Genomic DNA, 72,089 nt, shown 5'->3' with positions numbered 1-72,089 from the left:
AGAGTGTGGTTTTGGTTCGGCGGTGGGTGGAGTGGGTTGTTCTTCGGACAGGTTTCCAAAGCTGTTATGAATGTCGGCGATTTTGTTGTGGAAGAAGGAGGATAGGGAGTCGCAGAGGTCTTGGGAGGGAGTGAGGTCGTTGGTGCCGGCGGTGGGGTTGGTAAATTCTCCGACGATGTTGAATAGTTCTTTGCTGTTGTGGGTGTTGTCGAGTCGATCCTTGAATGCTGATTTCTTGGTGGATCGGATCAGTTGGTGGTGTTTGCGGGTGGCGTCCTTGAAGGTGGTCAGGTTGTTATTGGTTGGGTTTTTTCTCCAGGTTTTCTCGAGGGTACGACATAGCTTCTTGGATTTCTTAAGGTCATCGTCGAACCAAGGGGCCTTTTTGCTACCTTGTTTGATTTGGTGGTTTTTCAAGGGTGCTAATTCGTTAGCGCTGTGGGTGATCCATTGTGTGAGTTTGGTGGCAGCTTGGTTTGGGTACGATGATATGGTGGGGGGGTTTTGGTTAAGCGAAGTGAAGAGTTGGTCGGTGGTGATTTTGTTCCAGTTTCTTCGAGCAATAGGTTGTGGTGGGATGTGGGTCGTGGTCTTTTTGTAGCTGAAGTGAACGCAGCTGTGGTCCGTCCAATGGAGAGCCTTGGTGTGATCGAAGGAGATGTGTTTGTTGGAGGTGAAGATAGGGTCGAGCGTGTGTCCGGCAAGGTGGGTGGGGGTGTCAACAAGTTGTTTGAGTCCGAGATTAGCCAGGTTGTCCAGAAGGGTGGTGGTGGTGTTATCGTTATTCTTTTCCAGGTGGAAGTTGAGGTCTCCCAGTAGAATGTAGTTCTCGGAGGTGAGGGCATGTGGGCTGATGAAGTCAGTGATGTCTTCTTTAAATTGTGTGCGGGTTCCTGGTGGTCTGTAGATGAGGGTGCCTCTAAGTGTGGTCCTGGGGTCGGTGTGGATCTGGAAGTGAAGGTGTTAGACAGTCGCGAGGTTATCGTCGGAGTTGGTCGTGATTCGGATGGCGTTCTTATGGGCGATGGCGATGCCTCCTCCTGTTTGGTAGGTGCGGTCTTTTCGGATTATCTTGTAAGTGTCCGGGATGGCTATGGCGATGTCGGGCGCTGGTGATGCATTCATCCAGGTTTCTGTAAGGAAGCCGACGTCCGGTGATGTGGTGTTGAGTAGGACCCAGAGTTCAGTGGCGTGTTTGTGGGCCGAGCGGGTGTTGAGGAGGATGCACTTCAGGTGGGTAGGGTCGGAGCTGTGTTTGGAGGAGGATGATTTGGCGTGGGTCCTGATGCATCCGAACTTGCATAAGTGGCATGCGAATGGTCCGTGGGTGTGTCCTGGGGTAGCTACGCAGCATTGTAGGGAGCGTCCGGGGTTAAGGGCGAGGAGAGTAGCTGCGTCATACGTTAAGCGAGTGGGGTGGGTATTGCGAGGACCAGGGGGACAGGCGCTGGGCGCGGTCCAGGCGCGGACGGGCGTAGACTGGCTTACCTTTGGCGCACCTTCGGCGCGCATGGGGCGCGACCGCTGCGCATGAACGCTGCACGCAAAAGCATCTGTCATATGCGGATAGTGGTAGGGAGGGGCGAGGGAGGATCAGCTGGGAGGCGGGATCGGGGCAGAGGGGACAGGCTCCGAGGCACAACAACAACAAAATGGCCGGTAAAGTGAAACTGGGAACAAGATGGGGCACACAATTAGAAACACTCGATAATGCTTCTAGCAGTAAAGCGCTATGACAATCAGCAGCTAGCAGACACAACAACTGGGCTTGCGCATAAGAATTCGAACAGTGCTATAATCTGGACAGCGCTATTAATAATTATAAACACTCGATGATGCTTCTAGCACTCTAGCGCTAAGCCAAGCAGCAGCTAGCAGACACGAGTAGCACAGAGCAGCCAACGATACCACTGGAGGAGGGAGTGACCGCTTCTGAAAGCGTCAGGACGGTCACCACGCAGCAACCAATAGAATGAGACATCTGGATTGGGGGGAGGGGGTAGCATATGACGCCACAACCAAATTGCACAAATTAGGCAACTAGAAGCAGAGAAAGCAAAAGGAACTCCTGAATCACGATATTAAAAGTAAAAGTCCTACCTATTCAGCAACTCAGTACACAAGCACACTACACTCTTTCAGTTAGTGAATCCATGCTTTTGGGCAAAGTGCACATTCCAACTGCTACTTTTTGCTTTTAAGTTGTTACATATATCGCAACCAGCAACCAATATTACATGTGCACTTTTCAGCACATTACCGTCACTTTTAAAAGTCCGCCAAAAAATAAAATTCCTCAGCACCTCAATGCATAGGAATCATCAGCACTCTGATGAGCCCCATAACGTTGGGGAGTGCATCTCAAACCACAGGATAAATCTGTTTGCGTTTTGTAGCAGGCGATAACCCCAGTGTACTCTGATCGAAAGGAAGATGGCGCAGCTTGCAAACCTAGACAACAAGCGAGTCACATCTGTAACTTATGTTTCGGCCCCAACAGAACAAACATGTATGTGGCTCGTAAATAACTGAATTACTAGCGGTGTTTGCGTATAATCAAGCTTCCATTACCATGAATGGATAAACATTTTATTTTACCATTTAAAATCATTACACATCTCGTCCACTCCAAACTGCAAGATAAATAATTAAAATGCAATCAAATATAAAACATTCCTATCGTCACTTAATACGCTTTGTCTTCAACGAAGATCATGTAAAAATGATATTGTGGATTTTGATTATCTGAGGCTATTGCAGCTGTTTGCACGTCGTTCAGTTCCTTGACCGCCGCATTCATCAACTTAAATAACCGAGCAGGTAATCGGGTTGATGCCCTCGGACAAAACTCGACAGCGTTTCCAGAGCTTATGATTTTAAGAGTTTTAAAAAACCGGACTCAGATAAAATGTCCTTAGTGTCTGCAGTTTCGTACAAATACATATCATTGCATAATGATTCTGGAGAGGAGCTGCATAAAAAGTCAAGTGTGTATAAAGAGTTTTAAGTAAAAGGCTTGCTTTAAAATTCTGTGGAGCCGTTATGTTAGCTGACATTACTCCAAGTTTAGGAGGGATGCGGTGTTACATTAAAGATTATGTGGCACACAGTGTCTTGCAGAATGAAGTAACGGCATGCTGTATTAACGTTTAGTATGGCATGTCACGTCAATGTTTGACATTACGTTTACCTTGCACAGAAACAGCTGCTGCCTGTCCAAACTATGAATAGTATTTCTCGCTAACCTGATGAATGTATTATCTAAAAACTGAGATCATGCCACCACAGTCTCCTCTCGTAGTAGGCCCTGCTGCAGCCTCGCTGGAGAACCAGCCTACTCAATTAGCGTCGCACCCAACCCCGTTCCGAAGTACTAACATTACCCACATCATGCTCACTGTAAGAAGCAAACAAAAGAGTTGCAAGTGGAGCCCTTCAACACCCTTTTTTTAGAACCAGTCTCAGAAACACGTACTGAGGTCGCAGTTATATGGCTACAAATGTAGAGTAGCAATTGCGCTTTAGTTGTAGGCTACAAAAACGAATCAAATAAACTTCCAGGCACCATCTAATTCTCAATCCGGGGGAAACTAATTTAAAAGAGGCCCACAATTGCCAGGGGAGGCAGTTCTTTAAGACTACTGTTGCTATTCGACCGCCTTATGTAATCAAGAAAGTCACTGTCCCGTAGCGCCTGCCTCAAGGGAACCCGGCAGCGTCTCTGAGAATAGGTAGTCCATTGCACCGCACCAGCATCGAGCGCATTGCACACACTAAGTTACATGCACTCGTTTAACAGGAGCGTGGTTGAAAGTTACCGATGTGAGCCGGTATTAATAAAAGGCGTACACTCACGCGCAGGCTCGTCTAAAAAAGCAAACTATCGAGTCAGCCGATCGGGAGAAGCGTTTCAAACCTGAATCGCGTACCTGATTTGCTTCGGCTCAATGGCGTTGGGGGTGGCTTCCCGACGTCCGACAGAATAGGATAATAAAACAAGAAACGTTTAAAAGAAAAAACATGTGAAAGTGGCAGCGGGCTGCCTCATGTCCTCTCACGGCCAAGAGACAAACAATGGCGGACACAAGCTTCCGTTTTTTTTCAGATTTGGGGGCGTGTTCGGTGTTCAAAATTAGGCGTGGCTAAAAAGTGGAAAGAAGAACACCGAACACACCTCCAAATCCGAAAAGGACGGAGCCTATTTGGAGGGACGGCTCTCTCCTCCAATGGCTGGCCTCGGAACTTCCGGTTCTGCCTTTGGCAGAACCGGATAGTACCTTGACCTAAAAACCATTGCAAGTTGCTGCTCAGTTTTTGGCTCTGGGTTCTTGGCAAAACTACAAGTCCTATATAGCCCCACAACCAGGAAGGTCTAACAGATGTAATGGTATATTGCTTTCAAAGAGCTGACAAAATTACAAGAAGTTACAGGTGAACACGTTGAGACAAAAGGCTGTTTTTTATAACTAATTTTCAATTTTTCCAATATTTAACTGTTAGTTTCTATAAAGAAACCTTCATGGATTTAGACAAATAACCCCTTTCTGAATTCAGAATTTTGTCTACTTTCCTTAAATGTATAGCTTTCCAGGATCCATTATTGCTTTCAAACTCATTTCTACCATTAACCGGAAGGAGGTTGAAAGCACTAAAAATAGGTTATGTCCCAGAAAAATGCCAAAACTGTGTGAAAAATGTTGGTTCTCTGACAAAAGACTGTCATTTCCTAAAAGCTGAGAAAATGCTGATTTCAGCCCCAGAAACCCTTTGTTGATAACATTTGCAGGGAAAAACCCAGAGGCTCTCATTTGCAACCCGTTTTCACAATTTTTCTGAAAAAAACAAAAGGTTTACTGTATTTAGCTTAATTTTTGGGACACCTCCAAGGGAATCCACAAACCCTGGGTATCTTTAGAATCCTCATGATGTTGGAAGAGAAGGCCGCAAATTTGGCGTGGATACCTTATGTGGTCAAAAAGTTACAGGGGCCTAAGTGCGCACTGAACCAAATCGCCAAAAAATGGCTTAGCACAGGAGGGGAAAAGGCCTAGCAGCGAAGGGGTTAAGTGTGCTGCTACTACTGCTAGACACTTTGTGAACACTCAAGGTGCTGTTGTTACTCCGAAGGGGAGCACTTTGAATTGGTAGTGCTGACCTTCTAGTACAAACCTTAGGTACTTTCTGTGAGATTGATGAATGGGAATGTGGAAGTAGGCGTCCTTGAGGTCTAATGTGGCAAGAAAGTCGCCTTTCTCTAGTAACGGTAGAACCTGTTGTAATGTGACCATATGAAAATGGTCTGAATGTATGTATAGGTTTAGGGGTCTTAGATCTAGAATCGGTCTGAAAGACCCGTCCTTTTTGGGTATGTGAAAATAGAGGGAGTAAACCCCTGTGTTCTGATGTTCTTTTGGTACTAGTTTTATTGCGTTCTTTTACAGTAGTGATTCTACCTCTTGTCTTCGTAATGAGAGGTGTTCCTGTCACATAGGACGTTGTCTGGGTGGTATTGTTGGAGTAGTGCAAGTGAGCTCCAGACCTGACTGAATTATTTGTCTTACCCACCTGTCTGTGGTGATGGAGTTCCAGACAGGTAGGAACTGTTGTAATCTTGCCCCGACCGGAGTGGAATAACTGGGGGATGGAAGGGAAGTCACTGTTTGGGAGTAGAGGTGTTGCGATTGGTATTGCCTCTGCCTTTATTATTGTTCCCTCTATACCCTCCTCTATAATATCCCTTATTAGGCGAGGTTTGGTTGGGCGCTTTGTAAGTAGAGGAGGTGTTGTGAGTTAGGAAACTTTTAGAGGCGCCCCTATATGAGGAGCGACGAAAGGAAGGTCTATGGACTTGCATTTGTAAAGCTCCCATTGATTTTGCCGTATCTGTATCTTTTTTCATTTTTTCCAATGCACTGTCTACATTGGGGCAGAAAAGATGTTGTTGGTCAAATGACTGGTTTAATATACTGGCTTGTACTTCTGGTTTAAACCCAGAGATTCGTAGCCATGCATGTCTGCGCAACAGTACCCCTGTATTTACTGCTCTAGATGCTGTGTCTGCAGTGTCTAGTGCGCATCTTATAGAGGTATTTGTTATTACTTTGCCCTCTTGTATTAAGTCAGCAGCCCTGGCCTTATATTGTTCTGGCAGGTGTTGCACGATAGGCTCAAACTCATCATAATGAGCCCTGTCATATCTTGCTAACAGAGCTTGTGTTAGCAATCCTCCATATGTTTGCAGCTTGTGATAGGGTGCGTTTCCCTGAAGCATCCAAAAGCTTAGATTCCCTGTTGTCTGCGAGTTGGCTCATTTTCTCGCATTTGACACTACCAGTGAATCTAGTGGCAACTGTCCCTTAATATATGCTGGATCAGAGGGAGCTGCTTTGTATTTCTTTTCCAATCTGGGGTTAATTACCCTGGCTCTGACTGAGTCTAAGTATTTCTGGTGCGTGTCTCACCACTCTATTAAGTATTGGAAGTGTGGTTGTGGTCTTATGTGACGTTAATAGTGTGTCCATAAGGAAGTCTTCTTCTATTGGATCTGTATGCAAGTCAACTCTATGGAAAGTAGCTGCTCTATGAATGAGCTGTGTGAACCCAATGGTGTCATCTGGTGGAGATGGTCTAGACGGGTATGCCTCGTCTTGTGGTAGATATGGTGCATCTGGTGCATTGTAATCTTCCCATGAGTCACCTGATGGCCCAGCAATATCATCTGGGTCATTAACCTCATCTATTTGATGATAACTGTCTTGTGAGTCTGTATCTCCATAATCCTCATCTTGTGGTATAAGGCTATGTGTGCTAGCCTGTGAATGTACAGGAGAAATATCTGGTAGTATTTCTACTTCTGGTGAAGACAGTCTTATAGGGGAGGTCTGAACATGCTTCTTTGGAGGAACAGGCAATGGTTTAGGACAATTTTACTCTTTTCAGGCACTGTGTACACATGTCCAGTCTTTGGATGAATTTTTAGAGTATTTTGCCTTACAAAAAGCTCTTCTATTGGTAAATCCTTTTTCGGCGCTGATTTATCTTGTTTGGGGCCGACAGGTTTATGCTTTACAGTGTCTATTGCCTTTGGAACGGGTCTTGGTTTCGGTTACGCAGGCTTTCCTAGCCTTTTCTTTGAATCTGTACTTTTTGGATCCAAAGCTTTTGATCCAGAGTGTTTAGACTCATCTGCCTTAGGGGCCGAAGTGTGTTTCGGTATGTAAACTGCTTTCGGGTCCGCTTTTTTCGTTACCGTGGTACTTTTCGGTAAACTTAAGAACGTCTTTCGACACCAAACTTGGTTTCGGTTCGGTAACTTTTGGTACAGATGGATGTTTGGGTGCCGGTGTGGACTTCGGCTTAAGCACTTTATGCTTTTCAGGACCGACAGACTGACTCGAGTCAGAGTCGACTGGAGGCTTTTTAATATTCTTCGCTGCCGAGCCTGAAGGTGGGGCGTCTGAAGGTTTCGATCGGAGTATACCCGGACCAGAAGGCGGGTGTGAAACCGAAGCCTGTCCTGGTATGGGGAAGGGCGTGAACAGGGTTGACGCTCTTACTCACGACCTGTTGACCAGCTGGAAGAAGATCATCTTCGGAGGACTCTTCTGCTTCAGGAGCGATGTCTTCTTAAGGTTCTTTGATGTCTACCTCGATTGGCGCCTCGTCGATGAGGAGGTCTGGTGTGGACGATGAGGACTGCTCCATAGCTCTTCGAGCTCAACGGTCCCCGATTGTTTTCTTGGACCGGAACGAAGCGCAGGCCTCACAGTCTCAACTCTTGTGCTCTGGAGACAAGCACAGGTTGCAAACCTCATGAAGGTCGGTGAGGGGGAACTTGTGTCCACACTGAGGGCACTTCTTGAACGGTGTTCTTTCCATGAGCAAAAGGCCCAATGGCGCAGTTGGGCCCGACGGCCCAGATGAGCGCTGGAATCGAGAAGTGGATCCCTTCTTCGACGCTGGCGACCGGAATCAATGTCGAAGAAGATATTGATGTTGTAGATTGATTTATGGATTCGAAAGGAGATCAGTAACGGGACCGAACAATGAACACATCCGAGCCCGATGGCGGAAAGAAACAATCTGACGATGGAGTCGATGACCATGCGCACTATGGTCTAAGGGAGGAGTCATCCAGCAGACAAAGACTCTTCCAAGACAACAACAAAGTGTAATCATCCGGGCCCACCAACAGATGGTGATGTAATGCAACAGTGTGTGGTGTGCAACCCATATGCCTCAAACTAACTTTTTATACAAACAATTGGTCTGGATTCAGTCTGAGTGTGTGACATTTCTTGCCTGTATACAATAAATGCTTAAAACTACCCTCTGATAAGCTTAACCACACTACCACAAAAGAGTGTAAGGTATTATCTACTTTAGCCTCTTCTATACCTCTGGGGATCCACTTGACTCTGAACACTAAAACTTTTTTTTTGGTATAGTATATATAAAGCCAGCTTCCTACAGTCAGTGAAGCAGACTGCCACAAAGAAGCAAAAGGTCCTTTCAAAGGTAATCTTACCTACAGGATAGGTCCGCAGAATTACACACAGTGCCAGGGAGCATCTACTTCACTTATGACTAGTTTTAAAGTTAATTGAAATCCATTTTACCCTCCACACTCTTGCTCTGCAAGCAAGCCAGGCAGTTTCGGAGGGATCGTACACCGATGGTTACACACAAAATATTTAGGTGCAGCAGAGGACTAATGCCTAAGCAAGAGGTGGTGAAGACACGTGGGTCAGCTGTTACAAACTTTGAAACAATGTGCATGGCTTACAACTGGACATTCTGCAAAAAGAAGGAGAAAAAGTAGGGTAAGGAAAAATCACAATCAGATCACCCAAAAAAGTGCTGGAATGGGAGCCGGAACTGGGAAGTCACTTACCATGAGGAGCAGGCACAGGTTCACTCAGCAGAGAAAAGGGAACTGGCAAGGGCACTTTTCATCCAGCAGCTGATAATGCATGTACTGTGCCAGATGACAAAAAGCTGACTCAGCCACTTTTGAATAAGTTTCCAGTTCTACCACTGCTAACACTGGTAAGCTAGTTATTCACTCGAGAACCAGGATGAAATAAAAAGGTGTGGCAAAAGGGTCTTACTTTGCCTATAAAACATCCTAAATCTTAAACAGTAAAAGTGGCAAAATAGGTTTTGCCCAATTAAATTAGAAAATATGTGAAGTCACAAGGGAAAGGTAACCCTAAAATAAAATATACTTACCTGCAGTAACTATCTTTATGGCCGATACTCTGTCAACCTGTAGATTAGTCACCTGTAGATTAATCCCAAGTGTCAGACTGAATACGGAAACCTCTAAGCACTCATGTTGTTGGTAGGAGATGCTGGCTTTGAAATGACACTAGAAGTGGTATCCGATGACGACACAGATGCCATACACCCCCGCCCTAGCCTGGCACAACATCAGTTTCTATCCATTTGTTTCCAGCCTTTGAGGCAAAAGGTCAGATTGACATCAACAGAGTACTGCAATGCCAAAATATATGCATTTTTGAAATATTATTAACTTTCCTTATATTAATCAAGCCAATTTGGAGTCAGGCTGGTCAGAGGAATCTGAAGATAAAAGTATTCATCAGAAAGATGGCTACCGCCAGTTAGTAACTTTCTTCGTATGGATGCTTCTACCTGCAGATTCTGCACCTGTAGAATAGATTCTATAGCCATACATACCCATGTAGTAGGAGGGTTCATGGATGGTTATACCAAGAAATCCTACAAGACTGATCCGGCAAAAAAGACCATTCCCATGCACCTCAGAGTCAGGCAGGAATGCATGGCAAATATGTGCAGGGACGCCCATATATCTTCGCAATTCGAACTTCTACCCTTGCAAAAGAAGTGGTGGTTTTAGCCCTGGTAGAATGGGCCCAGATTCCTTCTAGTGCAGAGTTCTCCAAAATCAGTCCTGGAGGGCCGGATGCATGCCAGATTTTTCAGATAACTACATGTACTTAAATAGGGATATACTAGAAATCTGGCATGGATCTAGTCATCCGGGACTTACTTTGGAGAACTCTATTCTAGGGGTCCTTTGTTAGTGCGTGCATAGCAGGTTTTACATGCCACAGATGATCCTCCTTGAAATAGTAATTTTCTGCACCATTTCCCCCTTCTAGGCATCACAGTAACCTGCGAAGAGCTGGCAATCTAGAAGAATGTCCTTAATGTGGCCTAAGTAGTAGTGGACTGTGCACCTAGGATTCAATCTATGCAACTGCTCCTGCTCCAGAAGGTCAGAAGGGTGCTGGACTGGCTCAAGTGGATAGGAGTCACCATCTTAGGCAGGAAATCAGATTAGTTCTCAACACCTATTTGTCACGCTAAAACATTCTGAAAGGTGGACTGAAGCTACACCGCACTTACTCATTCTTGGGCACAAAGAAATAACCGCAGTATCATCCTTGACCCTTTTCCTGCTAAGGCACTAGCTCCACTTCCCCTTTCGGCAGAAGTGACGGCCAGTCTTGGAGGAAAATGATCAGGCAATCTGGAGTGGGGTAGGAAGGCAGGAGGGATAGGAATGGAGCCTCAAGGAGAACCCATTGGTCCAGAGAAATGGCCTTCCAGGCCAACAGAAAAGTGGGTTTTATGTGTTGTTGGCGAAAAAGAACTAGGATTTCTTTCCCCGGGGAGGACAAAAAGGAGGAGGCAGAGGGTTACTGGAGAGGTCTGGGGTCTTTTCCTATGCCTCTACCCTTGTATTGGCTGTCAAACGGGACCTGGGAGTCTCAAAAGCGACAGAATATGTAGTTCCTCCAGGGTTGCAGCTGCTGAAGGCCCAGTGAGCATGCCTTTGCCCAGCTGACTCAACATCACTAGGGCAGCATCCACTTTCTCTCTACACAAGGAGATCCCATCGAAAGGCAATTCCATGAGATTTGTCTGTACATTGCTTTAGAATCCTGATGATCGAAGCCAGATATGGTGGCAAATAGATATTAAAGTGACCATCGCTCCTGCCACAGAGTCAGCGGTATCCAGGCCCAACTTTATAATATGTCTGGAGACATTTTGCCCATCCTTGAAAATCTCCTTAAAGCGTCTCCGCATGTCCTTTGGTATATGAGGGGCAAAGAACTGGGCCATATCCCAAAAAGCATGTGTGTAAAGGATGAGCAGACAATTGGCATTTAATGATTTGAGTGCCTTACTTCTCGAAAAGGTTTTCTACCCCCTGCCTCGATCAGTTTGGATTCGCTATGTGAAGGGACTGTTGTGAATGACCCCTGCAACTGGCTTTATGAGCATGAACCTTGGATTACCAAGATCTCTGGGGAAAAGTCAGCTGATGAAAATGTCCGGTCTCTCAGAGCTGGGTGATACTCTTGCTACTAGCGTACTCACAGCTGGGGCTGAAGAGTGTTTCTCCCATCCCACAAAGACAGCTCCACTGTGTCCTCATTAACAAGAGGAAATGGTTTAGAAGTCGAGTCACAGGGGCAACAGTCTTAACAGTGACCAATGGTAATTTTAAGTCCAATATTTCTGCAGACTTTCTGATCACCGAGTGAAACATGATTACAGGGGTTTCTGTGCAGCTGGGAATTCCATATAATTTCTGGAGAAGTGTCTAACCAGCTAGCAGAGGATAAGCCTGGCACTTCATAGATGTTTTCTACACCACCACCATCATCAATGTACAGGTTAAGGGAGTCAGATCTGAAGAGACCATTTATCGGCTATCTGTACTCTTTCTTTTCATTGTCATTGTGCCTCCCTTCTGGACCTTTTGAGAGGAGAAGACTCCATGGGTGGAGAAAGCGAAACCCGCAGCTGGCTTAGAGTATGGCTCTGAGGTGTTGGCAGCATCAGTGGCCTCACTGCGGCATCGAGGACAACACCAGTGACGGAGTTGTGTAGTAGTGCACTGGTGTAAAAGGCTGAAGGGCAGTATGGCGCTTGAGGCATGAACATTAGGAGACTGAATGGTGCTCCCTGTCCTAGAGGTGATCTGAAAGGTTAAGACTATGGTAAAAATCCCAAAAATTGCAGTGAGAGACGCAGAAAGATCGAAAGGCGCCGATGTTACCAGGAAGGAAGGTGTTGGTGGAGCCTCATCCGATATTGGGTCCAGCAGGGATGCTAGCCCTGAGGCTCCAGAAGCAGGATCTGTCAGCTTAAACATGACCAACTCTGGCTCCTAAGATGAAGATCCTGTGGGAGATATGAATCATCTGGAAGACTAACCTCTTTCCATGTTACTTGCACTTCCTGGATTTCTTTTTAATTGAGTCTGGGGAATATGAAGAGGGAGATCTGAATCAGACATGCGTCCTCAGATGACTTCAGCTTTCTTCATGGGGAGGGGCTATGAACAGCTTGACCTCATTCTCCTTGATGGATTTAGGATGCATGCTGAGGCATGAGCCACAGAAGTGAGAATCGTGGTCTGAACCAAAACACCAAAACAAATGGAATGTGGTTTGTGATGAACATATGTCCCTCGTAGTCCCTGCAGGATTTAAGCTCAAACATTGTGTGGATGTCATGACACACCAGAGTAGTGTTTTTTTTCCTCACAGGAAATACGTCCGTACAGAGGGCACGCTCCAGACCAACGTAGAAGGCACAGGAAAAAGGGAACTGATGTTGCGCCAAGTGGCACTATATGGCTATGGTGACATCACTTGACATCACGCCGTAGATTCAAAGTCACTGCACCGCCATAACGAGCGACATGAAAGTTTTGATCCAGATCCAGTCTGACACCTGGGATTATTCAACATATTAGGAATCTGCAGGTACAAGTATCCATCAGAAGAATTATTATTTCTTTAAGAGAAAAAGCGCAAAGGGAATTGTGGATTGTTATGAAGTAAAAAACACGACTTTTAAAACTCTCCTGGCTTTATTGAATACTACAGGAAAACAAAACAAAAAAATAGCACAATCATCTCTAACACTTCCATCCTATGCGTCAGCAGCTGGTGCCCATTTTTTTGCATGTTGCGTGGATCAGCTGTGGAGTAGTGTATACATTCAAACAGGACCCTTCAGGAGCTGATCGCTTGTGAAGAAAAGCTGGATTTATTTGTCATTTCAGAGGAGGCTGGGAAAACTGGGGTTCAATCAATGCATCCTCCCCAAACCTGGCACAATTGTGCATAACCTAACCAAAAGAAGGAAAGGAGGAGAGAAAGGTGCAGTCATTGAATGTTGGCACAGTATACAGGGAGCACGTCTTCCCAATGTTGACAAAAAATGACGACAACATGCTCTTGAAAGACAGGTTTACTACTGTTGTGCCAGGCTACTGCTAATCTAACTATGTCAAACTTAAAAACAAGTTCACCTTTGCCACCAGCTGTCCAGAATCACAGTCTTTCCACTATAAATAACGTACGTGCTGCAACCAGCTGGCCCCTAAAAGTGTCTTTGAACCCTATATTTCTGTTCCTGGGGCCTAAAAAAAACTAATCTATTGAGAGGCCACTTTGTTCACCTGAATCACTAGGCCGGTCTCAACCAGGAAGATGGTGCAGACTCGGCATGGCACCATCTTAAGGAGAAGCCCTTGTGGATAGAGTCCTCTCGGCTGCTGGTTTCAGAAATTTCCTGAAGGTGGCATTAGATGCTTAGGATGCTCCTGCCACCTAAAGGTAAACACCTCAAGGCCGCCAAGCAGTAGCAGAGGCCCTACACTTAGGGTTTTTGATTTAAAAAAGGTGTTTGGAATTTAAAAAGGGTTCCTTAAATTTCAAGGTCAGTGAGGCATCTCCTTTAACAAGAGAGCAGACTTCAGTGTGCAAAGTGTCTCCATTTATTAACCAATGAGCCAAGGCAGCTTTCGGATCAGAAATCTTTGCATGCTCAACAGACTGCCAAGAGACATTTCAGATACACAGATACAACTTATTTTTAATCATTTCATGGGGTGACCTTGAAAACTGATCACCCACAATGGAGACTTTGGAGAAGCAGGAAACAGTGGGCAAACTAACAGACTCGATGGACAGCGGCAAACCAAAGCAACTTAACACCTGAACACAAACACAGGTCGCATTAAACACCTTACCTGGCCCCTTCCTGAAGAAGAGGGAGCCAAGGGATGGGACGGACTGGACGACACTGATGTTTCATTACATTCAATATTTGGGCCCACCCTCCACCCTTGGGTGCGAGATATACACCTCCCAGCAGTGCAGGGAGATGAATGCTGGCTCTGTGTAATTATACACAATATAAACCCAACACTGTCATTTTCAAAAGAGCCTTATTCTATCAGACTCCAGGCTTGCACCCGCTAATAAGTGCAGCTAACAGATAGCCGTGCTTTGGGAATTGAGCAGAAAATTAAAGCATTGAATCTTAGTTTATGTGCACCCTTGGTGGGGACAGAGGGTGAATGAGCTAGCCACACTGCTTCCTTCACATCTCCTCCCTTCAACTTCCACAAAATAATGAACACCAGCTACTCTACCATTTTCACTCTTGCCCCATACGGCCTGTAGCCCAGCAGGCCTGCTCTGCAGGTCCTGTCAAACAAAGTAATGTAAAATCATCACCTCAACACTAGGACTACATGATTTGGATGATTCCAAGCACAAAAAAAGAAAAAAAAAACAGTTAGCGGTTTTTTTGTTAACTCAACAGCAGCTGAGAAAATCTTGAGGTTTTTGCAGTTCATGTATTTCTTTAAAAAAAAAATTGTACAAGTCCAAATATCAAAGAAAGAAGAGTTGCCCTTGGGAGGCTTGTTCTGTACAATGGTTAAAACGTCCCTCCACACGGACTGGACCGAGGAATTGGGGTGGGGGGGGGGGCTGTAGAGGGTATCCCAGAAGGTGGAGACCATCACGCAGTTCGTAGAATGGTGGAAGGGTAACAGGAGGGGAGGCAGCGTCTTCATTTGGTTTCCCTGGTGCTGTCAGTTCAGAGGATGGAGGAGCGCAAGGTCCTTTTAGCTGCCGTAGTGCATGGTGTTGGTGGTGATGGACATCGGTGATGCCATGGAGATGGCCGGACCGCCCATGGTGAACTGGTTGTTGACTGGGTAGTGGGTGCTGGAATTGCCTCCACCTTGTCCTCCGGCAGACCCTGTGGAGAAACAACAGTGTGAGCGCACAATATCCTAATTTCAAAGTGGGAGGTTAATATTTTACTGTGGATAGTGGGCGGACTCCAAACACCTTTAAGGCAGAATCAGAAGCATTGGTTTCTCCTGTGAGCCCCATGCACTGACGTGTTCCTGGATTTATGCATGCTGAGAGGAGTATTTCAAGGTGTAGCCAGGGTCTGAGGTAGACCATCACCTGCCAGTCGGGAAGACTAATTGATGCTTAAAATTGAATTAAAATACCTTCTCACTTTCTGCACTTCCAATGTAAAAACTATTGCAACCTTCTATAAGAAAATGGGAGACACCTTTTGTCCTGTCAACCCAAAATTTGACTTTTTAGTTTTAAAGGACAGAGAAGTCTAATCTTAGGGTCCTTGAGGAGAAGCAGCCATAGCAGATGGGAGCGTGGTCACTAGGGAGAGACTAGACGATGCAGATGGGGAAGGTGGTTGAGGAATGCGCTGAGAACAAAGTCGGTATACATCGAGAAAAAATGTATAAGACGTCAAAAGGGATTGAGATAGCTATGCAAACTGAGGACAGCGGAAGGCGAAAAGCAGATTTTGATACAACGGGATGAGAGCTGGGAGCTGAGGGACGATTAGAAGCAATGTGGAAAAGAAAACAGTCAGGAGTATGTTCGGTAGGATTGGAGGAAGATGAGGTAAGTGAGAAGTGACCAGACTCTAGAAGTAACCTCAGAGAGGCTAAATTTCAGCAGTGGTTCTAACTGCTATGTGTTTGAAGCATAGTTTGGGAAATAAGCACAACTTTCAATCACAAAAAAAAGGAACAATACCAAATGACAGAATTTTGAGGTGTAAACAAGACATTTCGCTGCCTTACTAGCACAGGATGCCTTGAAATACATATAAAACAAACTACAATGGAACCTCAACAATGGAGATGGGTGGGGGCAGAGAAACAACAGAATAGCAATGGCAATCCCAGCAGCTATTTTAGGAGTGCTAGTCTTTTCAATATAGACCGGGAGTGCTTACCCTCTGCCAGAATGAATCACTAGCGCAATGACTTAAACAGGAGCTCTGAATGAAGCATGTCTCTGATCTCAAACCTTGGAGGGATCACAGGAGCATGGCTCTACTGGCCAATGCAATTGTTCTTCCCACTCCCTTAGCCATTCATTTAAGTATACACTGATTGAAATAGACTTGCATAAATACACTTTTTGGAAGGAGTTTGTATTATGCATATGTGAGTAGGCTGCTGCTGTATGCAGGATCACACGTTCTTTACTTTTCACACAGACAGGATGAGTTTCTAGTTTGGTAATTTGCAGCCAGCACCAAGGCTAGTTGATGTGCAACGTAGCTACATATAAATAAACTTGTCTCCAAGTGTAACCTAGAAAAGGCTGCAGCACAGGGCAAGCAACACATCTGTGACTATTTTAATGAGCCTTGGTCTAGGCATGCCATTGTCTCCCAAACTATTTGCACAGCTGCCTTATTGGTGCTGACCGCCAAAAAAGCACTTTTGTGGTTGGTGCAGCTCACCCAAGCAGGGTCTGGTGCCAGCCCTGCACCCCTTGGGTAGCCATTGGCACAACACCCAAATGGGCTGCAAGATGCTCTAGAGTAGGAAATCACAGCGGTTTTCTGACTGGACCCTATGAGTCTCACCATCAGCTCATCTGTGAAGAGCTCCAAGCAAGATGCTCATAGTGTTTAATGGCACCCTCGCCTGCAACTCCTAGAGAAAAGGATAAAAAACATAAAAGAAAAATGTTACTTACCCTGTAACCACCTGTTCATAGCATGCAGTGCCGTCGATTCACATACTCTGCAAATACCTGCAATGTAGTGTTGGGCCAAGAAGTTTGCTACAAGAGCTGATGGGACTTCACTCTCTGTTCACAATGCAGCAGGACAACAGCTCCACCTCAGATTGTTCCCGTCCCTGTGAGTGTGTAGTGTAAGTGGAACACAATGCTGAAGGCAAGCGTTTTGTGCAAAAGCAAAAACATCTCATCATTGGCTTCTGGAGAGGAGGGTGGACCTACAGCACTACGTGCTACAAACAGGTGATTACAGTGCAACATTTTCAGTTTGCAGCATGTTTGGCTGTAGATAAATATGCTCTGCACAGACTAAAGCAGTTTCTCTCCCAAAGTGATGGCTAGCAAGCAGATGATGCAGATATTTGAAACCGGTTTCTTAAAACAGTTTTGCCTATTACCAGTCAAAAACATGTAAGCCAACAGCTAATGCTGGCATGGTTTTTTGCACTACAAGTCTGTATGCATTTAACATTCCATCTTGCAATGCCTGGATTGGAGATGGGGTGTCCCATGTGGGGCTAGGAAAGGCTGTAAAGAGTTCATCGTTTTTAGAGAAGGACTTGATTCTGTCAATGTATTACACGAGCACCCTTTTTGCATCTAGTGTGTGAGAAGCCATTTTCGCTACATAGTTAGGCTATGGGAAGAAGAGGGGGGAGGGGGCAATTGGTAGTTTATTAATGTGCAATATGGTGGCACTACCTTTGACAGAAATTTGGGACTGGTTCAAAGGGCTACCCTTGGTCACTGTGCACTTGCATAAAAGGTTATTTTATGATTAAAGCCCATAATGGAATGAGGCGTCTCATTGAGGGGATTAAGAAAGCCGCCTTCACCAACATCTGTAGACCACAGGAGTGAAATAGCTCAAAGGCTGGGGACATGAGCCATGTGAAAACTACATTCAAGTTTCAAACGATATGGTGGAGCTGGAGGTGTTTTGCTAGATATAACCGTTTTTAAGGCCCACCATAAAATCTTTAACAAGGATTTCCAAAAGGGATGCATGGTCTCGGTTCTGTGTGTATGCTGCAAATGCAGCCACAAATGTAGGTGGATTGGATGAGTATTCTTAACCAAGCCTTTTCAAGATGTAGCAGGTGGCAAATGTAATTATGTAAGAAGAACTTAAAGTTTGTTTCATTATTAATGAAGTAGGGGGTTAAGCATGTTCCACTTTGCAGCATAACAGGAATACATAGTAGGACTGCGTGAAGAATGAACATGCAATACATTTTGGAGCTTGAGCTATATGAATTCTACGCCCTGCCTGCCAAATTGTTAGGATGAGTCGTTTAGGATCAGGGTGGCAGAGCTGGCCCTGATGAGGAGTGGGAAAGTCTGGCGTCAGGGGCAGTTTTAAGTGAGGACTTACTGACATCTCCAGTAGCATGGCATACCCAGGCTGCCTGGCACAGGTTGGTGCCATTAGGATGAGTCATGAATACCTGCCTAATTTTCAAGATCATTTACTGAACAAGTGGGAGGGGGTCAAAAAAAGCATACACAAATATCCCAGACCAGTTCAGCAATACTGCATTGCCCAAGGACTGCAGGTACCTAGAAGCAAAGTTTTGGCATTTGTGTTTTTGGGTGTCAGAAACAGGTTGATGATCGAGTGCGCCACGAACCGAAATACCTGTGAAGGTCTTGTGAGTTCAGTTCTCATTTGTGGACTTGTTAATGTGTTGTGTTTAGCGGCTCTGCAAAATTACTGTCTGCCCTTCAGCAAGAGTTGTGCCAACAGATGTGTTATGTTAATTGACAATTGGGCGCCCCGCTGCTTCTGGATGTAGTTCACTGCCATCAAGTTGTCCATATTTAGGGTTTTTTTTTGGCCTGGATGCGCTTGAGGGAAGCGGTTTTGGCCTAGAAGGAGGGCCAAGAGCTCAAAGTAGATGTTACGCCCCTGGTATTGTGGGGTTCAGGAGTCCGAGTGGTCATATGGTGGAGATGAGCTCCTCAACCGGTGAGTGAGGTAATAGTGGTAAGGGTCATCTGCTAAAGGGGGGGGCAGGGAGTAGCAGGGAATAGCCTTCTGAGCAATTTTTGCAGTTCCACCATAGAAGAATGTGCTGAGCTTTGGATTTTGCCAACACTAGATCCTCCCACTGACCCTCGTTTAAGACCACTGCCTCGCGAGGCACTGTTGATGTGGGTGCATGTGCCACTTTCGGAATACAAAAGGCCCGCATTTCCAATAACTTAATTACCATCCCACAGTAAGAGGACATGCTGAAAAGAGGCAACAACTCTATTGGTAGGGTATGCTTTCCCATTAATAGTACTTTGGATGGGCATAAGAAGAGATGCATCCTTAGAAGTGGGACTTTTAGGAGTCCATGGTAAATCCAAACCGGGAAAGTAAGGACACAGCAGTATACATGCAAGTATGCAGTATTTCTATAGTACAAACCTAGCCAAAGTGTAGCACAGTGCAGCACATGGGCAGATTGAGCTGGGTCATGTATGGTAAATACATTGTGATGTAGAGTTCTTTGAAGGGGTGAATCTTCAACTCTACCCTAAATTGGTGCAGCGCTGCTGTGGTCCTGATGGATACAGGGATATTGATACAGATTTTGGTAGCATGGATGAAAAAAGCCTGTTGTCTTGTTTTCTCTTTATTTTTACATTCGTTAGCCTGGAGTCCGATAGTGTCCCTACTTTGGTGCGGGCAGGCAAGAAGAGCTAATACAGTGCAATCGAGATAATGTTTGTGCTCATTCTTTCCAGCCCTGGACGATACATGCTGCAGCATGTAGGATGCCAATAAGGGGTGCCAGTGCGGCTTCTGGGAGGCCATGGATTAGGGCCCTACTACCATCCACATGGGAAAGTATGAGAGTTTGAACAGCAGTCTCAAAGTCGCTTTCTGGAGGAAATGGTTTGGAGTGTGTGCCAGTGATTGTTGTCTGCTGCCTCTTATCAGCCAATTGTGTAGACCTGGAAAGATGTGAATCGTGTTTCTGCTCTGATGGCCAGCCACCACCTCTAGATACTCTGAACACCCTTGTAGCCGCAGTGATGCCAAAAGGCAGAGCTTTGAAGGGCTAGCGGGGTCCACATATCACAAAGCAACGGTACTGGTGGTGGGCAGGAAGTATGGGGATGAGGAAGTAGGTGTCATAGATCCAGCACTGCCATGAAGTCTCACTGCCACAGCTATGGGATGATACCCTGCACTTAAGTCAAGTAAAAGTGCTCCAACAAGATGTAGTGAGTCAGCAGCCAAAGGTAGAGGACTGCCTTGAGGAATCCATCCTCCCTCGGTATTAAGAAATGGAGAACTGCACTCCTTTGCCGCTCTGATGTGGAAGCATCAGCTTGAATGCTCCTTTCGATAGGAGTGCCTGCATCTCCTCCTTGAGTAGACTAAGATGGTCTAGAAAGATATTTAGTGGTGTCTAGGCAGAATATTTGGCAGCACAATGTGGAACATTAGACAGTACTCATACTGTACTAAAGAGAGAACGTGTTTGTCCAGGATCTCTGTCTTCCACTGTGGGGAAAAGAACGCTCAGTTTTCCCCAGAAAGGTGTTGTGAAGACAGAGAAAATGGAAGTGGAGTCTGTTCTGGGAGGCTGAAGCACACCAGTGGGAGCCACCTTGGCCCTTGCCTCTGCAGCCACCCCATCTGAAGAGTTTGAAGGGCTAAGTGTTCTGAAAGGGCTGCTGCTGGTTGCCCTGAATTTGAGTGGATGCAGATGCCTTGGATCTAATTCTGGCTTGATGTTTCCAACAGGTGGAACTTTTGTGCTGCAGACAGGGCACCCATGGCAAGGTTTGTGTCACAGATTTTTTTTATCAACCTGTGGCCTGAAGAAATACCCCCCATGATACAGCATGTTAGAGATGTTTCAGCTCAGGTCAGAAACATGAGTCATAGCCCGGTATGGCAGTATAGAAGGAACCAGGTGTTAATACCTCTGGAAGTGATATCAGTGGCATCCAAGGTGATCTAATGTTCACATTAAATATCACCCTATGCGAGGCATCCACGGTCAGTCTGGCTCTGTATCTTTCAGTGGAGACTTGCATCCTTGGAGGCTCTTTGAGTTGAGACTGAGTTGTTGGCAGACACTGAGGGTAAGTGATTGTTGAGCATGTACTCTGGGCGCAATGCCAGACTCCCTCATGGTGGTGCTCTGCTTGCCTGAGGATGCTGGGGGCATTTTGGTAAGAATGTTGTTGCTGCACCTCTGGGGCCCTAGGTGTGGGCCTGGTCTTTGAAACCAATTGCTCAGGGCTGGATGCATGGCTCCTTCTGCTCAGAATCAAATCCTTCTGAGGAAAACATCTAGGAGCTCTCGACCCCTACCTCACCTACGGCACCTGGAAGATCAGACGGGACCGTCAGCTACCTCCAGGATGCCAACGATTTCTGGGGAGGCTTCAACTTGCATCCTTTGATGCACTGAATCCTTTCACCTGGGTACTGGTGGGTCTTCTTGCAGCTAAAGGCTTGACGGGTGTCATAGGCGGACTATTCATATTCCGGCAACAGAGGCTGCACATGCCACAGTGGTCCAATAAGGGATACTTGGCGTTGTACATAGTGCAAATATGGAATGGTTTCCGTTGCATACCATCCCTCTACTTTCATTCTTTGTTATACAAAATGAAATTGTCAGTCCTGTTATTGCTGGTATGTGTGACTTCGATTGCTATGGTCGACGAGTTAACGTAATGTCTTAAAGGAAGGTGCTTAGGTGTCAGTGAAAATGCTACGAACAGGTGTTGGATAAGTAGCAATTGTTTAAGTCACTGTGATTAGAACTCGAAGGCTGGTATTTACAACTCCAGCGGAGAATGAGTCTACGTCAAAGTCTGATGGCAGAAGAAAACAATCTGTAGTGGAGCCGTTGCCCTGCTGCATTGTGAACTAAGGGAGGAGTCACAACAGGTCTTGTAACTCGAAACATCTTCAAAGAAAAACAAATTGCAAACGTCCACTAGATGGCAGAAGAATGCAGAGCCTCTGAATCTACAGCTAAACATGCTACAAGCAATTGTTATGCCAGCTAAAAAAATGAAAATTCATAAACATTTATACAATCTATCAAATGCCACATGGTAATCCATGGGGTTTATATTGTGAATTTAGTGCAAGTTAAACTGGGACAACATGAAGGGCAGGGGCAGCATGTGCTCTCACACTGACTATTCTTCAAAATAGACCCCGCCATCCACTAGGAAATCAGCAACATGAACAGGATAACTGAAGATATTTGTTACGCATGCACAACTGGTATTTGCAACAATGGGATTCCATAAGCGTTCACACTTTGACAATCCAAAAAAACTACATCAATGTCCTCAAATGGGGAAGTTAACACAACAGGCGACCCAAACCCTGCATTTCCCATCTAGCATTCTGAAAAAAATAGCTTCCATCCTAAACCAAATCCTTTTCCTGTACTACCTTTCACTTATTGCAGCCACTAGTACGGATGCTCACAAAAGTTCCACTTTCCTATACACCACTCCCATACCAGAGCTCTGATGGCATGCCAATCACTCGACCCCAACCCTCTGTGCTGCGAGAGACGCACCCTCCTTTCCACATTACCTTGCACAATGCCCGTGCTCATAATCGATCCCATCCTCGAGTGGGTGTGGTTCACAATCCCTGTGTTTGCTGCAGAGAAAAGAGAAGAGCCAGGGGCAGGAAATAAAAATAAAAGTTAAGGCTAAAAAAAAAAAAAAAAAAATTACGAAAAAACTATTAAAAGGCTGGCTGCTTCCTGCGAGGCGAAGCCACAGGCCGGTGGAGAAAAACAACAAAAACATTTTTGTTCAGATCTCCAGCGTTTCTCCACTAGACACTGATTTTTTTTTTTGTAATTCAGGTTACGTCTCTCGAGGAGACTCCCGAAAACATAAAATTCCATAATATTGCCATCTGAGCTACTTCATCCCAAACATGAGAGAAGGCCGTACACTAGAAGTCCGAATAAACTAAGGCAGCACAAGGTTACCCACCTGCTACAGTAGTTCCAGCAATGAGATCATTTCTAGAAATTCACATGATTGACAAAACCCGCTGGTACAGAGTGATGGCCTTGGAGCACTTTGCACAGAAATGTTTTATAGCCTGGTCATGCCATAAAGCATAAAGAACCCAAAAGCTTGCAGGGCGAAAACACCATCTACGATGGTCCAGTCACACTTTAATCACTTCCCGGTCTAAAAGGGTAGGTAGAATCAGAAAAAGAGGATTTCATATAATATTTTAGAAGTTACCCAAACGGCACTAACTACTGCACCAAGTTATGTTCTAGATTCAAAGGGGTGGACAAGGTAGTGAGAAGTTACTGGGATGGGCTGCCAAAGAATGAGTTCTATCAAAACAGATTTTCTTAACTAACTCCACATAGGCAGCCAAGAAGCACTTTCAGAAATATGAATTGGCCTCCAAATAGTTGCTTTGAAATCCTCAGCAAGAGTAAGACTATATTACTATTATTGGAGCTAAAGAAAACCTTTGGACATCTTTTTCCATCTTAGAAGCCGTTAATGTGCTTTCCATCTGAAACAGCAGCAATAAGTTAGACACCACTGTAGTCCTCTGCACATTGTGGTGTATCCAAATAAACGTTTGCGTCAAGGGTACGACAAGACCGCTCATATACAGCAAAAAAACAAAATGGGGAGGGGGTGGAGGGGATCGGGGGGGCTAAAACTAAATAAGGTATTTGATTACCATGAAAATCCTCACTGAGGAGTACCACCTATTTGGAAAAAGAAATAGTTCCAAGAAATCATGAATCTCACTAATTTTCTGGTATGTCATGAAAATGTTGAACACTAACTACTCACTGAAGAGCACTTAAGCTGCATTTATGAAAGTCTAAAAAAACTTTAGCAATCAAGAACCTCATGATCCTCATTAGCAGGACTACAAAGAGCTTAAATTTTATTCGCAGACTCAAAACAAAACCACATATGGATAAAATATTATAATAGATAAATGAAATACCAAGGTCCTAGGGTGAGTCAGAATAGTCATCACACTAAAGTGCAAAGAAAGCCATTCTTTAAAAATTAGCCAAAAAGGAAACTGAATTCCCGTCCATGTTCTTCTAGAAGTTTTTCATATTTACTTTCAGAATTCGAGGACAATCTAGAGAAGGATGACAAACTAAGACAGCAGGAGCTGTGGTCTGCTGTGCTGATTCGAAGATAAAACTTAACTGAGTAACCGATTATTCTGCATGAGGGGGAAAACCATTTAAAGACAGGCATGAGAAGCGTCAATTCCCGGTCCACACCAGTCATGTAAAAAGGTTGCATTTGGGGGTTGTAAAGAGTAGTGATATTAAAGAGAATCACAAGGGAAACATGGGCTTTGATCCAAAGATTGTCTTGCAAGAAATCCTCCAAATCAACAGAGAACTGAGGCTATCTACCTGGTCTTAGATCATGATGTTTATAAAAATGACTTGTGATGCCAATGTTCTTTATCCAAATCATTTTGGATCTCGGGTGTCAACATTTTGAAGTGACTGTGCAATTTTCCCTACATTTGACAATCCACGCTTGAGGAGCTGCATTTTATTATCTACTTCTTGAATTAAGGAGGAACCTGAAGAAAAGGTCCCTCAGCAGGTAGAGAAAGGAGCATTACAAATGCAGGTAATGAGAGCAGACTGTGTTAATTCAACCCACCGATAGTTGAACACAGCAAGCAAACTGGATGCTTTTATTGAACAATTAGAGGCTATGTTTGTAATGAAACAAAATGCTTCCAACTTGCTATTACCCAAACTGAAAATAAGTTCTGCTTTGTTGCATTTGCTGGACTGTGTTTTCACAGATGCAAGAGGCAAACGTTTGCAAATGATGATTCTGAATCACATTTATAGATCACTTCAATACACCAAGCTATTTGTTTAAAGGGAATCTATTTTCTAGCTTCCTGATAAACAGGATGCTACGCAATACATTTCTAAAGAAGCGGATACTTACCCATTACCTGTTTTGCAACTCTTTTTCCTTCGTGGATTTGCATGCTCATGTAGAGCACTTAAATCCATTCAGGATTTTTGCTGCAAAAGGAAAGTTTTCCACCTACAGAAAGTGTAAAACTTGCAGCCATCTAGTTCTAAACTTTCTAAAAACCTGTGACAACTGCACCTCATTTACAGAGAAAAGACGAGCAGGATAACGTTATTTCCCTCTTTTCCAACCTCTTGTAACGTACAACTCTTTTAGGCTTATGAATTAATTTGATGGTACACATAAGCACTTATAAAGTGTTCAACAGTTACCATTGGATGTTCAAGTTGGAAATTAAATCATTTCCTCTAAAGGGATCCAAAGCATCAGCACTTCCCACGTAAATGCAGACTTCCAGGGAGCCCATTTGCTGTTCATCCCTTACTGTACATATGTTCCTAGGAACTTATTTCTTCGTAGGCTTTGCCAGCTACAATCAAGCCAAAATAAAGACTACGTTCACAATAGGTATAAGAAAAGCTTCCACAAAATTTAATAGTCAATATATCAAGTGTGAAACTTAATTTCCTTTGTAACTTGTCAAAGAATACAGTCTCGGAAGCATTATGAAGGAGTTCTACAAAAATTATCTTGGATACTCACTTCACCCTGCACCTTTGCTGGGTCAGATTTTGGACTGAAGTTTAGTCTGATCTTTAATAAACTCTTCAAACCCTCTTGGAGTGAATGTTAAAAGGAGAAGGACATCTGGTTCAAAACAGCTTCATGTCTTGGGTTTGGACAGCAGCCATGGTTGGTCTCCTGGTATTTGATACTCTGTAGGAGTCTGGTCAATTTTAAAACTCCTGGGATGGAAGAATAGTGTTGCTATCAACTTTTTCAGTGTTTATCTCCTTTTAGGATCAGCTCAACACTTCAGGTGGATTATGAATTTCGGTTTTAATTTCACCAGTTTTGAGACTATGGAAGAAATAACTCCATCAGCTCAGTATACAAATGCCTGCAATTCCCTTCTAAGACTGCACAGTTGATGCAATCTTGATGTTCACTGCGGATGGCTCGAAGGTCAAGAGTTATATTTTTGATACTTTCACAAAAAGCAGAAAATTCCAGACAAACTCAACATAATAGGACCGAACATTCCAGGCCACCTTCAGCTAGCAATTTTTTGTTTAAGGGGGAAGAAGGACAGTACTCCCATTTTCATAAAACATCTATACATTTACTTTTCCACTCAGTTTTTGACTGGGATAAATGTTCTTCAATTTGCGCAAGTGTTCGAAAAGAGACTGTACCATGAAGCACCAAACGAAGTGTTGGTCATGTGCTACTGTCACCTGGTGTCAACTTGGGAAAACAAAGGCCTTCTCTGACTAGATAATAAGAAACGGGTTGATACATTGTTAAGTTCGGAGACAACCAGAAAGACAATGAAAGGGCTTACTGCACTCACTGAATTAATGTACACTTTATTGGGGAAGCTTTCAAATGTGGGTTACAGTCACAGATCATGCTGTAAAATACCATAACTATAAAGATGCAAAAATGCCAGTGTGCCACCCATATGAGTAGTGGACTATTAATCATCAACAGGGAAAACCTTCACCCAAGATCCAGAAAAGCAGAAGACTGCTGGACATTACACAGAACCCCAGTCAAACTAATTAAATTCAGAGAGAACTACACAAGAGCATGTTAAACAACTGCCTTTCTATTAATCCAAGTTTAAAATAGAAAATGGAAACAGAGAACTAGAATTTCTGGGGACTATGGCTTGCTTAACAAAATATTAAATATTCTCCTAATAACCGTAGACATCAATAACGAACTTTGAAGCCCTTCATCTCATTTATCAGAGATTGAACTTTAACTTTACTTGTACACTGAACTTGAGGTTTTTTAATAAAAATATCACTCACCTAAGAGACTTTGTTTTCAGTTCTGTAATTGCATACTATATTGTGGCTGCATTTATATAGCTCTTGCTAGATCTAACCAAGGTGTTGAAGAGCTTTCTCGGCTTCTAGTACGCTACTACACAACACCCCATGTTAGAGGTGATATTGCATATCCGATCTAGTTACTTTTGAAAGAACTGTTCGTGTTTGTTCATTCTTTTGAATAAGATTGATAATGAAGAACTACTGCCAAATACACATTCTTAAATTCTACAAATGTACAGGAATCTTGCTAGAATTAGATTGAATGACGAGTGAACAAAGCTATAATAGCTCCCAATTTGCTGCTCCCAGAAATGAAAGAAAGTGGGAATAGTAATCTACACTCCATAGTAAAGGGATCAACTGCTCAACAGGATTAATTATTAATTGCCAATGCTTTTAGACAAGGAATAACTCATACACAAGCTTAATATGTTAAAGCAGGTATTCACTGTTGATAACTACAGAGCCAGGACCTTCAGTTTTCTGAAAACAAATTGGGTAAACATTTGATCAGCCAATACATTAAAAATCAGAATGCAGGGGCACAATTCAATAGGGAAAAAATAAAAGTGATAAATTAAAACCAAGACTGAACCTCAGAAATATGGATTTGGAGTAAGGAAATACTGAACTTGCTCCTTAAGAAATAAACCTTAAAAAATTCAAACTACATAAAATAACTATTACAAAAATATCTACTTAGACCAGAAATAACAGTAATGCATACAGAGATGAGTAAAAAAATTGACAGGAAACTGAAATTAACTGATCTTGCCATTATCCCCAGGCAGAGAGCAGTAGTTGTTAATTTGCGGAGTCTACTTCTGTGAAAAGTGCTCAGAGATCATCCCCAGATATGCAAGGATAGCCTAGCAAAGATGTGAACCTCTAAAATGTCGCACTCTGGAGGTCTATATATGCACTTGTACTACTGAAATTGAAATCTACACTGAACTGCACAATTCAAAGTTCCAGAGACCAAAAGTATGTACAAATACATTTTTCACCATCTGCTATCATATGACAAATACTACCAGCTTAACCCATGGTCAACCCTTCCCCAAGGTCCTCATGTGGATAAAGCGAACCTCGACTCTCAAATTGCTGTAACACACGAAATGTTCCATGGCAGTGATTCTGTCCCTGATGCTTCCTAATTAAGTTCACTACGAAAAGTAGACACACCTGCATCTGATATAGAGATCAAGTGAGGACCAGGGCACTGACTGAACTGCTTACTGAGCAAGAAAATACAATAAAACTATGTTCCAGTGGAAAAGGAAAGTTAGAATCGGCACGCTGGAGTGAAGTTGGCAGCCTTTTCTTTAGTGGAGAATCAAAGGGCAGATGTTGCTCTATGTTAATGTGCATGAGAAGAGGAAAAGGTCATGTTTACCCCGTTCACAAGCACCAAATTCACAATTTAACAATCAATTAAAAAAATTACAATTGTCCTACATCATTCCAACCATGCCATGCATTAGCACAGATAATATGGTGGTTTCCCACATGGCTCTCCAAACATATGTTCAGAATGGTGTGATGCAAGTGACCGATTTCAAAGCAAGGTTTGAAGAATGACTTTATTTAAAGACTATTTAAATGTGCTAGTGTTAAGCGGTTAGTATGCACAAGATAAATGGGGAGGGATTTCCTTCTGGGGTAGCTCAAGAGGCAGAGGAACAATACAACAAAGTTGGACACAGTACAGAAAAAGAATGATCGGAAGAGAGAACAAGAGAAGTCAAAAATCTTTTACTTACCTGTGACAACAGTTCCCCAGCTGAGATTTCTTCTTCACTGCACTTTTTTTAAAATTATCTAACCACCCAATGCCTAAGGCTTCCAGGGTGTGGAGGTTTTTGGGTAAGGGAGCAGGAACACCTGTTTCAGTAGTCAATTCTGCCATCTTCCTACCTTCGAAACCACCCTATTAACGCAAAATTTCTGAGTTCAAGGTCTCATTATTCTATGATGCTATTAGCCATTTTAATTTGTATTTGTCAAAACTGAGGAAAAAAATACCACGACTAACTAGGCTCATTGACTGTAGCTACATTCTGAGATACTGTGGAACTTCCAGACTTTTCAAAAATGCATAGGGGTAACACGCCGCTCCACTAAAATGTCCCAGGGATAGAGGTAAAACAGACGAGGTAACTATAAAGGGAGGGCGGGGAACACAAGGGAAAAGCCAAAGAGGAAAAGGGAAAAAGGAGAGAGAAAGCCAAAGAGGGAGTGGGGGTAAAACAGCAGAAGGAAAGCCAGAAAGGGTAGGCGGGGAATGAAGAAGGGGCGCGGGGGTGGGGGACCCGACAATGGGTGCTAGGAGGGGAAAACTCGACAAAGGGAAGCGAGGGTGGGCAACCCGAAAAAGGGGAGCGAGGGGAGGGGCAACCCGACAAAGGGGAGCGAGGGGAGGGGCAACCCGACAAAGGGGAGCGAGGGGAGGGGCAACCCGACAAAGGGGAGCGAGGGGAGGGGCAACCCAACAAAGGGGAGCGAGGGGAGGGGCAACCCGACAAAGGGGAGCGAGGGGAGAAGCAACCCGACAAAGGGGAGCGAGGGGAGGGGAAACCCGACAAAGGGGAGCGAGGGGAGGGGCACCCCGACAAAGGGGGGGAAGGGGTGGGGCACCCCAACAAAGGGGGGAAGGGGTGGGGCACCCCGACAAAGGGGGGAAGGGGTGGGGCACCCCGACAAAGGGGGAAGGGGTGGGGCACCCTGACAAGGGGGGGGGAAGGGGTAGGGCACCCCGACAAAGGGAGGGAAGGGGTAGGGCACCCCGACAAAGGGGGGGGAAGGGGTGGGACACCCCGACAAAGGGGGGGGAAGGGGTGGGGCACCCCGAAAAAAGGGGGACGAAGGGGTGGGGCACCCCGACAAAGGGGGGGGAAGGGGTGGGGCACCCCGACAAAGGGGGGGAAGGGGTGGGGCACCCCGACAAAGGTGGGGGAAGGGGTGGGGCACCCCGACAAAGGGTGAGAAGGGGTGGGGCACCCCGACAAAGGGGGGGGAGGGGTGGGGCACCCCGACAAAGGGGGGGAGGGGTGGGGCACCCCAACAAAGGGGGGGATGGGTGGGGCATCCCAGAAAAAAGGGGGGAAGGGGTGGGGCACCCCAACAAAGGGGAAGGGGTGGGGAACCCAGAGAGGGGAGGGGGGCTCCACAAAGGGGGGGGGAACAAGACAAAGGGGAGGGGAAACAGACAAAGGGGAGGGGGGTGGGGAACCCAATAAAGGTTTTGGTTCCAGCTGGCTGCCTACACCCTCATTTGAGTGTAGCCGAAAGTTGCAGCTTTTTTGCCATTCGTTTTTCGCAGAGGGTGACAATACAGCATCAGAATTTTATCCTCAAATCAGTGAGAGTAACATTTTCTGCACTTGTTTAACTAGAACTGCTTGGTTTTTGTGAGATTTGGGGCCTCTAATATGCAGAAGAAGTTTTTATCTGGTGACTCACAGCACAAGACAATGAGATGTTTTTAGGGTCCCTAAAGACTGTCTACGCACAATTCTAGTTTTCTTCTCTTAATTGAAAGCAGGGATTTATCTTTGTGATCTTGGACTACAAGTTCATGAAATAGGGACAGTTTCCATGGTTTTCAAAGGTCTTGAGTATAGAGCACAAATTTAAGTCCTTGGAGATAACAGGTGAACTATGATGGAGAACAATCCATGAAAGTCTTCAAAGACACTTCAGGCAGAACTAAATAGCTTTCTGTTCATTCTTAAAACCAATAAGTTGAAAAAGAGCCAAACATTAGTAGACTTTATGAGACCTTCTAAGGCCTTAAAACATCCAACTCAAAGTTAAAATCAGTTTTAGATTAATGTTTCAGTGACAGAAAGAAAGCTGTGCAGCTAGCAGTTTGTTTCTTCCAGACTTCACGCATGCTTCCAAATCCAGTGGTGGACAGAACACAATCTAAAGATGCAGACTACAGTCCTTCACATGGATATCACAATGAGGCATTTTAACACCCTTATAGTCGGCAACTACAGTTGAAAGCAAAACCTCTATGCCCACACTATAAATAGCAGCAAGATGCCCAGGATGGGAGCACACAGCAGATTCACGCTGTGAAGCAATAATTTGCCAGTATGTGTATTCAACCTTTAATTCATAAGTTTAAAATGTTTTTCTCAACAATGAGCATCAGTTGCAGGATTTGGAGGAATAATGCATAGCATGTAAATCCAGAAACGATTCACGCTGCAAAGTGTCACCTTTCTGTATACTCAGTTGTCTTGTGTGGGTATTAGCTTCACAAGATTCAGAATCATCCTCATAAAATGGAAAATTGGGAATCCTTCAGGCTGCATGAATTAATAGAGGAAGTGAAATCTGAAGAAAATCGTTTGAATTCTTCAGAAGCCCAGTACAATTCCTTCAATGCTCTTCACTTTGGTGAATCGCTGCCTTCCATCTTCAAAACATACCTGAAGTGGCGGCTTCACATTCACAGTAGAAGGCAAATATACAGTATTCTTGTACAAATCTGGGCAGTGTCTCATAACAAGACTCTGCAAGTAGTAGATCAGATCATGTATTGGCCTCAGTGCTCAGAAATATCTTAAGTGGGGGATGCTGCCAGTGCAACAGCAGATGAGAAACAGATCTTAAATTGGCACCTTTACAGGTACTTTTCTCCAAGTATGCAACAGAGGACTTCTTGGATAACACACCTCCTGCTGCGAGGCAGAGGCACAAAGGTAGGTCCAAACCTGAAAGCAGTATTACAAATTCTAATATCCAAATCCATCCAGAACGAGCAGTCACTGAAAAGTTCAGACAAGAGTCATTTCCCAAATCCTCTAGCCTGAGTGGGTACAGTCCTTGGTTTACTAGTCAGTCTGAAAATCTTTATTCGGCTGGCTATCAGCCATAAAATAATACATCAAAAGACAATAAGGCAAGTTAAAAAGTGAAATACATACAGTGAAGAATATTTTCCGAATCAGTAGCGATTTCAATTTCAAAATTCTAATTGATAAATTTCACAAATTGCATCATAGGTAAAGGGCAGGGTACAAATAAATTCGGGAACCTTCCCCTTACCCAGAAATAGCAGAGACCAAAATTGATCCTTGTTAAAACAAATAGGATAAAATTATTTTCCACCAATGTCCTGTAAACGAACAGCCGATATTACTTGTTGAGCTAAAGAATACGTTACTTCACTGCAAATGGTGTAATCTATGCTTTTTCACAATAAAATTTGGGAGTATGCACACTGCAAGTTGTTTATGCAAACCTAGCCCTACCATTTTCCCTGTTCAGTAGCAGTTTAACATCAACAAGCCCATAACACTGAGTATCTTGGGAATAAATGTGGAACTCCTACACTTCTGTCTGAGATCTTAAAATGTCACACTATCATCCAGGGAGGGAGAATCATCTGGGGAAAATCTTACTCTGAGAAAAAACAGATACCAATAATGTTCAGGGTGCAGAGTGCTTTAGATCATAGGCGGATAGGGAAAAGCAACTAATGCTGTTCAACTGCATCTTTGGCTCATGCTAAATCTGCAAGAAACTGTACAGACCCTCAACAAAGGGATTTTGGATGACACTACATCTTTCTCTGTCAACAGTGCGAAGTACGTTAAAGAGCTGATGTAGCGCTAAAGTTAGCCACCGAAAAAGTTCTAATGCCCATGTCCTTCTGAGACTGAAAAAAATAAATCACTCACTCAACATTGAGAGGACTGGGTAATACTTGGAACAGAGAGTAATTCATGACCAAACCCAGATGGCGAGAAATAATCTGAGGAATAGAAATTAAGACAAAAGTATGTCCCACCTGTCAGAGTACAAATGAAAGCCTACTTCTGAGCAGAAACAAAGGTAAGAGGCTGTCAATATACCACAGTGAAAGGTAAAGACATTGGGAGGTGAACTCCCTGAGAAGGAACAAGAAAGAAAATCTGAAGGCACAATGGTCTGTGTACAGGATGTGATCGTATTTTCTAGGGAATAACACCCAAACTGAAATATATATATATATATATATATACATATACATATACAATACCCTTTCTGACTTAGGTGTCTACATATTTAGTGAGGTGTTTGCATTGCTGCATTACTTTCATTTTGTTTGTCTACTTTCATTTTTTAAACCATTAGATTACATTTAGCAAAGGTTTATCTATGAAGTTTACTTTCCCGATTTCTCTATCGCTTAATAAGTTTATATATATATATATAGAGAGACATTTTTGCTACCTATTTGCAAAGGAATCCCATACAGTGGCGATGCAGAAAGGGAAAACCTTTGTGTTGAAAGACTCACCGAAATGGAGAATCGGATAAAGGAGGGGGTGGGGAGGGGGGTGCTATTAGCCTTGTAATTCGGTCCCTCTTACTCGAAGCCCTGTTGCTCACACTGTTGTCTTTATCGAAGCAACTGCAGATCTGCAATGGGTTTGAATGGACCTTTTAGGTTACATCAGCTATTTTAAAGCACTGGGCTCCATAACAGCAGTTTGGAATCCCCCCCTCACTTCCAAGAAGCAAGAATGTGGGGTAAGAACTTAATTGAGAGGCATATCTTGTACAACAGAGAGGAAACATTAGGTGGCTGCTAAAAGTGCCAGATGGACCATAAACCAAACATTACCCCTCTTGCTAAAGCAGGACCGTTGCAAAGTATCACCTTGATTTGGGTTGTAAACATCTTTGCACAGGCTACATTGAGAGGGTAGTGGGCGGAAAAGAAGCTGGAAGTCACAGTGCAGGAGAGAGGGAATAAAGTTTCATGTGAACAAAGAGACTAAGGAGGCAGATAGACAGACGTTCACAGATCAATGGGTCAGGCAGCGTGGAGATCAGAATCCTAGAGCACTGAAGCAGTGGAGGCACACAGCCTCACAGGCAGAGACCAAGGGCACGGGATAGAGTGGGTAGACAGCTTTGCATGAAGAGAGGGGGTCAATTCTGTACAGTTGAAGGACCAATAATAAACCGCGAGGAAGGAGAAGCATAATCCTGTATTGGGAAAGTTGGAACAATGGGAAGCAGTAATATCCAACTTGCTCTCAGATGGTGTAGGCATATCGAGGGCCAAAACAGAGAAGATTTATACAACATTTAAAGGGGAGTGTTTCAACAGTTGTTTGGTAATAGCAGTTGCCCATACACTGATAGAAAGAAATACAGTATTGATTTGCAGGCAACTTCTAATTTAAAAATAAAAAAAATAAAGTACATTAACAGCACCCCCCCCCCCCACCCCCTCTACAAGATGATTGCAGTACTGCACAGATTATTACATCCACTTCAAGTCCAGGACGAGAAGAGGATTTCTTTCAAGAGCCCCGCCAATGATACTCACCTAAAGGAATCAGATTGTTGTGTCCAATGGTGGACCCACCTCCCATCACTCCGCTGAGGTCATAAGCAGTAGGCATCCCTGAATGTAGGAAAGTGAACAGGTTACTGCTACAGACACTCAGGACAATGCGATAATCAAGCACAGTGAGAAGAGCATGCAACCAAATGCCCACATAGATACACAAACTTTACCTGTTGTCCGGAACCATACAACATATACTGGAAGTCTGCCCCTCTTTTTTCCCCTACCACTATCCCCGCAGGCTCATTTCAAAAGATGGGTTCAGATCGTGATACCACCAGCACATTACAGCACAATAAGCAAATGTTGGTTGCCTGCAAAGCAGAGATCCCTGTAGCTTCTTAAAGGTATTCTGGTCTGAGAAATGTGGTGTATGTAGACCCAACCGTTCTTCAAGTGCAGTTTGGAAATTGGGCCCTCAACCTTTAGTAGCAATTTCGTAAGTTGGGAGACATTAGCAGTGACCATGTTCTCTTACAAACACCCCTCATTCGTGCTTCTTGCCCTGAACAGCACCCTCATGGCAGCAGTGGGTATGGCGGATACTGGACGGTCAAAATTACTATTCCAATTCCAGTCCTGGAATATTTGGGGAAAGAGCAACTTCCCCCAAATATTCCAGGAGTCTTATGCAACATCCAGTTCTGGAACATTTTGGGGGAAATCTACAAATTCTCCAAGTATTTTTAGGGATAGTTGTAAAGAACAAGCAACTTACCTTCGGTAAGGCCTTTTCTAGTACAGACTCTATATAGCCGCAGATTCCTTATCGTAGAATTATTCACAGGCATCAGACTATATGAATTTGTTGTGTGAGAAGTACCCCTAAACGCTGGTAGGTGGCATAGATTGTCTCCGCGTGGAACCGTTGGGGCCAGATGTGACGTTTGCAGTGCCTATATAGGTGCCACCACAGTGCGCTGTCAGTTTCTTTTTGCAACTTTTCATGCCAGGAGCCTGGAGCCACGAAGAACACTGAGCAGTGGTGTGGAAAATTAAGGCCCTGAAAAGGGAACAGCCCTGTCCCTTGGAATACATTTGCAGAGAGGGCTGGATGGTTAGGTCGTTAAGGAATCTGCAGCTAAATAGAGTCTCTACCAAATAAGGAGTTACCGAAGGTAAGTAACTTGTTCATCTGATAGAGAAATTTAGTCACAGATTCCTTACATTAGAATAGATACCCAAGCAACACCTCCCCAGAGGTGGGCCTGGACTGAACGGGCAAAGTGCCCATCCCCACCAGCCTGACTGTCCAGGCAGTAGTTCTAAGTGAACATGTGCAGAGGGGCCCAGGTCGCTGCTTGCTCTATCTCCAGGACCGGGGCTCCGCATGTTAACGCAGTGGTGGCAGCCTTAGCTTTGGAGGTATGAGCATGAAAGCCATCAGGGGTTTGCTTCTTGGCCAATGCATAGCATAGTTTATTGGAGAGCACAAGCCACCAGGGGAATGTCCATTTCTGCACAGCCTTTCCCATCTTCAGTCCGCCAGACCACATGAAAAGTTGGTCGTCCACCCAGAACACTTTTGTGTGGTCAAGGTAGATGACAAAGCTCTTTGTGGTCAGGTAAGTGGAATCCCTCCTCTTCCTTAGAGGGATGTGGTGGAGCGTAAAAAGTAGACTGGGTGATGGACTGACCTTTTGGTAGAAAGGACACTCTAGTACGTAGAACCAGCTTGTCTGGATAAATGTTCACGTATGGAGGCTTGGATGACTAATCTTGAAGCTCACTGACCCTTCGGGCAGATGTTATTGCCAACAGGAAAGCAGTCTTGATGGTAAGGAGCCCGAGAGGACAGTTGTGCAAGGGTTGAAAGAGCGCACATCAGGAAAAGATTGAGGTCACACTGAGGCATGATGAAGGGAGAAGGGGGAAACCTATGTTGTAAACCTTTCAATAACCTACGTACAATAGGGGATTTGAAGAAGGATGGCTGGTCAGGCATCCCCAAAAAGGCTGCATTAGCAGAAAGATAACCCCTTTAGGTGCTCTAAGCAGAGCCCTCCTGGGCAGAGAAAGAATAAAGATCTTGAGAAAGCGGAGCATAAATGGGGTCAACCTTTTTTTTGCATGCCACAATCTTGCCCCACCGTAGTTTTGGTGCAGGAAGGCCCAGCTGCTAGAATAACATCGTAGACTTCGGGTGGTAGATCGAAAGCTGTCAACTGTCGCCGCTAAATCTCTACGCAAGAAGACACAGAGTTGATACATTGGGATGGTGAACCCTCCCCTGCTGCTGCAACAGACCGAAGATCCTCCTGAAGTGGCAGCCTGATCGGAGGACCGATGGCCATGCTAAACGGCTCGGGATGCCAAACTCTCTGAGCCCAGTCCGGATAAACAAGGATGACGTAGGCCCAGCCGCTCCTGGTCTTCTTGAGAACTTTGGGCAGAAAGGAGGACAGGAAGCCTGAGCTCCAATCAAGACAAAAAGGGTATCGGAGCGAGAGCTGCCTTGGAACTCCAGCACGCAAAACTGCTGCCATTGCAGTTCTAGGCGGTGGCAAACAGATCTAACACCAAGGCTCTCCCCACTGCTGAAAAAGACCTTGCACCACCTCGGAACAGAGATGCTATTCAAGATCCACAAGGCTTCTTTGGCTAAGTACTTAGCCCTGGCGTTCAGAGAGCCAGCCACGAGATGAACCACAAGGGAAATGCCCTGACGTTACAGCCATGTCCAGAGGCGCAAAGCACTTGACAAAGGGTCTACAATCCCACCCTGTTTATTGCAGTACCTCATGGCAGTGGTGTTGCCCGTGAACACCTGCACTAGCCTTCTCTTGACTGAGTGTATAAAGGCTTTCAATGGCAGTCGGATCACCCAGAGCTCCAGTAGGTTGATGCGGAGTCCCAATTCGGCCAGAGGCTTCTGATCTCCACCCCTCCCAGATAGCTGCCCAATCCCAGAAGTGACGAATCTGTCAACACTGAGATCTGGTTGGCAAAGGGAGAGGGGTCTGACGCTGACCTAATCGCAGTTTGTTAGCCACCACTGCAGATCTTTCCCCGAAATGTGGACCATGTCTGAGAGATTCCCTTGATACTGCACCCACTGGAACCTCAAGTACCACTGCAGAGCCCACATATGCCAGTGGGCATGTGTCACAAGCAGGATGCGAGGTGCCATGAGGTCCAGCTGAAATAGAGGCTGCAACAATGCTACACTACCCGGAATAGCCTGCATTCATCGTTCGGGAGGATGAGCCCGAAACTGTACCATGTCCAGAACCGCTCTGATATAAGGGTGCATCAGAGAGTCAGGTGTGACTGCGGCACGTTGATAGTGAACCCCAGCGAATGCTGGAGGTCCGCTTTAGTCTGGGAGAGGGAGAAGACAGCCTCGGGAGGGCCTACCTTCAACAGCCAGTCATCAAGACAGGGGAAGACTAGCAACCCTGATCTCCGCAGATGAGCTGCATCCACCGCCATCAACTTAGTGAACATCTGAGGGGTGCTGGTAAGGCCAAAAGGAAGCACAGTGAAGTGAAAGAGCTCGTGCACCACCGTGTACTGCAGGTAAAGTCGGCAGGCAGGACAGGAATGTGTAAGTATACATCCTGCAAGTCCAACATCACCATCCAGTCTCCCATGTCCAGGGCAGACAGGACTTGAGCTAGCATGATCATTTTGAACATCTTCTTGAGGAAGAAATTGAGAGGGTGCAGATCTAGGATAGGACCAAAGCCTCTGTCCTATTTGGGCACTAGGAAGTAGAGGGAATTGCAACCATGACCTACTTTTGGCATTAGCACCCTCTCTATGGTTCCTTTGGCCAAGAGAACAGTCACTTCCTGGCAGAGTAAGGAAAGATGGTTCTCAGTCAGCCTGTCGCAAGCAAGTGACATGTGTAAAGGGGTAATCATGAAGGGGAGGGAGTAGGCCCTCTGGACAATCTGCAGAACCCATTGGTCGGATACTATAGACCTCCAGTAAGGCAGGTGATGGTGTATCCTGCCTCCCACTGGGTGCCCATGATAAGCGGGCAAACTATATGGTTTGGAGGTTCCAACTGCCCTGGGGGTGGTGGATTGGGCCGACCTCTGGCTGCCTGATCCACAAGGTCTGTGGTTACTGCGTCCTCAACCAAGCAGTGTCTTGGAAGCTTGAGCACAGCAGTGGCTGGGCGGATATAGACGCAGCTGGAAGCCCCTTTGTGGCCACAAAAGGTGGATTGAGGGTGATGAGGGGTCGTGGAAAGTCCCCAGGACTTGGCCGTAGCCCTGCTGTCCTTCAAGCACTCCAGCGCTGAATCTGCCTTGTCTCAAAAGAGACAGGAGCCATCAAAGTGTATGTCCATAAGCAATGCTTGGACATCCCGTGAAAAGCCAGGTGTCCTCAGCTAGGCGTGGCACCGTAAGACACTGTTGATGAAACTGGTCTGCCCAGCAAGTCTGACACCTAGTGAAAATTCTAAGGTGAGGAATCTGCAGCTAGAAATATTTATCAAATGATGTAATTTTGAATGGCAGAAAGAGCTGCTCTGAGGGCGCACCTCAGGACAAAATCTAGGAATACCACAAACACCACCATTTTCCCCCTTTCCCTGCCACTGTGAGAGAGAGACCTTGGGCCCTAGCATTGAAACTATTTATTCTTGAGGCACAAACCCACCAGATTGGCCCGCAAACGATGAGGATGGTACAGTACCAGTGACCACCATTCCCGTGCTCATATTGTAGGCGCCGGCTGTGTTCCACATGGTCTCTGACGGGGAGGTATAGTGAGAGCCTGGAGGAGGAGATGGGCTGGTCCCGGTGTATCTGGAACAGGAAAAAAGACCACTGTTACTAAAGGCACGTGTTCCCCTTCCACGTACCTGTACTCCCTGCATGTATCTTTGCCCACTACATCAACCTAAAATGCTCAAACTGATTTTGAAAAGGTAATGGCAGATTTTCACTAAGATATGTGAATTAATCCAGGATGAATTCTTAATTCAACTGTAGCTAATACAACCTAGAAAGAAATTGTTACTTACTTGTAGTCCTGGTTTTGCATCGCAGGTTTCTTCATTGAAGTCATAAACGTTAGAATAATTCCCTGCGGCATACATGGACCCTGGAACACTTCATTTCAATATATTTGTCCACAGAATTATACATATACAGGGTGCTATTGTCCGCAAGTCCATATGATGTGCAGCACCCTTCAGAAACCTATCCAAGGCAAGGTTTTACAGAAATGTAGACTGTCAGACTCTAGAAAAGACTATTTCAAGACTGCATTGTAGCATCTTATGTGAAAAATGCTCAAAGCCTGTGTACAACTGAGCTGAATTTCTGCCTACAAAGCTTTCACTGGAAAGTGGTGAAAACAAAATTCCAGTCCCTTTGAAACTCTAGGAGCTTCCATTTCACATGGAGCAAAGTATTGTCAGTTGTATCCCAGATTCAGTTATTTATTCCAGGGAGAAACAAAGTAAGAATTGAGTATGACACAGAGGCAGTTATAATGTCAAATTGCCAACACAACAGCTAAGGAGTTTGGCAGGTCTTTTATGAAGATACCTAGGAAGCAGAACCAGGAGTACAAGTAACCATTTCATCTGCATTGTAGGAACTTCATTAATCGTCATAAACATAAGAATATGATAGGAACAATAAGGCAAATTGTCACTGCGGCTCTCGGGCAGACGAACCAGAGGTTTTATGAGCTACTAGGCCTAATTGCGAATGCATCTGAGTAGTGTGCTCCGATCATCACATGGCAGCTTTGAAACGACTGCCAGTAGATCATTAAGAGGCAAGCTGTGGTGGCTGCCTTGCAGCTAGTGGAATGAGCTTTTGGTCTTTCTGGGAGCAGTTTGTCTGATAATTGGTAACATAACAGGGCTGTCTTTTAGCACTGGCACCAGGTGAGACTATTTGTTGGTGCTCCCTCAAGGACCTTCTCCGCAATTTCTTCTCTATCACCCTCTAATAGTGCCCCTCATTCCTCTCAGCCCCACTCAGGTTTATTTAATTTCTTTTATAATGCTACTCATCCTAATGTAGAGGGTTGGAACACTTTACATTTCACACATTACAGAATTACAATGAATCTTACAAATGTTTAAATCAATTTATAGGAACTGTAACATAAGCTAATAAGGGCTACAAGGTGTAGGAATCACATTTCACAAATACTGGTAGGTATTGTTGGTTAAGGGTGCTTGGTCTGGAGAAACGGTCTGGATTTTAAATGCAACGCAGTAGTTGGGGGTAGACTGTACAAATAGGAATATATTACTACCCTAAGGTACCCTTTTTAGCAACCTCATAAAAATCAAAGATTGAGGAAAAAAACAACAAGGTTCCAAACCTATGCCTCCTAGTATGCATGAAGTTCAGAGATGCTGGTCCACAGCTCACTGTGCTACTTTAATTAAAAGTAGTTTAACTAATGAACTGCAAGTAAGAAAATGATTTGACAAAAACAGTAACCCACTTAGCTATCCATTTCAAATACATCTGTAATCTGCATGATGTACGCTGTTCTTTACAGCAGGCACATTAACCAGACAAAACTCCAATCTCTCCAGTAAATATAGTAACTACTAGAGCCACCCGACATTTAAATTACTACCTGAAAATGGCTGGCCACACAAATAACAGGAGGTGCCTTTAAGCCTGTAAGATATTTCGAAATGCAGCCCCACCCATCACTTCCTCCACACCCAGTTTGGCATCCCATTCTGCCAAACCAGTGGCACAGCCCTAAAGCCAGTACTGCATAAGGATTTGGATGCACAACCATGTGGTGATATGCTCTTTGGACACAGCTAGGCTCTGTCAAATATGGCCATACTTCTCAAATACAACTGGTTGAATTTCCTAAGTGATTTTGTTTTGTCTAAGCAGGGTTGCAGCAACATTCTTGCATCTAACAAGTGTAGGGAGTGATAGGAGAGTGTTGATGCATTTGAAAAAACAAGCAAGGTTTTGATTTAATTTATCTGGAATGCTGACAACTTTGGAAACCCTATTGGAAAAGTGTGTATGTTTCCACATAAAAAAGGGCTTTACTCTTTCTCAACTTTTGAGTAGATGTTATTGCTTTTAAGAATGTAGTCTTCCAGAAGACATGCTGTAATGTAGCCCTGTGAATAGGTTCCAAAGGAAAGCTTATTAATCTTGATAGAACAAAGTTCAGTTGCCACGGGGAAGGCTGCGTTCTGATCAGGGGAAACACCTTCATACCTTCCAAATATATCTTTTTATTACAGGGATCCTGAAGGCCACCTATTTTGGACTCTTTTCTATAGGTCATAAGTGCAGTAGGATTACTATTGAATGGCCAAATGCAAAAGATGTGGGATGACAATGTTATCTTGACAGGAGATTGGGTCATGTCAGTTAATTTGGCACCATATACATAATATTTCCCTTTCAGTAAATAGCATGCCTTTGTAGATATAAACTTGGCTATCTTCAGAATTTCTGTACATGCTGGATCAAAGTTCAAATGTTCATATAGTTTGATTTCAACAGCCATGCTGCCAAATTCAGAAACATTTGGTTCAGATGCTGTTTTTGTCCATGTAGTCTCGTCAAAAGGTTTAGTCTGTATGGCAGGGTATTGTGTGGCCTGGTGGACATTTGAAGCAGGCATGGATATCGCCAGTCTAGTGCCATTAGAATTATCAGCTTGAAATGTGCATAGTTTTAACAGTCTGAATGAGTGAGATCAGAGGAAAATTGTGCAGGAATTTTCCTTGACAAACTGAGCAAAAGCACATTACCCACTGATCCTAGCACAGGAGCTCTGGAGATAAAATATCTCCATTTGTTTTTTGAACCGTTGCTACGAAATCTAGATACTGAGTACCCAACTCTTTGATCCTGATGGTTTAGACAGTGCATGCTTATAGTATTGTCTGTATGTATCAGTAGGTTTCTCATCACAGACATGATTGGAAAGCCATGAGAGGTAAATGGGCTGCTCTTAATTGCAGATAGTTGATGTTGTAAGACCTCTCCTTGTTTGTGCAGACTAACAGATATTCCAGATGCACTGCCCATAGCTTAAGTGATTCATCTGTGACAATCATCACATAGTGCTTCTAGCTGGAAAGGAACTTCTTGCAGAAAATTCAATTATTACTATCATGTGAAGGAGTGTTTAGCTGGAAGCATTTTCAGTTTGTTGCCTAAATCATTCTATCTTTGTGACCATCGATACTCTAGGCATTGAATCAGAGGTGCCATATGGAGGAATACAGAAATCTATAGAACACAGAAAAAGATCTGTCAAGCGGTCAGTTTGCGGTTATTCTTCAGGAGCTAGCACTGGTCGCTGATAATAATACTCTCCTGTGAAGCATACACTTCTCATTTGGTGTCAATTGTAGCTCATGGATAAGATGCTGCACAGAAGCTGGAACTGACTTTGGACAGTGATCTGGACAGCCAATCTGGCAATATTTGTTCAAGTGATTGCAAGCTTTGCTTAACCAGGATTCCAGGTAAAGGTAGACCACTATTCATTTTTTTCTTAGGTGAGCATTCACTAAATATGTGAGTTTCTGACCACAAGTGTTAGCTATTTCCTGTGAAACTTTATGCTTCGTTATTGGGACATGGAAGTAAGAATTCAGCATTTCTATTGCACACATCTGGTCCTTTTTTAGGTCCCACTAAGCAGTGATTGCGATGTCTCTTCGAGACATGCTGCATTCAGGATATGTGCATAAAGCTCTGCCCACTTTCCGCCCTTTTAATTGGCTCCGGTTCCTGTCGTTTGTAAATGGTGGCTTTTCATTGGTCGATAGGCTTAGTAGTCCCTCCTTACCGCCTTGTCTATTCTTGTAACCCCCCATGAGGACATCCCCCTGTTACATGTGTTTTAATTACAGCCTGAAGGCACTATTTTCTTAAAAGGCTTCACAGGACACACACTTGGCCCTAAGCTAGGCTGGCAGTGGTTACTTCACTCACTAGAACATCTCACATTTATATGAAAGTCTATACATTTCCCTTCATCAGCTCCACACAGAGTACAACCTAATCCGAAATTATTGTAATAATTATTTTGTCACATTTCAAAGCTACTAATTGTATATACGGACATAGCTATTTGAATGTACTCATAGTACTGTCTTGCATGCAATGCATTATGGGTAGGGTAGATTTACCATCTACTGCAGGGTGCAGTACCATTTGTGACCAAAAGAGGTCCCCCTTTGTCCACATAGGGTACTGAACCCTACAACATGACTAGGTAAAAAACATTGCCATTTATAATGCCAATAACTCCAACTTTTTAGACATACATTGCTAGTACCTTGCTGACTAGGAACCTCTAGGATCAGCTTGTGGTACTGCACCTAGACATGTAGTGCTGCTGACATGCTCACTAGGGACCACTAGAAGCAGCTTGCTGGACTGCAGCTAGACATGCAGTGCTGGTGCTTTGCTCACTAGAGATCTCTAGGAGCAGCTTGTGGTACTGTACCGAGACATGCAGTGCTTGTGCCTTGCTCACTAGGGACCTCTAGGAGCAGCTTGCGGTACTGCACCTAGATGTGCAGTGCTGGTGCCTTGCTCACTAGGGAACTCTAGGAGCAGATTTGCGGTACTGCACTGAGACATACAATACTGGTTCCTGGATCACCACACAAGCATTTGCAATGCACTAGGTCTCGATTTACTGAAAGTATGAGCTATTGGTGTTGCATTATTATTTGCAACGCAAATACCTCAGACTATCAGTAATGTGAGACCTATTGCATTGCAAATGCTGGTCTTTAAATGGCAATACATCTGATGCAAAGCCAGCACTTGAAACTCTTCTCTTCTGAAGCCTGAACTCTAACACCAAGCCTAAGCCACTCTTTCAAATCCAGAACTACCTGAAGTAAACCCTATGCCCATTTTGGGACGATGGTACCAATTTGACAGAACTTTTGTTTAGAACAATAGACATTTTATTCATTAAGATGGAGATCTGGCACTTTAATGTTGCCTTTGAGCGGAACAGGCAGTGGTTTGGCCTTGAAACGTAGAGAGTTCTCATGACTCACAATATTTAGTGCCTGCTTGCCTGATGTTATTAACTCCTATTCTTGCAAGTGTTGAGATATTGCTATCCCACTGGAGTGGCGAACGAAAGGACAGTTGGGCACTGGGTAAAAGGGCAAGAAAATAGGCAGGTTATGTCTCCCATGATTTTCCACTGGTAGCGTTTTTAGACATTCCTAATAAAATGCTTATGTAGTGATCTTTTTGCAATTCTGTACCTCTCGAGCCCCTTGTGTACTTTGCCGGTAATCGATAAAGTTACAGCAATTGAAAACACGAACTGTCGCGGCTTGCGTTTACAGCCTCTCTCCCACCTTGCCAAATGATAGGCTGCCTCTCAGCCTATGATGTGGAGCCAGTGGCTTGCATTCCAAGCCTCTCTTTCATGCTCGTGTTTGGATTGGTCCACTCACCCTCCCCAGCAAACTCCGCCCCCGTCTGCTCTATTCTTTAGCGTTCTCCGACCCCGGTACCACATCCACGAGGTCCGGTAGTAGGAGAAGCTAGGTGCCGAGCGGGTGTCAGGCGTTGCGGGCATAAGATCCTTCTTCCTTCTCTCCATCACAGAGATAAGTAATCTGCGAGTCCGCTATATACTATGTGTCTAACCCTCATTTCGTAATTTTAATATCCCTCCAAAGGGTGTGCCATTGTCGCCTCCACCCCCTCCCGAGACCTATGGGGTGTGGATCTTTTAACTTACAAGTGAGAAATCTTCTCAGTATTCGTCAGTTATTTATACTACCTTGACTTTTTACATCACTACTGGCCCTACATTCGGGCACTTTGATCGATAACCACGAGTGATGTATAATCAGCCGCTCTTGTCATACGGCCATTTCTACTTGTCATAGTGCATGTTCACACGCGTGTCTGATTCCCAGAACAGCGTTTTCTTGCACCAACATACCTGTTATGGCACCATGGTCACTCATATTGACTAGCCTATAGCAGGTCCACGCAGAGATCATTCTTGCAGAAAACCTTACAGACTGATTGTACTAATTATGTGTTGTTGTCTTCTTTGTATGTATGTCTTTTCGTTTTCAGACTATACAGGTTCCTCTCAACTGAGGGAAAACCCACAACTTGATGGTTTGTTTTTTGCACCCTTTAATTTTCACACCTGATTTTTACTTTCACGTCCTCTGGTAAGGGTGGGCCTTAGCGCGCCCATACCGCCGAGGTACACTACTTACGGTCCTGATGAAAGCCCAGTAAAATTACACATAGATGGGCAGAAACATGTCAACCCCACTCTAAGTGGAAATATCCAAACCATTATTTGGTAGATTTCCCACACATATTTTTTTTACTTATGTTAGGCTGACCATTGAATAAAACTTTTGCATGGTACAGCCTTTGACATTTTTAAATCACATTCTTTTGACACTATTGCCACGAATAACCAGCTCCGCAGTAACCTGGCGTTGTAGCATACCAGGGAGGCATTCGGCTTCTCCTGGTGGGCCCGATGATGAAGCATGTCACCACCCAGGGTGGTGAGTGGGGGCTTCCTAAGAAATCCCTAATGATTTCCAATCTGACTCATTCAGGTTCATTTTTCCTTCTCTGCTTTCTGTGCTCATACATTTGTTTTTCACAACACTTTTGTTGTTTGGAAAAAAAAAATCACAATATTTAGTGCCTGCTTGCCTGATGTTATTAACTCCTATTCTTGCAAGTGTTGAGATATTGCTATCCCACTGGAGTGGCGAATGGAAGGACAGTTGGGGACTGGGTAAAAGGGCAAGAAAATATGCAGGTTATGTCTACTTCCTGAGGAGAACCTTCCAGATGTATCCAATGGTCTTAAATGTGTGGATTTGGTCTTCAAGGGTTTTTGCTGGGAAAGGTACTCTGGCCTCGCTGTTAGTGAGGGGACTGAACCCTTTGTGGGTAATAAGGTGTCTTGATTTTTACTGCTGTTTGAAGGTCTTCTCTTTGTGGCGAATAGCCTTTAAGGACTCCACCTAGTTTTGCATTATATTAATTACCTCTTTCGATAAAGCCATAACTGAAGATGGGAGGTTCATTACTTTTTGTTGAGCATCTGGTTTAAGAGTTATCAACCTAAGCCAAGATGGTCTGGAAAGGGAGACTCCATGGCAGTAACCGGCTGCTGTAAGCTCCATTCCATCCACAGAAGCGCCGATGACCTGGTTTGCTCTAATCTTTCATCATCTTCTTGAAGTCCTGTTGTCTGTGCCAAAGTGGGTCACCAATAAACATATCCACTTCTTTCCCAAGAGAGTTGTTGCATTTGAAATGCTTTAGAGCAGTAGCCTTCGTGCTGCACATCTTTATTAATGTCACAATGTGTTTGCTGTCCCTTTCAGACAGCGCAGTGTTCTTTGACGCTCCAGTATGTTGTAGTCAGACTGACGTGACAACCACAGAGTCAGGCATTGCTTCAGTTTTTTCCAACTCCAGATCATGCTGTGGAGGTTCATATTTTTTAGGTGTGCATTAGCTGCCTTTACCATCGCTAGGTTCAAGAACTCCTCTTCAGTGATTTAACTCTTGTTTGTGAAGTTTCTATCATGATGGAAGATATAGCTTAGGGGTGCTTTCCAATAGAACATATAATGTATTTGCTCTCCTAACAAGCATGCCATGGATGGTGTGTTAAAGTCATACAAGTAGACATTCTAGAAGAAGATGCTGCAGGAGATGGAGTTTAAGACGCAAGGGCATCATCAACCACATGGAAGCCTAATGTAGAGCTTTAAGACATATGCATTCTACTGTTCAGGAGTGTGTAGAGAGTGGGAACTCCCCTGAGGAGAGGCTGAAGTATTACACGAACCTGCGGAAGAAGGAACTGTATGGAGCCACCAGTATTATTCCAATTGGGGACGTAGATATCAGTCTGGAAACCATTCGTTAACCAGGTTAAAGGATCAAAGATACTGGAAATGGGCCCTATTCTGAAATAACAAAGGGAGCAAGTCTCAGCCAATTCTCAGGTGTTAGTGTAAAAGGTGATATTGAAAGGTTCACTGTCTCTCTCAGCATGGTCGAGAAACACGCAGGCGATTCCAGCCTTAGAGTTTAGTTGAAACTGCATTGACTGGGCAGCAGACCAAGGAAAGTCTTAATGTTGCTAGAGATGGTATTACTGTCTTGTGCTACATCGACGGTTAAGGTGAATGTGTCTCCATCAGTCAATGCCCCATCGGAGAATAACCAGAGGTCTATCAAGAGTTCTTAGACACTGAAGATTTAGACACCCTGTGGTGAAGTCGCTGAGTTAGCACTGATGCCGATCCCACCTGAAATATGAAAGTATTGGTGCAAGCACTGGGACTGTAGAGGAGAATGACATGGATGTTTTCGGACATCTTTTAAACTCCTTTCACTAGATCTCCCTCTGGGGAAGTCTTTACAAGTTGCTGGATCCACTGAAGCAGCTTGGTTGGAGGCCATTTCAGCTTTTATATTTGGCTCCTTTGACCTACAGTTCCCTCTCAGCCAGATACCTTCTAGGTCTTTTAAATTTTTTTTTTCCTGGAAGAACTCATTCTTCAACAGACTGTAGAAAGCAGGCAAATGACACACCTTGTGTGGGGCAGTGGCTACTTTTCTCCTGCCACATGATGGCCACAACACCAAAAGTAAAGGCATTTTGACAGGAAAAATCCTGCAAGATACAATAAAAACAGGCGGGATCCTTCTCACACGAGACAGATAATAAAACTACTCTGGGAGGCAGCTGCCTGTACAATGTGTTGTGTGTAGTGGAAGCTTATGGAGCCTTTAAGGGACAGGGGTATTTTCACAGTTTTCCAATGCAAGTATCTGGCTAGATTTTTTTCCTCAATGACAGATTTTCAGCATTTTGCACATCAAATGCAGCAATGCAATCTTAAAATCGTTTTTTTTTGGGTCCGACAGTCTCCATTCCAGTAAAACCTTGCCTTGGATAGGATTCTGAAGGGTGCTTCTCATCATATGGGCACATGGAGCACTGTGTGAACAATTCTATGGACAAATATATTGAGATGGAGTGTTCCTCAGTATGTGCACACAACAGGGAATTATTCTAATGTTTATGACTTTCAATGAAGAGCCTATCACGCAAAAGCACCCGTTCTGATACAATCCCAATCCCAATCAGAAAGCCAGACTGATACCATTTTAAACTGCCTTCCTGCAAACAGTGGCATGAGAGCAGGAAATAGCTTTTTAGGCAGGGCTCAAATGCACTGGACCAGATCTACTACACATGGACAAGATGCACTACATACCTGAAAAATGGGTTTTTCAAATCAAGAAGGTTGCTGGACTTGGAGCCGGTCTGATCCACCTGGGCCACAATACTGATGTCATAACTTTGCCTAAAGGGAAAGAAAAACAATTAAGTGGAAATAATCTATGGAAAGGAGTTAAAATGCAGAACTCCTGAAACATGTAAAACAGATTACTGGTTAAAATTAAAGCTATATATAGATTTAGATACAGGCATGTGGCTTCTGCAATTCTGAATTAATAGGCATCAGCAGCACTGTGTGTTAGGCAAGTGCGGCTGAATTGTGGTCAGCACAAATCTGTTCAGAGGGTAATTAGGAGAGCACCATTTGGGCGATGGTATTGAAAAACTGGCTCAACTAGTCAAGATTACTGTGCACTGGCATAGCCATATGTGAGATCCTGTAATAAAATAGTAGGAAGTGCTGCAGATTGTGAAATACGGGAAGAAAGGTATGTCAGTTGTTGCGTTATTGCTTCAGATGTTCTACAGTTCAGTTTGGTGGTGCACTGATAAAAGTGCAATTGTCAGAGTAACACAGTGGGACAATGTGCCGTAGATCATAGGTGTATAACCTGTGGTACGAGGACAGCTAGGGGTCCACAACGCCTACTCAGGAGGTCTGCGACTGCTTAGAAATGTAAATAACAGATTTAAAAAGTGGCTATAAATTAAAAAGTAAAATGTACGATTGAAATTTTTTAAACGTCCTGTAAATGTAAAGGAATTCAAAATTGGAGGCTCAAAGATAAGTTAGTATCCTCCGATAGGTGCGTGGGAGCAGTGCAAGTGGATCAAACAGAATATAGTATTGTAGTAAAGTGCCCATTTTGGACTTGTTTGCCCCAACTTTTTGACTAGTACATGATGTGACTTCAACTGAAAGCGCACTGGGTTCCCGGTAACCAGGTCATGAGTGCCTGAGCTCTTTCCCAAAACTGTGCAATTGTTCACCCAACTGGCAAAACCTTTAGCACCCTCTAAGTCCCTAGTAAATGGTACCCTGGTACGTAAGGACTGAGGTACTAAAGCGGGCCACTAAGGGCTATAGCACAAATTGTGCCACCATAAGGGACCCCTAACCAAGCACATGCACAACTGTCATTGCAGGCTGCGTCTCTTGGTGCAGACTAAAGTGAAAACACGATCTGCCACACATCCCTGTGTGCGATGTCCACTACCACTGCAGGCCTGAAAGACCTAAGGCAGGGTGTGTAATATTTTATGTGCGAGGGCATAGCTGTGACAAAGTCCCCTCTTTCTTGCATGTTATGTCCCCACTTTTTGCTGAATTGCTGATGTTCTTTGACTGAGTGTGCACTGGGCTCCTGCTAATTAGGTCCCCAGGGCCTATGTTCCTTCCCTAAAATTGCATTGAAGCCTAAACCCTTTTGGCATCTCTGGCCACATGTCAGTCCCTAGTAAATGGTACCACATGTACCCAAGGCACTGTGACCAGAGAAGGCCCCTAAGGGCCGCAGCACCTATTGTGTCACCCTTAGAGGTCCTGTACCCTGGCGCACACACACACACTGCCTTTACTGGCGGTGTGTCCTGGTGTAGAACAAAGTGAAGAGTCGACATGGCACATATCCCTGTGTGCCATGCCCACAAAACCACTGCCCTGGCATAGCTCAGTCTTCCCTCTAGCAGGGTGCACTATGCCAGTGGTAAGATACAGGTGCATGAGCCCTGTGCCTCTACAGTGCCCAAGTGCATTCTTGTGCATTGTAAGTGCAGTGCTGCAATTAAGAGTATGTGGTGCTGGGAGTTTGTCATTTATAACTCCACAACACCATAATGGCTCCACTGAAAAGTGGTAAGTTTGTATCAAACTTCTCAGCACATTAAACCCACACTGATGCCAGTGTGGGATTTAATGTAAAATGCACAACAGAGGGCATCTTAGAGATGCCCCCAGAAATTCGACCAACTTCTAGTGACCTGACTGAGTGGCTGCTTAGGCTGCCACCAACAGACATGTTTCTGGACCCCTGGGTCGAGAGCCTGCTGCTCTCCGGGCCTGAAACAATGTACATCCTGTGACGAGGTGCCAAGCCTCCTCCCCCAGGATGCGCAGGGTTCACGAAGGGGAAGCTTCAAAGGCATGCCGCCTTTGTGAGACTTCCCAGACCATTTGCTGCTTTCAGCAACTGGTCCCCACTGGTTCTACCCTCCACTTTGGGCGGGAGAGCCGGCAGGAAGAACAAGTGAGGGAAAGAGGTGTGGCCACCTCTGCCAACTGCACCCCTCAAGTGAGGTGAAGCATAACTCTGGGTCCCCGCCATCTTGAGGATGGGGGGACCCAACCAACCAGGGACAGGCTCCTGCCCCCCTGACACTGGAGGCTGGCAATGCAGGGGGTGTACCCACCCCAGGAAGGGACCCATTGGTCCGTGCACTTTACCTACCTGTAACGCCCATAAATCTAGTATTTAGGGGGCACCCTGAACCATGCTTCCTTAGATCCAGAAACGAGACAATGCCCACTGACTTGGACCCAGCCCTACACGCTGGTCTCCCCTCAAACCTGCTCCTGCCAAATCCTGGTGTGTCCTGCAGCCAGCAACCTCGAAAACCCCAGATGACCTGCCTGACTTCACTTCCAAAGACTGCTTCTCCCGTAAACACCGGATTTGTTCAATTGCAACCTCTGGCAGCAGCTGGAAACCCAGATTCCAGCCCACTCTGCACCAGCCGAACCCGGCCCAAGCAGAAAACCACCATGAGGAGGGCACCCCGGCGATCTTGACAAGAGATCCGGCGACACCTGACATGCCTCAAGCCTCCAGCCGACACCTGCAGTCTAAATTAGAAGGCCCCCTAACCGCGACCAGGAGCTGGTAAGAAGATTCAATCCCAAAAGGGACCCCTGCACCAGACTCCCCACGGCCTTGTGTGCCCAAACCAACGGTGCCTAACCAACCCATAATTTCTAACTTACCTCTCGAAGTGGTGGTCGCACCCACCCAGAAGCCTGTTGTCGCTCCCTGCCTGCAGTTCTTTTGCAAACTGGAGGTTCTCCATAGAAAAAAGGGCGCACAACGTCTAAACAGCACTCTGCACCCAGCCGCCCCAGTGCCGCTGAGTGTGCACCTTTTGTGCTACTTTGTTTCCCCATTTGCCCTGACCTAAACCCTAGGAGCTTTGCTCCCACAACCCAGTGGCCTGCTTGCCAGCAGGCACCAACCAGAGGCCCCTATCCCCCATTGGATAACACTGGGCCTCAACATTCAGCACCCGGCCACCCTAGTGCCGCTGAGGGTGTAACGAGTGGATCACTGACCCTGGGGCACCCCTGAGACTAACCCCAGAACCTTAACTCCCACAGTCGATAACGTACCTGTGAACTGATAACCCGTTTTTCCACCATAGGAGAACACTGAAAAATTCCTTCCAAAAAGTTTTGAAATCGAAAAATATTCTTTAAAAATCGCACAAATAACCAAAACTTATTTACTTATCTGTTTGCAGGAAATACCTCAGTGCTGAATGTAGGTATCCTGCACTGGGTTAGAAAAGTAACGTAAAAAATAACCTACCTGTAATTTACTGAAAAAGCCTATTCATTTCAATGTACTGCATTTGCTAAGTGTTGAAACCTACTGCATCCCCTGTAAATCAAACCAAGTACAATTTGTTTTGCATCTTCAAACTGTTCTATATTCAGCAACTTATTACTGAAAAGTATAGAATGCTTACCTGTGCCAGGCTTGCTTGGCTCTAAAAATAAAACAGTACATTTTATACAAAAACAATTGGCCTAGAGTTCAGTTCTTGAGTGTGAGAATTAATTTGCTGACATTGTGTGTACATCACATGGTTAACACTGTCCTCTGATACTCCCTTACTGCTCGACCACTCTACCACATATAGAGATTAAGGTTCTATCTAACTCTGCCTACCTCTGGCGTCACCTGGACTCTATACACACTATACCTCATTTTGGTGTAGTATATATTGAGCCAGTTTCCTACAATAGCTGCATGAGCAGATATGCCCCTGTGATTGTCAGCCCTATTGTTGCCAGTGCAAGTGACCAAAGAAGTCATCTTAAACCATGTACTGGACACTGGTGAAAACGAGTTTCCCAGCTATATGATGGCTTCACTGAAAATAGGGATGTTTGGTATCAAACATCTCATATTGGCAAACCCACACTAATGTCAGTGTTGGATTTATCAAAACATGCCCTCTGAGGCACCTTAGAGGTGCCTCCTTAAAACCAGCCTCTGGTGTACTTGCTGACTGGATTCTGCCAGTATGCCACCCGAGTTTTTGACCTTCTAGGGTGAAAGCCGTTTGCTCTCAGGAGGTCAGAACCAAAAGCCTGTCCGGGTAGAGGGTGTAAGACCCTCTCCACAGGCTGACCTGCTCATTAGCCTCCTTGGGCTGGTGTGGTTCAAAGAGGACGCCGCCTTTGGAATGTAAATCTGGCTCCTTTAGAGGACAAGAAGTAACCCAGACTGTTCAGAGCCCACTTGGCACCTGGACAGGCGGAAAGTAATCTAGTAAGGTAGGTGTACCACCCCCAGGCTAGTACTACCCCTAAGGTAGGCTTCTTAGTGATGGCATACCTAAGAATTAGGGGACAGGGTGATACCAACTTCCCACAGGAAGGGGACATATAGGGGGTGCAGTGACGCCAGGGTGAGTTGCCCATTGACTACAACCCTACACTCCCCTAACACCCTTAAATTCATTCAGTATTTAGGGGAGTCCCTGGCATCAGTGAAGGAGATCTTGACGACCTAAGGAGAGAGGACACTGAAGAGCCGCAAAAGCAGAGAAGACTGAAGAGAGCACCTGACTCGGCCCCCAGCCCACCGACCTGTCAGCAGCCCTCATCGAAAATTGCACCTAAGTCGACTGGTCTTGCAGTTGTGACTCCAGAAACTTGGGAGGACTGCCTGTCTTAGAAAAAGACTTGAGCCCTCTGAACAGCGGACCTGTTCAGCAGAAACTCTAAAAAGAAAACTGAGGCCTCCAGAATTGCCAAAACCCAACACCTGAAGCAGCTACTGCACCCGTCACCTTTGGGACGTGTTAAAGAGGGTCAAAGGTGCCAACAAGGTTCCCCAGCCCTCCAGAGTTTGAGTCCATCGAGGTTTCACTCCTCCTGAACTACCAGACGTCACTTGCAGCCTCTGCACACCGGTGCCCCCCACCACGAATGCTCTGGTAAGGGAAAACCAGACATCTCTACACCCGTCGTCCCTGGGCCTGGGAGAAGAGGATCAAAGGTGTCGCCCCCTCCCCCCTCGAGCATTGCAAGGCCTGAGCCCACTTGCTACTTTAGCCCAACTGGCTTCCTAGCCAAAGCCTTTTTATAGAGATTGCTCGCCATTGATCCAGATGCTGATCTGCACCCTGCAACGCGCCACCTTCATGCCGCTGGTGTACTGTTGGTGCTTCCTTGGTCCTTGCTCACCACTCACTGAACTTTTTCTGCCTTCAACAGGAAGACATTGCATAACTCAAATTGCATTTGTGTTCACTTTTCAAAGTGAAAAGAATTTCTATTTAAAAACGTGCTTACCTGAATAATTTTTCTCTGATGCCTAATCATATATAAAGATACTTGCTATTTTTATAAATTGGAGTGTATCTTCTTCTTGAGTAGTATCATTTATTAATCATTGTATGCATTTACAAATGTTTTGCACTCCTCGGTATGAAGCCTTAGGCTGCTCAACCACCCTACCCCTTAACAGAGCACTCGGATTGCATCGCAAGCCCCGTCCACGAGTACAGGAAACCCTGGTCTCTTAATATGGTATATCAGATTATTGATACATCACATACAGAGCTAGCTTCTTACATGGATGAATGAGTGGCCTGAACTGAATTTAGAAACTCATTAACCTTCCTATTAAAATTATGTGTTTTATATTTGTTTGTGAAATAAAATATTTAATCATCTGTATTTGTTTACTGAATGCTTGTTTATTATTCTTGGTCAATTATTTAACAGTTCAAATTATTGAAAATGCTTAGGCCCGGGTCTCCGGCTTCCAGAAAAGACTCCAGGTGTCTGTATTCCAGTAATGATTCAGTGTGGGTCCCGGAGTTCCAGTAATGATTACGTTGGGGTCCTCAGAAGTCAAAAGGTTAAGAATCGCTGCCCTAGATAACCCAACATGAATTTTGGAGGTAAACAGACATTTTTTATGTCACAGAGTTTTTACTTTCTTCCCAAGTCAAAAGGAATGGTCCCCAGGTACCCAGCTTTCAAAACCCCAAACATGTCAAAGGCAATAATATAAAAATAGATCTTCTACTTAAATATATAACATAGGAAGAAGATACCAGAGTGCACATCTACAGAAAAGGAGAGGCCCTTTTAGTCATGCTTTTGTAAAGGACTGCAGCAGGGTACTGAGTTGCATTAAAAAAAAGTGTGCGAACTATGGAAAAGCAAATGAAAAGCACACAAATACGTTTCTGAAAGGTCACAATACTTAAGGCATGGGAAAATGTATCATTTATGCCCCTACTGGCTAACTGATAAAACGGATTAATTGTCCAAATAGCCAGATAGTTGTATTCATTGTCCAAATAAACAGATGGTAATGTATATAGAAAATTCAGCATTCTGCTATCTTTATGAAACTTTAGCTCACTTATGACTTTTCACATAACAGAGTAGGTTACAAGAAAGTACAACACACCTTACAGAGGAGAACAACATGATGCTTTGATTTTAATAGAACAGCATATATCAGAACATGAGGTAGATCATGTTATGTCTACAAGGACACCAAGAAGCAATGCACGTATTCTCCCACCACGCCACCTCACAGCCCCCCCCCCCACCTCCAGTCATTTCCTTTTCCTCACAGAAGGCTACACAGTCACTCACCTTTTGTTGGCTATAAGGAGGACAGTCCCTGAGAGTGTGTCCCCCGCCTTCGTAAAAAGAGGAGACTGAAGCAGGCACCGCACCTGGTACCAGTGAGTCAGAGGTTCGGTCGGTGCTGTAGAGAGCCAGACTGTCATTCTAAGAAAAAGACAGGTAGATGGGTCAGAGGTGAATGCACAAGGACTAGCAGAGAGAATAGGCAAGGTCGTCAGCAAAAGAAATTCCTCACCCAAACATCAGAACATTAAACCAGACAGCATAGATCACTATATTGGAGTTACGAAGCAGATATATGGACATCATGGGAGGGAACAGAATCAGCAGCACAAAAATGAGTTACAAGTGAACATAGCACACCAGCTTTTGAATCAGCAGAACTCTTGCAAAATACTGCTATTTTACGATAATCGGAAGTGGAGATTCCATTTCTATTTCTACTAATCAGAGATGATTGTGGGACTGGACAACTGTCAGCGAAGCAACGACTGACAACTGTGCTCCACTCAGGAAAGGCAAACACAAAGGGCACACGAAGACTACACAGGGCTTGAGACAATATAGACACGCCATCCACGCACTGTCATCACCATACTCTGCCTTCTTTCAATAGAGCAATCTAGAATTTACATTTGGCACGAGACAATGCGTTTAAATGAAAACCCTATTTTAAATACTCCTCAAAACGAAAAACAAAGCGGCATAGCCATCATCATTGTGTATGCTACCATCCCAACACCATTTGCCCCTTCGCAAGAATGTTCATCTCCTCCAGGCCCTCCTATCCTGTGTCAGGGGGTATACCAAAAAATGCCAACTCTGAATGAGCTACAGGTGCCAGCTCTTACTCGCCCTAGTTGATCAATGACAGGACACTGGTAACCAACAAAATAGTGTAGGAAGCAGACAACTTATGTAGTGCACCTAAGGGGTACACCATGCAAATAGTCTAGACAACCCTTAATGGTTTACAGGGGCTTTCTTTAAAAATCCCAAGCGCTCTCTTTGTGCTAGTGTGGTCGAGCAGTTTTAGCTTATCAAAGCTTTCAGGAAACCACCTCAGTAAAACTGCCTCAGTGTCGCAATCAAAAAGATAGGGGGCATCTTAGTGCTATGATATCCCCCTGGGAATGATTGTTGCACTCTACAAATTCAGTAAATAACTAAATAAAGGGGACTGTTGCGCATTTGTTGCACCCTTAGAGTCAATAAATGAGACCTACTCAATAAGGAAATCCGAGACCAATTTAGAAAAACAACAGATTTTTAAATTAATTTATACACCACGATCTTGCAGATTAAATAAGTATTTTTCAAGTTAGTGATTTTCAGAAACAGAAAATATGGCAGTCAGATTTAAGGCATGAGCCTCAAACGCGGTAATGTTATCGATTGGGAGAAACACATACTGCAAAGGGATACTTGCAATCCAGCTACAAGGTTGTTCTTCTGGACTTAAGGTAAGTAGGGGAAAGGTCCTTAGAACCATCAGCAGTTTCGGTTTACCAGCCCTGGTGTGTCCGTGTGCAGAGGTGCTGGTTGCATGGGTAGCCTCAAGAACTACCATCGAATTCAATTGGAAAACCAGTAACAAAAATAAGGCTGCAAGTGGGGACTGGGGGACAAGTCCGGCAGAACATAAAGGGGGACTCTGCACTTGAGGGTCTCGGGGAAAAAGAGTGCACCACCTGTAGGCTTGAACTCAGTCTGTGGGACGCGGGTGCAGCAGTGTTTTGTCGGGCGGGTCACTTGCTTTGGAGGCTCTCTCTCTTTTTAAGTCGACCTGGAGATGGGGACAAAACAGGACAACTGGGCCATTCTCAACAATGGAATCTCTGATGCATGTATTCCAAGTCAGTAGGTTTGTCTTGGCGGTGTTGACGTCTGGGTTGGACACCTAAAAAGCCTTAGCTTCAAGGGCTCCGGTACCCCGGGTATTGGCGCTGGAGGGCTCTTGGAGGGTTTAGCGTCTCAAAACTCGCTGGAGAGATGGGGCTGGCGTCAGGGACCTTTAGGAACCTTCTGGGCTGCAGATCGGTCACCCGGAGTTTGCGGTTAGTGCATGCAGGTAAGAGGCTCTTCCACTTCAAGGGAGATGCTGGCTGGTTAGCGAAGTGCTAGTAGTCCTCCAAAGTTCTGAGAGGATGCACAGCTGCAGGACAAGTCGGGTCTTTACAATTGTCGTAATAGGAGCAGGCAGGGTTTGGTGTTAAAGTCCTCAGCTAGGCCAAGGTTGTTGCGTCTTCGGGTCTTCTTTGTCCTCCTCCTTTCACACAACGAATCAGAGTTCCTGCTGTCAGGGGGGCACTACATTTAGGGGTGTTAAAGAGAGTAGCTAATGAGCAACTTACCCATGGGGTCACTGCACCCTGTATGTTGACCACATCCTCTGGGGAGTGGTTGTAACCCGGTCCCAGAGTTTCTATTTTACCATAAACAATATGGTGGAATCTTCCTTTCATGGAGCACATCAGGTTGTGTCACTAGCCTGGTGGTACAACACACCTACTTACATAGATAATTTCCCGCCCGTGCTGGTGCCAAATGGGCCTCAGGGCAGGGGGTGGCATCTCCCAAGTCTGGTAAAAACCAGGGTGTCATATCAAGCCCCTGGCCTGGATATGCTAAATCACTAGCCATCCTGCTGCAGAAGGAGTAATACCTCACTCCAGAGCAGGCATTGTTTCTGGCCTCAGAAAGAGTGGGCTCACACTTGTAGGGGGTCAGAAACCGGTCTGTGGCGGCAGGCTGGTCGATACCAGTCAGTCAGCACAGTAGATAGTGGTAGGTTTTTCAGGGGGCACCTCTAAGGTGCCCTCTGGGTGCATAGATTGAAAAAAAGCATCAGCACTGGGCAAGGGTGCTACTTGTACATATGTGCTACAAATATACCATAGATATCCAGGTAAAGACTATACTTCACACATTTAATTTACAAAAAAAATTATTTTTTATTTATTTTCTTTTTTCACACAAATTATAGTTGATATACTAAAATAACATACAAACATACAAAAGTGATGTCACAAAAGGTGCAAAGTTCATTAATAAATCTGTTTTCTAATTGGGTATGACCACACAGAGAAATTGACCAAAACAACAGTATATTAGAAAATGCAATGAGATGGTAAATACAGCAAAAAGACTAGATGTCAATTCCAAATATTTTATGGGAAACACTGGTTAAAAGACATGATTGTCACCAACGCGTTTCAGTGTTTAACCTTCCTCAGGGTGTTTCTACTAGTGGCATACAAAAAGGTTTACATTTTTATTAACTGTTTTCTGTTGTCAAGCTGTCTTAGATTCAATTAGACTGCGATCTGATCGTGAATCAATTCACTTTCCAGGCATCTAAATATTATGTTAAAGGAAGCTGTCAAAATTCAATGAATCAGGCACCTATGTTGTGTCCTTTTTGGCTATTATCTAGGAAGTTCCATTGTGTAGTATCTCCTAGTTATAGATAAAATCATACATAATAACTAGATCCCACTGTATCCTGTGATCTGGGGCAGTTCATAAAAAACTGATGCTGAAAAGTGGCTGACACTTCTGATATAAGAAAATCAAGCCTTGCAGGTAACTTTCCATGAAGCAACGGTGCTCTCCAGGCTCCTATTTGATGACCTTGGTTCCCAGGCCTACTCCGACAAGAAAGACAACCTCTTACATTATCAGCTTTGCTTGTCTAAAGGTATCCTCTCCTCCCTATGTCTGTCTAACTCATGAAGCGAAGAGGCAAAGTAGTCTCAATAATCTAGCGGAGTCAGTCAGTCTCTTTGGTCACTCAAGTTTCCCCTCGCCTTTGTTACCAGCTTCCCCCAGGTGAACTCTCACGTGCCTGCCAGCGCGCACTAAACTCAGCCCTCTGGGTGCATGTCATAATAAATCTTGTACTGGCAACAGTACAGATTAAGCCAAAATAAAACACCATAGGTTTCAGTAAAGCCATCATGTAGCTGGGGAACTCTCAATAACCAGTGCCCAGTACATATACTATAATAGCCTCCCTGTTCACTTGTACCATCTAGCAATTGAACTAGACTGCACAGGTGCACATCTGCTCATGCAGATTTACCCTCACGTGTAATATAATGCACCCTGCCTTAGGGCTACAAGGCCTGCTGTAGAGATGACTGACATATTACATGCAATTGGGTTACAATTAAACCATTGTACCTTATTTTTAGTGAAAGAGCACAGGGGCCTGCATAGCAGGGACCAATTGTACATCAGTTGAAAAACATCAGTACAAGTGGCAAAAAATGGCAGTGATCATGATAAAGAGAGGCACTTTTTCTACAAATAGTAAAGAAGAAGAAAAAAATAAATATATATATATATATATATATATATATGAACACTTCACTCGGAAATGAGGCTGCTCACCACTGAAAAAACCATAGGTTATAGACCATATATAGTTAGGAATTAGCATTTACAAAACCTTGAAAATTCACTGAAAAAACCATAGGTTATAGACCATATATAGTTAGGGATTAGCATTTACAAAACCTTAATTTACTCGCACAAAACCATTGAAATTCGCATATATAGTTAGTTGCAATAACTATATATCGCGCACCCGCAATCCACTGCTGATGATGTCACATATTACATCATTCATGACATGGTCAGTGACATCACTGATGACATCACTGATGACATCACTGATGACATCACATTTGACATTACTTATCACATCACTGATGGCATCATTCATGTGATAATACGATGAACCTCTTCAGACTCTAATATAACCTTAGATACAATCAGTGTAAACAGACACTCACAGACTGTCACTCATCCATGGAGTTACTCACACACCTAGTCAGTCATGCAAAGAATCAATCACACCTCCATTTCCTCAACTATACAGTTATACACACCTTACTTATTCAAACATATACTAACACATATTTACTCTTATACAATCCCTGATACAAGTTCACAATGATCCATACAGCCACTCACACATTCACTGGCTCTTATGCACAGTTATTTATATATGTCAACTCTCACATGTACTGTGTTTTACATATGTACTTACTTTGACATGTAGCACTGAGAAATCCATTCAATCACCAATACACTCATGCAGACAGTCAACCGCCCATACAGCTGTTTCCACATGCACTTTTGAAACCATACATATAGTGAATCAACTACTCACACATCTATGCACAGAGTCACACACCTCCCAGCCACCCACACACACACTCAGTCAGTCTCCCATACAAATACTTGGGCAACCAATCAATAACCCATATAGTTACTCATATAGCTACTGATCAACACATGCAGCAGTTTACAGAACAACAGACATAATGATGCACAAATTAAGACAGTTTAGTCACTAACCAATGCACTCAGTGAGACATTAAATCACTCACTCATACAGTCAGTCATGCACCTACTAAATCCTTCATCCAGACACTTATACATCCACTCATTCTTCAATATGTAAGACATATTTTAACTTTACAGAAACATACAGTCACTGGGTGTTGTCATCAGTGATGTCATCAGTGATGTCACTGACCATGTCATGAATGATGTAATATGTGACATCAGCAGTGGATTGCGGGTGCGCGATATATAGTTATTGCAACTAACTATATATGCGAATTTCAATGGTTTTGTGCGAGTAAATTAAGGTTTTGTAAATGCTAATCCCCAACTATATATGGTCTATAACCTATGGTTTTTTCAGTGAATTTTCAAGGTTTTGGAAATGCTAATTCCTAACTATATATGGTCTATAACCTATGGTTTTTTCAGTGAATTTCAATGGTTTTTTAATAGCAAATTTCAAAAGCTGTAAAATGTCAAGTACGTGGTAGGTAAAAACATTTTCGTATTTATGCACGCTGATGTGCTTTGAACGCTGCCCCCCCCCCCCCCGCCCCCCTCCTCTTTTCTTTTAGGAGTATTCTCTTTGCAGATAGTGAAGGGTAGGTAACGTAAGCCTTTGCCCCCGTTGTAACCAGTCGTGCCTGCTTCCCTCTCCATTTGATTGATTGTTATCCAAGCATTTACGGTTTTAGAATTGGTTCTCTTTGGTTCCTTCTCTATTTACAAACAAGCACAGAGTCGCAATACTCTGTTTAGTCTTTGCAGATAGTGAAAAATCGTTTAAAAAAACAAAAGGAATCGAGCAAAATCCGTAGGCCACTAATGGGATCTCTTTTTGACCTCGCAAAAATAGAAACATTAGGAACAACCCCTCATGAGAAATACGAAACTAGTGAGATGAACAGAGCTCGACACCATGATGGCTGCAAGACAGCTCGGCTCCGCCGCCCACCCCGCCCAAAATAACGACAAACCCTATGCAAATATTATAAATATATACAACACACCAGCAAAGTAACAGGGTAAAACGTTTTATTAAATAACTATTTACATGGCAGCCTGCTGCAACATCCATCACTGTTCCTGGCGAGGTAGCATAGCTGGCGGCCTAGGAGTGGAGGACCGTTGTGCAAATTGCCCGGGGACGACACCATGTGCCAAGACTCGTCCCCAGTACATGCAGAGCTGATGTCCGACAAGTTGTGTGTGAGGATGCCTTGCTGATGCCGCCACCCCACCACCACCTTTTTGTTGCCTGATCCGGCTAGCTCAATCGATCGATCATGAGACTCATGCACTCTGATCTCCTTGGCCTCAGTCAAGCATCAATAGTAAGATTTTCATACATGAGTGTAGGTTTATGGTTTTCCATCTACAGACTAAAAGCCTGGAGTGGGAGTGAAAGAACCATAACTAGGTAAGAAGGAAGGCAGACGCTGTGGGAAGGACTCTGGATATGGTATGTTCCTTGGGCCCTGAGTTGCTTCGATGTCACTGCCTTGCACAAATGGCATAAGTCCTGGATGTTGGGTGCCATAGTTGAGAGTTCTGAGCAGCGCTTGTAACACTGTCTGAAGCTTATTTGCACCTGCTGCAGCTTCACTATTCTCAAAGTAAGTGGGGGCTGTTTGTGGACCTTACTGCATTGGAAAACAATGTGATGCGGTGCCTCCCTGAACCGCTTGACGGAGGCCCCCGAGGAGCGGTGTGATGGCGTGGACTCGGAGGGGGCGCTTGGCTCCGACCCCCTCCCCAAGTCTTGTTGCCCTGGTGTGGCCTGAGATCGCCCCCGACATAGGCGGCCGGCTCCCGGGGTCAAGCGGAACTTTTTGCCTTTTGGTGACTCTTCCATTCTGAACTTTGTCCCACAATCCGTTTGACCTGTAGACACGTACTGCGGTGCCCTAGTCCGACCATCTCATATTCTTGCGCCAGGAGACGGCGTGGGATGCACTAGAAGGGAGAGGCGGCGCGAACGAGCCTCCCCCACCTCCCCAGGTGGAGGTTTTTCAGGTACACCCCAGCGCTTCACGCAACCAGCTGAGTTGCGCCCTCTCTTGCTGCTACAGCGTCTCGCCCACCATCCACTTGAATTGCGCCCACTCTTGCGGTGCAGCGATAGGCGGCTGCAACAGGACTCTCAAAATGGCGGCCGACTTCGGATTTAGGCCTGGTCCACTAAAATGGCCCTGGGACACCTTGGAACTCGGACGCTTGATTGCTAGGGCATGGACCCCATTCCCAAAAGCGTCCCCTCCGCCTTGAAGATTCTACAAAATTCACCGGGGCCCCCGACTCCCGCAGACTTCCGGTGGCGAGCGACTGCCATGTTTGCTCGCGGAATAGCCACGACGTAGCCACGGGGTGCTCTCATGCTGACGCCAGCTTCAATCTGAAACATCCAGAAACACTATAGACTACCAATTCGATCAGTTCCGGTGGGGCACCCAACGTGACCCGGTAGAGAAGAACTTGCCCTCCCCTCTTTGACTGAAGGTTCTTGTTGCCTGTCCCTTCTGTTGTCATTTAACAGAACTTTTTGGACTACTGAAAGGGGTTGTGTTCCGACCGCTGGTTGGTGGAGACATTTGGACTATATTCTGGACCTGCGTTGTCGCGTAATGCGTCATATGACGCGCCGCGTTAGCGCACCCGGAAGTGCTCCGGTGCGCGAGGCGCAGCTTCCCGGAAACGATCCAGAGCGCAGCGCGTAACGTAAGCATAACAGGTCATGTGACTTGTTAATAAAACTTTTCATTGGTTCATTTTACTTTTGTTATTCTAATGATGAAAGGCTTGGTCATATGAAAAGGGCGTTTCTTCGTCCCATGAGGGAGCCGTTGAAGAAAAGAGGCTCGGCCTGCTGTCTTAGTCGCTGATAGGCATGAATATCAGATTCTTATTGATCACTTTATGTTGCAGGAGTAGAAAACACAACAGCCCTTGACCATTTATCTTTACTGCGTTCCTGCATATTATACCTTTTAACCGTCATGTAACTGGACTCCTTTATTTCACTTGCCTTTTACTGATTCGAAAACAGTGGCTATTATTCAAAACTTTATTAATGTAAGTACTACTACCATGTTTGGTTTTAAAAACCTTTATTGTGAAAATGTCAGTATACAAATACGGGCCTATAATCACGTGGGCCGACCACGGAGCAAACTGGAATCGTATATGATGAGGGAACATTTACACTGTAGAAGAACGTAAAGGGCGACCCATTAGGTTGCAAGAACTAAGGTGTCTAACATTTACAGAATCGGTGGACGTACATTTTATAATTAAAGTACGACAGGGCCAGTTACAATAAAATTATCTAGATATACATTTGCGGGCAAGTACCATAGGTGACGTTAATTTGAACTTTCAATAGTACAGTAATCAATAACACATCAAAACTTAATATCAATAGGGATGTCCAAATGTTCAATCAATTCTCGTCCCCGCCCGCCATGTGCTTCAAAACTGCATACGTATCTAGTGATATCAAGGTTGGGCAACCAGTACACAACAAGGAGTTACGAGTCCCATTTATACCGGCGCCATTTTGGGCGAGGCCGGACAGGTCCAGGATATAGTCAAAATGTCTCCACCAACCAGCGGTCGGACCAGAACCCTTTTCGGCAGTCCAAAAAGGTTCCGTTAAATGACAACAGAAGAAATAGTCAACAAGAACAATCAGTCAAAAGAGGGGACGCTTTCGTGAATGGGGCCCATGCCGTAGCAGGCAAGCGTGCGAGTTCCAAGGTGTCCTAGAGCCATTTTAGTGGTCCAGGCCCAAATCCAAAGAGCTGGCCACCATTTTGAGAGTCCTGTTGCAGCCGGCTATCGCTACACCACAAGAGTAGCCGCAATTCAGCTAGATAGCGGGTGAGTCACTGTACCGCAAAAGCGGGCGGAACTCAGCTGAAAGGCGAGTGAAACGCTAAGAGGCGCCCCACTGCAGATGAGGTGCCTCCACCTGGGGAGGAGGGAGAGGCCCGTTTGCGCTGCCTCCCGCCCCCACCCCCCCCACCGGGCACCCCACGCCGTCTTTCGGCGCAGCATTGTAGGATGGCCACACCAGTGAAACTTGCTGGACACCACCTCGGTGCCATCCGGATCTCGGCGCGTTCGAGTCACTGTACCGCAAGAGCGGGAGAAACTCAGCTGGAAGGCGAGTCAAACGCTAAGAGGCGCCCCACTGCAGATGAGGTGCCTTCACCTGGGGAGGCGGAAGAGGTCCGTTTACGCCGCCTCTCCCCCCCCCTCCCCCCCCCCCCCCCGGGCACCCCACGCCGTCTTTCGGCGCAGCATTGTAGGATGGCCACACCAGTAAAACTTGCTGGACACCACCTCGGTGCCATCTGGATCTCGGCGCGTTGTGCTGCCTTCGGCGTACTGTAGCAGCAAAAGTAACCGCAACTCAGCTGGACACGCCGTCTTTCGGCGCACCATTGTAGGATGGCCATACCAGTGCAGCAACTTGCTGGACACCACCTCGGTGCCATCCGGATCTCGGCGCGTTGTGCTGCCTTAATAACACTACAATATAACTACATTGCTGACTACATCATACTAAAATAGGTCAAACAGTTATAGTAAACTTTTGCTCTACTATGAAGTCCTTCAGCTTCCTGGGAAGAACAATTACTCTTCGGAGTGAGGGGTGGTTGATTCTGGAAGTAACTTCAAAGGTTCCTTAAAAGAACCTTCCTCAGGAAACATGTTCCCAGAACTTATACTTGGTACACCGCCACTTGCATTCACATTGGTTGTATCCCCCCCAATACCGTCACTTGGTACATTAACACCATTACCATTAACTGCTGTATTCCCACCAACTGGAACAACCAATGCTGTGGCTGTGCCTGGGACAGGATCCTCCTCCTCCCATATAGTTTTTCAGGTTAGCTCTACCAATCTTCCTCGTTTGATACCAAGATACTACATTGTTGCTTCTAGACAATCGTCCACAATGTCACATTTTACCTTCACTAAGTTTGGAAGAACATGTTAAGATTTGCCTCACTTGTAAGTGTTAGGTGTACCTATTACACACCATCTTTGTTTTTAGACCCACTTTCACTTGCACCCAGTCTCCTTTTCCTAAATTAAGCTCCTTCAACACCATGCTTTTTGTCATATTATTCCTTAAAAATCCTCTGTGCTTCCATCAAGTTAGTTTAACAGAAGGAGACATTTTATTCAGAAATTCTAAGTTCATACATGTGTTGTACTTTAATGGCTCTCTTCCTTTTAGTATCCTGAAAGGACTGTATCCTGTCAAAGTAAGAGTAATTCTGTAAGCCTACATAAATTAAGGAAAATGCTACTTACCAGTAAACATCTGTTCTTGGCATGTAGAGCTGCAGAGTTGCACACTGTGCATAGATCACCACCTAGTGTTGGGCCCAGATGTTAGCAGTTTATTGTTGCAAAAACCACAGTTTATGGACAGAATGCAGAACAATGTCATACATTCACCCCAGTACAGAGATCTGGGCCTAAATACATCGTTTTTTTGCACTCCATACCACCCCAGTTCAGACATGGCCATATGCAAACCAGTCTGACCCTGTGCCTCATGGGAACAGACCAGCCCGAACTGCCAAACCATGCCTTCCCTGGACCAGAAACAAGCTTCCGAGGACCGGTTTCTGGCATTCCAGCAGTTTTCAGCCCGGCTTGCTTGAATCCAGTGGTGTTGAGAGCAAGGGACTCGCGTCTGAGCATACCCATCCCACTCGGGGTGACAAATGCAAAAACCACAGTTGATGGACAGAATGCAGAACAATGTCATACATTTACCCCAGTACAGAGATCTGGGCCTAAATCCATCGTTTTTTTGCACTCCATACCACCCCAGTTCAGACATGGCCATGTGCAAATCAGTCTGACCCTGTGCCTCATGGGAACAGTCCAGCCCGAACTAAGCCAAGCCATGCCTTTCCTGGACCAGAAACAAGCTTCTTTGGATGTCATGAGATAGGCGACTCCTCCTTTGGACCACATTGCCCATGGGCATCGGCTCCATCCCCAGATTGTTTTTCACCATTAAGGAAATCATGGAGCTTTGCAAGAAGAATGAAGGATGCCCATATAATTTGTATTTAATTAGGATAATACTGGAACAGACAAGGGTAGCCAGGGAGGCGGTTGGGCGTGTGCAACTCTACATTCCAAGAACAAATGCATACTGGTAAGTAGAATTTTTCCGTTCGAGGTATATGAGCTGCAGATTGCACACTGTGCATAGATTGTATAGTAGTACCCACTCTTAGCGGCGACCACCCCCATCTGTTGCAGTAGTTTGGAATAATGTTTTGAGAACAGCCTGTCCCACATTAGCTTGTTTCTTGGTTTGCACATCTACACAATCGTGTTTTGTGAATGTGTGCGGTGTAGCCCATGTAGCTGCTCTGCAGATGTGTCATCTAGGGGAATGTTCCCTAAAAAAGCCATTGAAGCCCCTATTTTTCTTGTAGAGTGAGCTTTAGGAGAACAGATAACGTACGTTTAGCTTTGTGGTAACAAGTCTGTATACATTTGACAATCCATCTAGCTATCCCAGATTTTGAAATGGGATTACCTTTGTGCGGTGGTAAGACACAAAGTGGTTTTGTCTTACGAAAGGGTTGTGTCCTCTCTATGTAGTATAGCAATGCTCTTTTGACATCTAATGTGTGAAGAGCTCTTTCTGCTACTGTCTGTGATTGCGAGAAGAAAACGGGCACTTCCACAGATTGATTGAGATGGAAGGGAAAAATGACTTTGGGCAAGAATTTTGGATTAGTACGCAGAACTACCTTATTGTGATGCATTTGCAAGAAGGGTTCTTGAATGGTTAGCGTTTGTAGTTCACTAACTCTCCGCAGAGAAGTAATAGCTACTAGGAACGCAACCTTCCACGTTAAAAATTGTAGTTCACATTTGTGTAAGGGTTCGAAGGGAGGTCCCATTAACCGTGTGAGAACAACGTTTAAATTCCACACAAGTGAAGGTGGTACTCTGGGAGGAATTATTCTTTTAAGGCCTTCCATAAAGGCTTTAATGGCAGGCACTCTGAATAGGGATAATGTTGTCTGTTTTGCAGGTATGCTGCTATTGCAGCAAGATGTAGTCTAATAGACGTATAGGCTAAGTTACATCTTTGGAGATGCAGTAAGTATCCTATGATGTGTTGAATAGACACATCTAGAGGATTAATATTGTTGTTGTGACAATATATTACAAATCGTTTCCACTTGGCTGCATAACATGCCCTAGTGGTTGGACGTCTAGCTTCTTTTAGGACATTCATACAGTCTGGAGGAAGGTTCAGATATCCAAATTCTAGGATTTCAGGAGCCAGATCGCAAGGTTGAGGTGAGCTGGGTCCGGGTGTCTGATTTCCCCACGGTTCTGTGTTAAGAGGTGTGGAGAGAGGTGCAATTTTTGGTGCGGTACTACAGACAGTTGTAGCAGTGTGGTGTACCACGGCTGTCTGGCCCAGGTTGGAGCAACTTGATGAGGGTGAGAGAATGCTTCTGTAGTTTGCGTACTACTAGTGGCATGAGTGGTAGAGGTTGAAAAGCATACGCAAATCTGTTTGACCAGTTTATCCATATCGCTTTGCCTTTGGACAGTGGGTGTGGATATCTGGCGGCGAAGCTTGGGCATTTGGGGTTTTCCTGGGTGGCAAATAGATCTATCTGAGATTGTCCCCACATCTGAAAGAATGGCTGAAGAACTTGCATATGAAGTTCCCACTCGTGGGTCTGTTGTGTTTGACGACTTAGCAGATCCGCTATGGTATTTTGTACTGCTGAAACATGCTGGGCTAGAAGGAATATGTTTTGAGGTATAGCCCACCGCCATATGTCCTGTGCTAGTTGAGAGCTGCAGGGAGTGTGTGCTTCCCTGCTTCTGTATGCAATACATGGCTGTCATGTTGTCGGTGCCGACTAACACAGCTTTGTTTGATACTTGCTTTTGGAAAGCTTTTAGTGCTAGGAATATTGCTAGTAACTCCAGATGATGGATGTGGAGTACCTTTTGTTGCGGTGTCCACCTGCTTGCATGGTGTGTTGCAGTAGGTGGGCTCCCCAGCCGGAGAGCGATTCGTCTGCAGTCAAGATTATCTGAGGAACTGGCTCTAGGAACGGTCGTCCCTTGGAAAGGTTTTTGGTGTTCCACCACTGCAGAGAGCGATGAGTCCGATCGTCTACCAACACTAGGTCTGTCAATCGATCATGAGCCTGGTTCCATTGACGTGATAAGCATTCTTGTAGCGTGAGCATTTGAAGTCTTGCATGGGGCACTATGAAAATGCAAGAGGATATCATCCCTATGAGTTGCATCAACACTGGTGCTGGAAGGGAGTGTTGTAGCTGAAACTTTGTTAGAAGAGTTTGCATGCTGGCTATCCTTGCTGGAGTGGGATAAGCTAGCGCTTTTGAGGTGTTTATTGTGGCACCGAGGTACTGTTGTACTTTGGATGGTTGTAGATGGGACGTGGCATGGTTTATTGTGAACCCCAAGTCGTAAAGCAGTTGCACCGTGGCATGAGTGTGTTCCATGCATTGGTTGTATGAGCTGGCTTTTACGATCCAGTCGTCGAGGTACGGGAAGACATGGATGTGCTAACTTCGTAAATGCGCTGCCACTATTGCTAAGCACTTGGTGAATACACTTGGAGCTGTTGTGACTCCAAATGGGAGTACTTTGAATTGATAGTGTTGCCCGTCTATTACAAATCTGAAATACTACCAGTGAGCCTTGTGAATGGGAATGTGGAAATATGCGTCCTTGAGATGTAAAGTAGCAAGGAAGTCGTTTTGTGACAGAAGCGGAAGGACTTGTTTGAGTGTGATGATGTGAAAATGGTCTGACTGTATGTATATGTTCAGCGGTCTGAGGTCTGGAATAGGCCTTAGAGAGCCGTCCTTTTTTGGAATTAGAAAATATAGAGAGTAAACCCCCTTGTTTTGTTGGTGCAGAGGAGCTGGTTCTATTGCACTTTTTTGTAGCAGAGATACTAGTTCTTGCTTTAACAGTGATAAATATTCTTGTGACATTGGACGCTGTTTGGGTGGTATGTTGGGGGGGGGGGGGGGGGGGGGGTAGATGTTAGTCCTAGACAGTAATCTGACTGAATAATTTGTCGCACCCACCTGTCTGATGTGATGTTGGTCCTGGCAGGAAGGAATTGTTGCAATCTCCCCCCAACAGGAGTGAAATGTTGGGGGGGGGGGGGGGGGGGGAGGAAAGTCATTGGGTAAGGGTAGAGGCAGAGCGGGAGTTGTTGGTTTTGCCTCTGCCTTTGTTGTTACCCCTGTAACCCCCTCTCTGGTAGTCCTTAGTGAATGTGGATTGGCTAGGGGTTTTGTAAGTAGTGGAGGGACATTCCGAGGAGTAGCCTCTAGTGTTGCCTCTGTATGATGAGCGACAAAAAGAACGTCTGGGAGCTTGCAGCTGCAAGGCTCCCATAGATTTTGCTGAATCAGTGTCTTTTTTCATCTTTTCTAAAGACACGTCAACATTTGGGCCAAGTAAATGTGTCTCATCAAATGGCTGATTGAGGATGGAGTTTTGTACCTCTGGTTTAAAACCTGAGATACGTAGCCAAGCATTTCTACGTAGAAGGGTGCTGGTATTGATTGCCATTGAGGTGGTATCTGCAGCACCTAGGGCACAAAGAATGGAAGTATTAGTAATATTTTTACCTTCCTGTATAAGTTCATTGGCCCTATTTTTGTATTTGTCTGGTAGATGCTGCATTATGGACTCTAGTTCATCATAATGTGCCCTGTCATATCTGGCCAGCAACGCTTGGGTGTTGGCAATGCGCCAGATATTAGCTGCTTGTAACGCTGTTCGTTTACCAGAGGCGTCAAGAAGCTTGGATTCTTTGTCTGCTGGTGAGGCCTCACCTGATGTCTGAGAATTAGCACGTTTACGTGCATTAGACACTACTAAAGAGTCTATTGGTGCTGGACCTTTAATATAGACTGGATCTGTAGGGGCAGCTTTATATTTTTTCTCAATGCGAGGATTGAGGACCCTAGCCCTGACAGGGTCTTTAACACCTTGGCTTCTAAGGCAATTGCCCTCCTGTGCTGGAGATCCTTGATCCCGATTCTTCATGACGAGCTCAGCTCGTCATAAGCACAGCTCCAGTGTGCCTCATGACGAGCTGAGCTCGTCATGAGCAGCGAAGGGGTTAAAAACCTCTGTTGCGTGTTTTTTTGACACCCTTAAGCATTGGCAAAATGGCAGTAGACCTTTGTGTGTTATCAAAAGTGTCTAGTAGGAAATCTTTCTCCACCGCATCAGTGTGTAAGTCCACCCCATGATATTGGGCAGCTCTTTGGACTAGTAGGTTAAAACCTATAGTGTCCTCTGGTGGGGAAGGCCTAGAAGGGCATATGTCGTCATGTGGGACATAAGGCACATCAGGGGTGTTGTAATGGATTAGGTGACTGAGGGGGACTTGGACAGCAGAGTGTGTGTCTACATCATCGTCTGGATTAGGGGATGGCTTAGGTGAATAGTGAGGTGGAGAAGGTGTAGGAGGAGGAACAGAATGGGGAGGTGGTGGAGAAGGGACCCTTAATGGAGAGGTTGCAATGTCTCTTCTTTGGAGGAGGAGGAGGTGGTGCATCAAGTGGTCTCTTCTTGGAACTGAGAGAGTCAATTGACCAGTCTTAGGATCCTTTACAAGAGTTTTTTGGTTAGGATCAGGTGTGAAAAGTTCCTCTGAATAGGGCAGATCCTTCGGCGTCGAGCTTTTCGTCTCAGTAAGTTTTTTCGGCACCGAGTCGGTAGCTGGTTTTGGTCTAGAAGTGTGCCCTTTTGAAAAGTCCTTTACCGGAACCTGTTTCTTCAGTTCCGGGTGTTTTTTCGGTTCCGAAGCGTGTTCTTGAACTTTAAGCGGTTCTTTAGTGGACTCCGAATGCGGTTTCGGCATCGATGAGCCGCTGCAAGTCTTCGGCACCGTGTGCTAAGGTGTCAGAGCAACTGTCGGCGTAGTGGAGGAAGATGGCTTTTTCTTCGGTGTCGGTATAGGATCGGCACCGGGGATAGGCTGGCTCGAGCCTCCTGAAGGCTTAATGGGCTTCTTTGCCGTGCCTTAAGGCGGGGCGTGGGAAGCAGTTTCTCGGTGTGCACCCGGGCCCGAAGGTGAGTGTGTGCCCGAAGCCTTTTTAGAGGGTGTCGAGGAAGGGTTGGGGCAGACGATCTTACTTACGACCCGTTGAGCTGGAGTGACTTCCTCGACATCAGAGTCTTCGGCGTCTGAGGAGCTGGTACTCTCTTCGGTGTGCTGGTGTTCTGGCACGTCGACACCCTCTTTGAAGATGTTGTTGGGGATCGAAGCTGACAAGCGGACCATTGTTCTTCGAGTTCGGTCCCGTATAGTCTTATTGGAGCAGAAGGAGGCACACGCGGAACAGTCTTTGGCCTCGTGCTCCGGTGAGAGGCAAAGGTTGCACACT

The 72,089-nt window shown here is 44.9% G+C and overlaps 1 protein-coding gene across 1 annotated transcript; it reads right to left on the bottom strand.

The window, feature by feature from the left end:
* Positions 1-12,861: 12,861 nt before the first annotated feature.
* On the bottom strand, positions 12,862-71,563 carry LOC147662818 (histone-arginine methyltransferase CARM1-like). The gene is made up of 8 exons (XM_086950886.1): positions 71,315-71,563; positions 70,192-70,280; positions 55,273-55,410; positions 48,409-48,498; positions 38,808-38,920; positions 34,137-34,214; positions 22,465-22,533; positions 12,862-15,069 (listed from the first exon to the last, which is right to left on the bottom strand). The coding sequence occupies exons 1-8, from the start codon at positions 71,561-71,563 to the stop codon at positions 14,933-14,935; spliced, it is 963 nt and encodes a 320-aa protein (XP_086807012.1). The 3' UTR covers positions 12,862-14,932.
* Between the last annotated feature and the right edge of the window lie 526 nt (positions 71,564-72,089).

The sequence above is a fragment of the Lissotriton vulgaris genome, unplaced genomic scaffold (genome assembly GCF_964263255.1).
Source record: "Lissotriton vulgaris unplaced genomic scaffold, aLisVul1.2 SCAFFOLD_828, whole genome shotgun sequence".
NCBI classification, from domain to species: Eukaryota; Metazoa; Chordata; class Amphibia; order Caudata; family Salamandridae; genus Lissotriton; species Lissotriton vulgaris.
This window is presented reverse-complemented; position numbering and strand designations above follow the sequence as displayed.

Coding starts and splice junctions, on each gene's coding strand:
- LOC147662818 (XM_086950886.1), bottom strand. CDS start 71,563: ATGCCGAAACCGCATTCGGAGTCCACTAAAGAACCGCTTAAAGTTCAA. Junction 38,921..48,408: donor TTGAAAAACCCATTTTTCAG/GTATGTAGTGCA, acceptor TTCCTGTTCCAG/ATACACCGGGACCAGCCCAT. Junction 34,215..38,807: donor CACGGGAATGGTGGTCACTG/GTACTGTACCAT, acceptor TCCTACATTCAG/GGATGCCTACTGCTTATGAC.